General features: G+C 37.5%; 1 protein-coding gene and 2 long non-coding RNA genes across 3 annotated transcripts; 2 read left to right on the forward strand and 1 right to left on the reverse strand.

The window, feature by feature from the left end:
- The first annotated feature begins 3,874 nt into the window (after positions 1-3,874).
- Positions 3,875-4,730, forward strand: LOC141656139 (uncharacterized). Its single transcript, XR_012548380.1, has 3 exons — positions 3,875-4,037; positions 4,382-4,462; positions 4,692-4,730. It is a non-coding gene; the product is annotated as an uncharacterized LOC141656139 (long non-coding RNA).
- A 6,379-nt stretch (positions 4,731-11,109) lies between these two features.
- LOC141657488 (glucan endo-1,3-beta-glucosidase 3-like) lies at positions 11,110-22,893 on the forward strand. Its single transcript, XM_074464740.1, has 4 exons — positions 11,110-11,389; positions 20,680-21,933; positions 22,315-22,342; positions 22,453-22,893. The coding sequence occupies exons 1-4, from the start codon at positions 11,308-11,310 to the stop codon at positions 22,601-22,603; spliced, it is 1,515 nt and encodes a 504-aa protein (XP_074320841.1). The 5' UTR covers positions 11,110-11,307; the 3' UTR covers positions 22,604-22,893.
- A 30,382-nt stretch (positions 22,894-53,275) lies between these two features.
- Positions 53,276-56,424, reverse strand: LOC141656140 (uncharacterized). Its single transcript, XR_012548381.1, has 4 exons — positions 56,310-56,424; positions 56,143-56,210; positions 54,923-55,008; positions 53,276-53,469 (listed from the first exon to the last, which is right to left on the reverse strand). It is a non-coding gene; the product is annotated as an uncharacterized LOC141656140 (long non-coding RNA).
- Positions 56,425-72,089: the final 15,665 nt, after the last annotated feature.

Raw genomic sequence — 72,089 nt, forward strand, 5'->3', positions numbered from 1 at the left:
ATATATAAAAATATAATAGAAGAACCACTAAAGATAAATTGTACACGTGTCATGCTCACAATGAATTTTTTCCCGCCTATGTTGGGTAGAAAACAACCAAACCCTAATCCCTAATTACGCTGTTCTTCTATCAACTAAAAAGAAAATTATAACGCCTTCCTCATCCATCATTGCACACGGAATCTCCGATCGTTTTGTCAAAAAGAAGAAGTTTAAAACTTCTGCTCATTTTTATGTCGATAGCCCAGGTAATTTTACGGTATATTTCATATTCGTAATTTGTTATTTTTCTTATTAATTTTGTCTATTCAGTGTATGAATGAATGTATGTTAAAGGTTTCATATATGCAATTTTGGCTTTTAATTGAATCTGGCCGATAGACCTTTGTTTAAATTAACAACAGAGTACTTTCTATAACATTGTAATTGAAACTGTTAATATTGTTGAAATTATATCAACTGTCAAGTAAAGATGCTTTTGATGAATTTTCTATTTACGATTTAAGGGTGGTATTAAAGAGTTGGAAAGAGATAGGACTCAATTACATACTTCACTATTTATTCTACTCCATATTGAATATAGATTTTTCTTTACTGTTTAGGCGAGATCTTGCATTTACCAAGCTATTGCCTCATTGTTGGAGTTCTACCTTAACTGTAATACAGATTATAAATTGATAGTAGAATTCGTGTTGCATGTATCGTCAAGCCTCTACAAATTTGAACATACAATACATATTTAATTTAAGAACATATGCTATTTTGGTTAATATTGGGGATTTTTAGTCTCATATGGTACTTATTGAATTAGTATAAACTCTTGACTAATAATTGAGAAATGAGTGTAGCTGCTGTAGCATGTTTCCCTTATGTCAATTTTAGTGTTCTACTTTCGGGGTTCTGGCTATTGTTGGGTTGAACAATGCTTTAAAAGGTAAAAAAAGGCATTTCATTTGGACTCGAGTTAGGGTTCAGTTCGATTTTTTTAAATGGAACAGGTTAATGTGCTTATTCGATGAATTCTAAAGCCAGATTTTGGTAGGAATTTTCTTAGCTTTCACATTATGTTGAATATCTCTGTGAATTTTTAGTTGTAAGGTACTATGCTGCTGTCGTGAACTGTACTTCATCAACTCATTTATTTACATTTTGTACGTAATTCTAACTTCCAGATTATTTTCGTTACATTATCTATGGGTTGAGACATTATCACAAAACTCTCAGGCTTTAGTTATTTTGTTATACCATGTTTAGCCTTTGTGTTTGTTATACTCTAATTAGATCAATTAATACTCCGTAGTGGTTGATCACTCATAAGCATTTGAGTGATATGTATTGCACAATTTCTCTTATTAGATCAATTAACACTCCGTAGTGCGTTGTCTGTTGTCCATATAAAGAGACTGTTTCCACATGACCCATAACGAAAATTGTGGTGAGAATTGCCCCAAATGCACTTCTCGATAAAAAGAAGAGCAACTACTTTAGTGAGCTATTTTGCTATATCATCTTATCAATTTATGATTTTTTTGAAGCTTATGCTTAATTCTTGAGATAATTTTAAATGTTTCATCCTCATGAAGTCTATGCTTGCTGTACTCTTTAACGTATTGTCGTTCTTCATTCTTTTGAAATGATCAGAAATCGTGAACCTTTTTTCATGACATCTGCGATGAATAGTAGTCGCGAGAGGGTCATCATGGCCGTCAACCAGAAATGGCCTGTTCTTTTGTATGGTCTTTGGTTGTGGGAAGACCGCACTTCTTAACAAATTAGCGGAGGAAAGTGGAAATCAAGGTATCTCCATGATACGACTCTTCATTACTATAAACTTGAATTGCTATAAATAGGGCTTTATGGATATTTGATGTTTTTTCCCTACAAGTTCTTGCTGATGTCTTTAAAACCCCAGTTGTTAACGATAAATAACAAAGTATACATGGGATGGAGGGAGTATAACTTTTTTATCCGATTTGCTAATGATCAATGGCAAAATGATCTTCCTAATGCCTTTTAAGAGTATTGCTTCAATGAGTCTCATGTAGGTGCGATTGTCCTTTTGTTTTTTTACATTGTCTTTCCTTAAGTTCTTTCAATACACATGGACGAACATATTGACGGAAAGACATTAATTGGAAGCTATGTATGTACCGATTTTCGGAGAGTTCGATGGCAACCAGGTCCCGACTCAGTTGTCTCGGTTTGTAATGTGTATTTTATAAGTTGGCCTTGAGCTCTCGTGTTCCCATTTATCCTTTTTCCCCCATCTCTTTTGAATGACTATCTTAAAACAAGGCTATTAAAACGGCTTGTGGGTGGTGTTTGAAAATATAGACCAAAACTTCGGATGTGTAATCAATTCTATTACCTCTTACGGAGGGTAATAGTTCTTTTTTTGGTTATGGAGAGGTAGTCATTTGCATTGCCTCAAAGTTGCCGTTATTTGCTAGCATTATATTAGTATGGGGAATTTAACCTAGGGTTTGAACACTCACTTTTTTTGCAGGCTATTCGATTTTAAGGAGGTTTTCGATTATTTTCAACTATATCAACTTCAAAGGTTGATTTGTGTTGCATGAAGGTGATTTGTATCACCGCACCTTTGAAGGTCCGTGAGATGAATACTTAATGATTTTCTTGTCATGAGCGTTATGTGTATTTTATGTTTCGGAGTTTCGTCTAATATTTTTATGGAGATTGGTTTAAAATATTATATTATTTGTATGGTATTTTAAATTATCTTATCGCTTCAACGCCTCGAGCCTATGACGGGGTAATAGGAGCGAGGTGTCTGTTTTAACCTGTATTGCAAACGAGAAAGAAACCTTTTCCGATGAGAGAATGTTTTGTAAGTTGAATAAGTCTGTCCTAATAATCAAGTTATTTTCCGATGTAATATTTAAACGTATTTTGTTAAGCGTTTACGGGTTTCTCATGCAATGAAACCTTTTGTTGAGCTTCATAGTTCTTTTCACGTTTTGGAGATGATAGCTTGTGGTGTAAAATGGAATGAGCCGTACTTCGGTTGGTGAAACGGATCTTCGGTAAAACTACACTTGTTCGAATCTTGCAGCAAGACTTGGTCAAAAGCTTCTTGTTCTCGATCGGGAAACTCTAGCAAACCAGTTCCAAAATCGAGACGACTTCAATGATGATGGTGGAAGTGGCAACTCGACATCAATCCCAACTAATTAGCTAGATTACTCCATAATAGCTAGACAACGAAATTGCTTAGCAAATTACGTATGGATTTTTTTGAGGATGTTTTCAATGTATGTACTCTTTTAAATTTGCTAAATGAACAATTCCAAGTTTCTATATTGTTGGCTTCTTTAAAGTTTATTGTTTAATTGTTTGATATCGCAACGAAATGGAGGAAAATGGATGCAGGAATGCTTGAATCTCCCATTTGTGTTTGCAACGGAAATTACGGGTTTTGTGACAACTATCCATTAATTAAAAAAGTCAATGCATTTGTGTTTGCAACGGAAATTACAGGTTTTGTGACGGCTATCCATTAATTTAAAAAGTCAATTTGTTGACTTTTCCTCTACTATGCAACGGAAAATATTTTTTTGCAACGGAAATCCGTCTCATAATTGACCAAACAGATGCCACGTGGACCTCATTTAAGCAACGGATCATTCGTTGCAAAAAATATACGTCCGTTGCATAAAAATTAGCAACGCCGATCCGTTGCATATTTTTTCATTTGCAACGCCATATAAGCAACGCATTTCAACGGATATCCGTTGCAAACTGTATATAAGCAACGGATTAGGGTTATTTCGCAACGGATTGGTCCGTTGCAAATAGACCTTTTTCTTGTAGTGACTTTTTCCTTCTTCTTTCCTCTTTCTGTTTGTTTCTTTCGTCTTTGGCCTGCTATTACTCTTCATCACCATCAAAAATATCTTCCGTTTCTTCTTTAATCGCTCCCCAACTCCTATAATTAATCATTTTATCTGGGCACGAACTTAGAAGAGGTTGTTGATCTGAAATTTTTGGTGCAGCTGGTTACAACTGCTAGATCACAGGTATTGATTTCATTTCCCGATTTCCTCGTTTTTCATTTACAGATTTCAATTGCTTGATTAGGGTTTAGATACATTTTTTGTTGAGTGTTCATGTATTGCGTTTTTTATAATTTATGTTTGCTGATTTTTTTCGAGTTCATTTCTTGCTTTACTTTTATATTGTGTTTCTCAGATCTGGTGAATTTTTTTGCTAATTTTTGATTTCTTCGTGTGTTGCGTTTTTCATTTGTGCTAAAGATAACATATTCATCTGTGTTAAAGACGAACATATTCATTTGCATTTTTTACTCTACTCTTATTTGGTTTCTTCTCATTTACTCTAATATTTGTTTTCTGGATGTTAGCTTTTGATGCAGTGAAAATCGGTGATTCTTCTTGAGTGGTTTTCTTTTGGCTCCAATTCGGCAAACCCACCGCCCTCTCAGGTATTACCCTTTCGTTGTTCATTTCATTATGAAATTAAACTCCCTTCTAGGGGTTTGGAGTGATTCGTAATTGGCTGTAGCTGTATTTAGGGTAGGGATGGTAAATAAGATTAATGAATTGTGTAATGAAGCAGATAAATCTGTGGTATGAATTGTGTGCATGTGGTTGACTGTTAGGTTTTAGGGGTTTTCTTCCCCTTTTAATCTTCATACGTTTATTTCCTTGAAGGTTTATTGCGATTACATGAGTTCTTGGGTTCAACTACAAACGGATATTGGTATTTTCGCCTTTTTGTATAATACTCTACCACAATCGAGCTTGAGTTTCATTCTTATTGACCCTCGTTCTTGCGGCAATACTCGTCCCATGTCGTTCAAATTTCCTTAAAAAGGTGAGATCTGATTCCTCATTGTCTTTGTTTCTATTTTAATTTTGCTATTTTTTCTTAATTTTTATATCAATTTCGGGTTAAATCTACTCTTTTGTGCTTTTTGGTGTGTGTGTGTGTGTGTGTGTGTGTGTGTGTGTGTGTGTGTGTGTGTGTGTGTGTGTGTGTGTGTGTGTGTGTGTGTGTGTGTGTGTGTGTGTGTGTGTGTGTGTGTGTGAAGACAGCTCTCTTTTTTATTCGTTTTGGACTTAGAGGCAGCTCTGATTGTATCATGTATTATCAATTATATAACTTGTACAAAAGGTTTTGCAACTTGATTGTGTATGGTATCATGGTTTGTTCAACTCCCTGAGAGTGTGGTGTATCAACATTATTGGAAAATAGGGTAAATGGTATCACAACAATATTTTAAGTATTTATCTGGTTCAAGAGGGGTGTATGGTAGATGGATCTGCAGTTTTGAGCAAAACTTATACTGGTGAAACCATAATAAGCTGCAAATGCATCTGATGGAATGGAGATAAAGGTAGTTGTTTACGTGTAAAGTAGGTTGTTTGATGTCCATGACTATGAATGGATTTTGTAGGCTTCCATGTTGGAGTATCTAAGGGCTAAGGAGAAGTATTATCAATTGTGGCTGTTTAATGAATTTGAAAATCATTTTTATTTAGCTGTTTCCTTGACTAATTTTGGTTTAGCATGGGTAAGATGGTTTTTAGTTGTATGCGAGATATCTTTGTCGTTTAGGGGCTAGATTTGCCATCCATTGAACTCTTATGAAAGTCACGTACCTAAGATAAGTGGCAGACAAGTATATTTGTTTTTGGCATCCCGTTGAAATTTTTAATGCTATTGATAGACTTTAAAAGTCAGTTTTACGGTGTATGAGAACACATGTAAATCCCACCGCTTGCTCGTTGTAAACTTATTTTAAAGTCATTTCTTTCCTGTTAATTTACTTTTGAGTCTTTGACTCTTTTGCTTTCAGGTATTGTTAAATTGAAATTGAAGGATTTAAGGGCAGCAGTTAGAGATTTTTCTACACGTGTCAAGCTGGATAGGGGAAACAAGTCTGAGCACAGTTATTTGGCGAGTTATTCACATTTTGAATTTGCGTTAACTATAAACAACTCCTTAACCACTACCAAGGTATTACACCGTGTCACTATGATAACATCGTAGCTTTAGTGTAGAAGAGTACTTTCCCAATAGCGTGTTCCCACCATTATGTAGTCTTATTAATAACAATTTTTCTGTTTGATTTGTCTATATGTTTAGCTGTTTGGCCCCCTTCATAATTTCCCGTTTTAAAAAAACTATCCAAAATAAAGGGTGTCCTTGGCCTAAACATATTGTCACCTAGAATTGCGCCTATCCACTTTACATCTCGTGCCAAAATATTTGTTCGTGATTTGTACTGGAGGGCTGGCCGCTGGCAGATTACTCCATTGAGAAAGTGCCAACGCTTTATTATACTAGGTATACTTGATCTAAGTGTATATTTTGTTTCTCCCTTGCTTACATTAGTCTAATTTTTGAATGCATGTTAGTTATATTATGATTAAATTTCTCCTACAACCATATACTAAGGAACTTCAGCTTTTGAGTTTGTGGGAGCCAATTTATGGAAGCCAAACTTAAGGAGATATCATTATCATCATTAATGAGAAGGTACTTCAATTATCAAACTATTTACAAAATCCATTTCAAGACCAAGTTAGGAGCTTTAGTTTGCAATGGTCTTGGTTTACGATTATAACTGGTGATGCGCTTTTGGTCTACGAAATAATGTTTGGGAGTTGTGGGTACGCTTATACCACAATTGATGCTTTGACAGTTGAATACCAACAATTTATACTTGCGAATAGTTCAAGGGAATATAAGCTCAGAATTCTTCGAGAATATATGTGAGCAATCTCTATAACGATAGATGTATTACAATTGAAAATTGCAAATAGAATGAGCAAATTCGGATACTTTCAAGTCATACCTTTACTAATTTTGTAATATTGTTTACCAAAATTGGGAGCAAACTAGGATGCATACAAGTCATACACCTAAACTGGTAAATTCGGTCAGTAGAATGTAATTCTTTTTTCACGGAAAAGATCGACTCACTAATGTTTGTGCTATAGAGTAGGGACTTGGGAGTGGCAGCGAATAAGCTGTTAAGGTCTTAAGGATGCTAGATTGATTTGTCACACATTAGACTCGGTAATTACAAAGCAAGTCAATTACGAGTTTTTAAAGCTACTTATCGTTCTATATATGTAGATATAGGTTTATTACAAGATGTAACCATGTGTAGTCGAAGGAGGCCAGCGAGGGAGGGGGCAAGGTCGGGCGGCATATTCGAATAAGAGTAAGAGAAAGGGTGGGAGAAGACGGTTGCAAAATAGGAAGGCTAGGTCGGGACGAGAGAGATGATTTGCGATAAAGGAGGAGGTTGGTAGGGGGAGGGTGGTGGTTGTCTGGTGGTAGCATAGGTAGTGGTTAGAAGTGGGATGGAGTTTATAAAGGGAGAAGATTGAGACGAGTAGAAAATGGAAAAAGCGGAGTGTTGATATGAAAGGAATAAAAAGATAAATTAAGCGCGTTACTTAGTAAATTATATTGCAAGAATTTAGAACACGTGCGTCTAATAATATTTTTGCTAACTAAAAATGTAGCCATTATTATCAATTGTTACCTTGGAGATTATACGTAAGGCAATCGTTACGTAAACAAATATTATATAAAAATCATTTCTAAGTTATATGCAAGCTAAATTTTTTCATAATAGACGGACATGATCCTTGGGACTCCGCGCGCATCGCGCGCGGAGGAACAACTAGTTAATAAAAACACGTCATATACAAAAATTGACTTAGTAATTCATAATTACTTGTACCAAAATATTTTACCAATTATAAATCACAATAACTTGTATTTATAATAATTCATTCAATTTCAATTGTTTCCTTAAACAATAATTTCATCTGAGTAATGAAACAATTCGATTACTCAGACCGTATCTCATTTAATCAAATTTCAATGAGACACGTAAATATTACTTCCAAAATCGTCCGTCAATTTTAAATAATTTAATTGACTCGTAACGTTATACGATCAATTAAATGATCAATTAAGAGTGTTGCCCTTTAGGTATGACCTAGGGGATCAACTGATCACCACCGTCGCACGACAGTAATGTCAAACTCTAGTCAGCCAATCATTACCGATATGTGTGGACCAGTTGACAGTAAAATATTACTTCCCAATTGTATTCTTTATAATGAGACTTAAACATGTGATCATCATGATCAACAGTTGTGATCGCATTATTGTCGGAAGACACATATTCCAACACAACCTACCAACCCACCATTGATGAAACTCAAGTCAATGAGGCCTACATGAGGGCCAAGCAAGAAAAAGAAAGAAGAGAAAGAAGAAGAAACAACCGAGGGGCATATGAGCGAGGAGAAGACTCGGGCCCCTCCAACTAAAACTTTTGAAGAAGTTGGCACTCCTCCACATTGAGGACAATGTGAGATTTAAGTGTGGGGGAGTGAGAAATTATAACATATGTAAACTGTCCTTCTTGTCAATGCAAATCATCTTAATGAAAAAAAAAAAAAATTGAAAATTGAAAATTCCGGCTAGGTGAAAACCCACAAGGGTGGGCACCTAGGCAAAATTGGAAAAGGTGGCCGAGGACGGAATGAAAACCCGAAAGGGCATTCCGGGCAAAATGAAGAATCGAGTTGCGAGCCACCAATGAGAGGAAAGGAAAAAGCTAAGGTGAAAACCCGAAAGGGCACCTTAGGCAAAATGAGGGATTTTCAAACAAAAAAATCGAAAAATTGAAAAATGCAACACCAAAAAGATGGAGGGATAAGAAGGGAGCAATAAGGAGGGTCTTGGAAGGAGGTTAGATTTAGGATTTAATTTCTTTTTGAGTCAAAGAAAATTGTTTCAAATTGGTGGTTTTTCATGTTGGCTACTAGGTTGTTGATCTTTATTGGTGTTTGGCCAACTTAGTAGCATAACTTGCATTGCTTGGAGTGATAAGGGGGTGATATAAGGGGAAGATGAATGATTTGGAGGATTGTTTAGGTCACTTTTCTATTGCCTTGGGATAAGGCAAGAGTGACCACTTCTACTTTGGTGATATAAGAAGGGCGGAGTTGCGTGATGAGTCGGAGTTGGTGGTGTGTCGTGTCCTTGTTTTGAGAGAGACATAAGGCGGGGGAGTGAGTGAAGAGTTGTGTCAAATTTGAGTCAAGTTCTTTTCTTTTGATTGGTGGTTATGTTTTGAGGGAGATATAAGAAGAAAGAGGAAAGGGAAGAGTGATCATTCACTCCTACACTCTCTTATAGACTTCATGTTTGCTTGTTTCGGGTTTTGCTCGGGACTACCAAAAGTCTAAGTGTGGGGGAGTTTGATAGTAATGTTTTGTGTCGGTCTAAGAGGGTGATTTTATCACCCTCGTGTCTTTTAATATGGGTCTTTTAGTGTGCTTTTCCTAGCATTCGACAATTGGGCATGATGTGGTAACTTATGCACTTTACCTCGGTTGGACACTCGATCTTAATGCATGGAACCCGAGAAGCAATAGAGCACCTTTCAAAGGTCAAGACAAGGCACGAGAGGATCACTTGTAACCCGAAAACCAGTTGGGAGAAGTAGGAATGAAGATTAGAAGAAATGAAGGCAATTGAAGAGGTCTAGCTCTTGGAAAATAGAAGTCCAAAAATGCGAGCCTGTGCGCAGCCTGCGCAAACAGGGTGCGCAGGCAAGAACAGTTCTTGCGCAGGCTGCGCAGCTCTGCTATACGGGTTTTCTAATCTCCTCTTTGGGCTTCTTAATTGGAAATCTTTCTAGGTTTTCGTGAAGCCCTATATATACCCGAGAGTTTGAAGACCTAAAGCATTCACCTACCATCCTTTCATCTCATCTAATCTCATATTTAGGGTTCTAATCTTGTAATAATCTAGAGACAATTTCCATTCAAAGTTGTAATCTTTACTTTGTTGTTGGGTTTATGAAGACTATGGAAGGCTAAATCCTTCCCTACTTGGTGTAATCCATTGCAAGCTTTCATCTTTATCATTGTATTGACTCCTTAATCTCTACTCTTTCATTTATTTCAATTTCTAAGTATTAATGCCATGATGAATGTTTTGTTGTGAGAAGTAATTACCCTTGCCTCTTTAATGTTCATCTATTGCTTGTTTATTGCAAAATTCTTTGCTTTTGTGATAACTTGTTGAAGCATCTCATGAGTTTTGATATCTTGGTTTAAAGTATCAACCTTTGTGTGTAGAAATTGATTATATCATTGGGTTTGTTGGCTTAGACATATCTTTGTGATATCACATTTACTTTCCTCTTGGTTTGCTCTTCATGCTCTTGGTTACAATTCCTACATGGTTTAATGTTAGAATTTGTAGTCTAAGTAGGATTATCATTGTTGGCTTAGAGAGTGGTAATCACTTGCTTGAGGATTGTTGTTGGGTAAATGAAATTGGAGAGAAAATAGTCTTACTTTGAGAAAAGTTGGAACTTGTAGGATTACACCAAGTTCTCACCTCTTATAATTGTTACTTGCATACCAAGTGTTTGTCACCTTGTTTCATAGGAAAAATCACATCTCTTTAATTTTGTTACTTGTTTTCTCCATGCCAATTCTCCATATATGTCTCTCTATTGTTGTTCATTGTTAATACCCGTAGTTTGTGCATAGTCTTGTGCTTTGTCCATTTTCATTAATCTAAATTCAAGTTTTTAGTCTTAAATCCCTTCTCTTGGGTTCGACTCTTACTTCCTTTTACTACTATTCTTAATTGCATAGTGTAGAGTCGAGTTTGGCTTATAAATTGTTAATTTGGTAGGTTAATTCTAGTATTTAACGACCTAGTCTCATTCTCTATCAGGAAGGGAGATACGGGAAGGGGAAGGGGAAGGGGAATGAAGTGTGGTTATTTGGATACAATTTCCCTCCAAATCTTGCCTATTGTGGAGAGATTTTGATTAGGCTTGGAGGAGGGAAATTAGATCCCTCCAAATCTCTCCCCCTCCATTTCCCTCCACCCTTATTTGCTTTCCAAATAAGGAATTTTAAATCCTTTATTCTCTCTCCCTTTATTTTCCCTCCAAATAACTCAATCCAAACACACCCTTAAAGCAGATTTACGGGCAATATTTGAAAATGTGACCGAAAGGTTCGAAAGCAGTACAACTAGTTGAGGAAGTTATTATATTAAAAACAAATGAAAGAAAACAAGGTTCTGTTCTCTTGGGCGTCCAACAATTGAAGACAAACACACACACACTCTCTCTCTCTCTCTCTCTCTCTCTCTTCTCTCTCCTTTTTTTTCCCACTTTCTCTGCCTACTGTCCTCTCCCTTCTTTTTAATTCCCTCATTTTCAAACTTAAAAATGGTTTCTAAAGCTTAACCCTCTCAGTAATAATGCGGGGACTAACCACCTCAATGCCTTTTCTTGCTTTCCTACTTGCTCTCCTTCTTTCTTCTGTTTCTGCTGCTGAACCAAGTAAGTGTGTTTTCTCTTTCAACTAATTTTGTCTTTATTTTTGTAAATAATGTCAAGTTTCAGGAAATATGTTTGTTTTAAAATTTCTTAACTATACTTGATGTTGGTCCCATGTTCGAATGATCGAATCCCCCCTCACCTCCTCTATTGTAATGCGACTAAGTGTCCGTTTCTTTAGACCAAAAAAGAAACCGTACTTGAAGTTGGTTCATTGTACAGCACTACAGCTGTGGTCCAGCTCATTCATAGTTTTAATGTCAGACCATGCAACATATGAATGAATGAATGAATCATAGTTTTAATGTCAGACCTTGAAGTTGGTTCATTGTACACCCGGTTTCCTTAACATTACAGATTAAGCAAAAGGGTTTTTAAATCAATTTAGATGTTATGCTTATGAATGAATGAATCAACATTATGATATATATTACTGTTTCAGGTATAAATACACGGAACTAATTAATCGACTAATAATATGATGCTTAAGATGCTTGACTCATTTGTGGATGTCAGGTCCTTTCACTTGGTCCCTCTCCTTTGCTCTTCACCGTGCAACATATTTACTCTGACTTTGCCCATTACTCTAACTTGCCCAACTTGTTCGATTACTTGAGAAATAATATTTTTAGCTCAATGTCAAATGTTGAATAGCTACAGCTTTTACCCTTTGCCCATTGCTCTAGCTTGGTGAACTTGTTCGATTACTTGAGAAACATTTTTCAGCTCAATGTCAAATGTTGAATAGCTACAGTTTTTACCCTTTGCTCAACCTTGTTTGATGCATATAGTTTCATCGAAAACATTTCTAAGCTCAAAGCAAAATAATGAGTGTTGTTGAAGCTTTACTTCTTTGCAACCATGTGCGTGGCAAACCAGTACAAAATCGTAACCATAGAAAAGCTAGTACTGGGTTAACCTGGTTTATGAGTAGCCCCTGAGTTTGACACTCACATGTGGATTTATATTCCAACACTCCCTAAGAAACGGACCAGTTGAAAAACACAAGAGATTCCATATTTCCAAATTAAAAACAATTGGCAGTAGGAGTAGCCCCTTAGATTATATAGTGGTACAATCTCTAGTTTATAGGATGCATATGCTTTTCTCTTTTCTTCTAACCACAGCTGCATCTTTACTCTTCTTACTCTTATTATTGATATATGTTAAAATGGTTCTATTTTTTTTTATCAGAAATTTAGGAGTCGCAAAGGTACTGGCTTTATTTTTGTATATTTTTGTTCTCTTCAGGAATTAGAGCAACTGGTTTTGTAGGCTCATGGATAAATTTGTTGATCATTTAATCTTTATGATGATAAATTAGGTATGGATAAAAGTTTATACCAACTTGGTATTAATGCTGTTCAACCAGACAATGTTGAGGCTTGCAACGTGAAGAAGCCATATAAACTGATAAACCCTACTTATGTTCCTTTGAATCGCTTTATTAGATGGAAGCTGATAACAAACGCCCCTAGGGCAATTGATAAGCCTTATCTAATCTTCATATTACAGTTGTCAAGGTTCAAATGTAGTAATAAGTTGCACATTTTTCTCACCCCCACCAACAATCATTCTAAATTAAAAAACCACCCACCACCATAGGCCATAGCCACCAAAATCGTCATACTTCCAACAAATATTCACTTATATGATATCCAATAACTTCACTCATTGGTTTCGTCCGTCCATCCGCTTAGACAACCACCAACCCTTCTAATTTAAATAGAATCTGAACCCTTTCTTGACACACTGTCATTTTCACCATCGGATCGAAACCTAAGGGGTTTGGTGTAACCTTTGTCGTCGGGTCAAAAACTTTTGTGCACGATTGACATTAAGAAAAAGGTTGATGAAATTGATTAATGAATCATGATTAAATGGAGGAAAAAAAAAGAAGGTTGAGGAGTTGATTGACATGGAAGAAGGGTGATCAGAGGATGGAGCAATGGAGTATACTGGATTGGAGGTTATTGTTAAGCATTTAAGCGGCGAGAATTTCGTAGGTAGTTGAATAATTTTAGGAGGAGATGAATGATTAATTAATAATTTAATGATATTGTCTTTTCTTTTAGAGTAATTTTAAAGACTTGACTAAAACAAACAAACAAACGGCAAGGGTTTCTCTCTCTCAAAAAACTCTCTCTAAAAAAATCCCTAGCCTCCATCACATTATACAAGGGGCTTCCATCGATTATCAATCGATCGATGGTAAGCCCCAAAATTATTTCAAATTTCAATCAATAGTTCAATAGTATGCATATCTATTTTCTATTCAATAAAAGTCTCCCTTTTGGTGAGAATCGTTTTTCCGTCCCTTATTTCGGGGTTTTTCCATTTATTCGTGGGGTTAGTTTCATCAATAATATAGTCAAGAGTAGTTCGTTGATGGTTTGCAGCGTGTTCTTTCAAAAGGTAAAAGTAATTTGTCAACGATCTTTGGAACCAGTCAGAGGTAAATTTTATCTCATAAATCAAACAAAGGATCCCCTCAAAAGTTACATGAAGATAGCGATAATAGGACGAGCCGAATTGTCAGATGCTGTTTTGAGATCCCTAGTTTATAAGAAAATTATTTTTCTTTGATTTCCATTAGATTTGTTTTCGATTATAATTATTCTTTGTAAGTGCCGTATGGCATTCTATTAATGAATTGTTCTTTTCTCTAAAAAAAAAATGATATTGTCAGAGCTCAGAAGCAAAGCTAATTAACCACCGCCTTGGGGGCGTTTGATATCATTTGCCTTATTGGATTATGCCCTTGAATCAGCTTGTCTCCTTTCGATTAACCTTTCGCGAGGGCCTGATTCCGTTTCTGCATTTGATTAGGTTTCTACATTAAATTATTAATGTAGAAACTAGTGTAGGTCCCGCGCAAATGCGCAGTAAATATAGGCTTTTAATTTTTAGTGTATTACTTATAGATGTTAGATTTATATCGCACGAAATTTTTATAAAAAATAACTAATATTAAAATTAATCAAAAGAATTGAATAATTCCATGAATTGTGTTTTTATGAAAATATTTTAACTACATCAAATTATTTAAAAAAAAATATTTGTTTGTCACGAAGTTAATAATAGGAGATACGATTTTTATGTATAGATTATTTTAAATGGAAAATTAGTTTAATAAATGAAAATCTAATTTGTTTCCATATATAAGTTTGAGCACTTTGGAGGGAAAACTTTAGAGAAGAAGTATTATCTTACTATATAGTAGGAGGATTTATATTTTTAAATTTGCACCTCATTAATATTTATCAATTCACCCCATTGTATTTTGATATGAAACAAAAAAAATTGAAATGGAAAACTATGTAAGTTGTGAATTTTTTTTAGTGAATGTTTGTTGTCACGAAGCTAATAGTAAGCATATGTCAAGTTATTCTCTACAGTAATAATTATTGCATTACTGAAAAATTTATCAACTTATACTTTATAGTTTAATATCTATTTTATTTTATTTTAATGAAAAAATCATAATTATGAATTTATTTAAAAAATTAGAGTTTATTTATGAGAATATATTCATTGAAAAGATAATAATGTAATGAAAGAAAATTTTATTTATTACCTTATTTAGCTAGATGCTTTTTGGAGGGAAAATTAAGAGAATTTTTACTCTTAGTAGTAGGGGGATCTTATCTTATGTTTAAACTCTTTGGTGAACACATAAGTGTGTGTTGTTTATTAGCGATCTTCTTGCATCCATTACAACTAGGAGTTAGCCAAACCGTATATCCGATCAAACCCTGCCGGATATGTTTTTTAAAATAATAAAAATCACTATACAAAAACGACTGGGTTAAACCTTGTATGTGGTTTTCGGGTACCCGATTAAACTAGGTATACGGTTTTCGTATTTACATACCTGGTTTGAAAGTTTGAGCTATGAGTTTAAAAGGCAAAAAAGGAAACAAAGAAACAAGTGCACGGTACTACGACATAGCAATCAACGCTCCATCATAATAAGCACTAAAGTCTAGAAGACTAGAACAATTGCATTGGCCTAAGCTTTTAACCTACGTATATCAATCTTATATGGTATCAACGAGACCTCATCGATCCAACCTCCTTCGTCCCAAACATCCCACCTTCAAAAGCCTTCCACGCCACCCTATCAACCCGTGTCCTACAACAACCATGGCCACAAACACCACCGAAACATTAGTTCCAAACCCACATGAAACTGCCAAACCACTCACCTCGCTCAACCTCAACAATTGTGTCAAATTGAACCCGCTGTTGTGATGCTGCTGGTGGCGGTATGGAGCATTGGCAGAGGGTGGGAAGTGGGTTGATGTGGTGTCGAGGTTGATGAGTAGGTCGTGTTGGAGTAATTTTTCGTGTAGGGCCTCAAAGGCGATTGGTGTATCTCGAGCCCGAATGGTTGTAATGACTTGTTTATAGGTCTCATAATCAAGGCCTTTGAGGACTTGTGCTATGATGTCTTCGGGGTCGAGTATTTTGCCCATGAGGGCGAGTTGATCGACACAAACTTTTATGGAGTTCATGTAGTCAGAGATGGTTTGATCCGTCGTTTTGACGATGGAATCGAATTTTTGTTTTAGTTGTAGGATGTGTGCCCTAAACGGGTTGGCATAAGTATTGGCAAGGATGTCCCATGCCTCTTTTGCGGTTTTGGCCCGTACGATGAGTGGTTGTAGGGCAGTGGTGAGGGTACCTATGAGGGCACCAAGAATTAACCCGTCTTACTTTTTGGCGTCTACGTGCTTGAACATTCGACCACGTAAGCTCGGATCCTTCTGAGTACCAGCCTCGTTTTGCATGACCGACCAATTTGACCAACTCCACAATAATCAACTTTAATCAATCTTAATCGTTTTCCTCTTACGAGGGCACTTTCGTTACATTCGAGTCGAGCGTCACTAATCGTTAACTTAGTTCATCTCGTTTCGTCAAACATGTAAGTCTGAGGGTGTAAATCTCTCTTTTATTTATTGTTCTTTATTTTTGTAATCATATTGTAAGATTTATGTCGAAAATATAATTAAAACCGATTTCTAAAACCCTTTGTTTAAATCCCTTTTTACGGATTAACGGTAGACAGACGTCGAGAAGGACGCAAAGAATCGCCGCGCTCTTGGAAAAGACGCAAAGACTTGTCGCGCCTTTTCCTGAGGCAGCCGTCGTTCCTGCTTCTCTTCTTCTTCCTTCGTCTTCTGTTGGTTTCGTTCTCTTGTTTTCTCTCGTCTTTATTTGTTCTTATTTCGTTCACATGATAATTTAACACATCGCTCATCATCATTAACATGTAATTCGTCATTAAATTCCCGACTTAAATCCCTTATAACCAATATTTGCGGGTTTTCGTCATTAAAGTCAAAACCGGGTTGTAGAAATTCGATTCATTCATATTGGGTTTCTGGAATTCGATCTTTGATATATTTCCATCTGTTTATTATCATATTCATCATTAGTTCATCATTAATTCATCATATTTAACCTAATTAGTTCATCAATTTGCTCATTAATCTCATTAATCTTGTATTAATTCGTATTAATCGGTTTCATCCGTGTTTATCGCTTTCATGACCGTCAATCACATGTAAATAATCTACTAATCACTTCCATCCGAGTAAATAATATAATCAATCATTAAATTAACCAACGAACATTAACGACTTGCAATTCCGGCTTCACAGCCACAACTGAGCCAAGGAACAGACGGAGCGACTGCTGCGCCTCTTCCAAAGGACGCATCTCTGCTGCGCCTGTTCCTGGTTGATTTCTGTCTCTGAACTCCCGTGTTTCCTTGACTTAGTTTTAGTTTACATATTTAACTAACTATTATTCGTATTATCACCCTTAATTCTTGTTCGTTAATTCCTTTATTCTTTCTTTTCCCAAATTATCCGTTTTAAAGGTATTTTCGACATAAATCATTTAACCCGTTGTAATTATTGTAATTTTTCATTATTGTATCTATTATTGTATTCCTTATACTATTTCACTTGTATGTTTTCACATGTAATTCAACTTAAATCCAACTTTGACCCAATTGTATGTTAAATTACGTGTTTACCGACTTAGTCTAATTCTTCACATGTTAGGATTAAAACGTTGGATGTTGCATTGCATGCATATAAATTGACAATATATCGAGTATAGACAATTTCCCTAATCATTAGTAGAGGCCGCTATCGAGGCGGGCGGGATTAGGTGTTCGATCAAAAGAGCTTCCTAATACGTACCCTCACCCCTTACTCCAGATCTCTGTGAACATCCGTGTTCATTGGCATCCACGAGAGTCATTCTAGACATAGAATGCTAAGGGTAACGAGTTCTTGGTGTTCATGTCACTACTTTGTGTCTTGACATAGCATGAGGTCTTTGGCTGGTCTCGTGAAGAGTTAGAGTACCGGTTTTAGAGTCCTTCACAACAAAAAAATCGGAATGAAAATTAATAAAGACATTGTTTTCAGCACAAAACTTACTTAGAGACAGAGATGATATTTTTATGCATTTGAGGTACATGGAGAACATTAGACATATGAAAGGATGAAGACGAAGAGTAAGGGGGAGAAACTGAACCCGCATTGGAGATGGGGAGATCTGACCCGTCACCTATGACGATTTCATCAGTCCCGTCATAAGGATGGTGAAGAGCTAGGTTTGCAAGATCAGTTGTAACGTGATGAGAAGCACCGCTATCGAGTAGCCAAGGAGAGGGAAGTATGGGTTCGAGTACTGTCAGGTTGGCTTGGGCGGTAGTGGATGGGGTGCGGATATATTTGGGAACTTGGATGTTGGGGTACAGGGTTCGGAAAACAGAGCAGTAGGATAGAGTATGACCTTGAACATGACACCACTGACACTTGCCGTGGAAGGGGTTGTTCGGATTCTGATTGCCAGGGGTAGTGGTGGGTTGAGAGGTGGGTTGACGCTGGGCATGGGGTGGGGTGGTTGAGGTGCGAGCATGAGTTGGGTGGGCCATGGGAGTAAACGAGGCAGGGGAAGGAGTTTCAGTTTGGAGATTCTCTGCGAATTAATTTTTCGTGGAGTTCTTGAAAGGTGTAATGGGGGTGTCACGAGCATTGACGGTATCAATCACAGATTGATATGAGTTGTCGAGCCCGTCAAGGATTTGATCCGTGACATCCTCTTGGGGAATGATGGTGCCAAGAAGAGCAAGTTCATCAATGGTGGCTTTAATTTTGTTCATGTAGTCAGTTATGGATGAGGTACCTTTGGTTATATGTTTCAGTTTGTGGCGGAGTTGTTTGATGTGACCACGGGAAGGGCGGGCGTAGGTGGCTGCTAGGGCATCCCACGCCTCTTGAGTAGTTTGCAGACGGTTGAGGATGGGACTAATGGATGGAGTGAGGGTGCTTGCCACGACACTGAATAGTAATTTGTCTTGCCGAAACCATGTACTGTACTCCGGATTTGGGACAGGGGTTTTGTCTTTTTCGGTGAGAAGTGGTGGTGGTGGTACGGTTTCGCCATCAATGAAGGACGAGAGATCATAACCTTGAAGGAGCGACTCAAATTGAAGCCTCCATTGTTGATAGTTAGATCCGTCAAATTTTGTGATGGTGTGGAGATTGACAAGGACGAGAGGTTTGGAGGGCTCTGCCTTGTTGGGAATCGTGTTGCCAGACATTGAAGGAGGTCGAGAAACACGAAGAAAATTAGGGTTTGGTACGGAGGACGAACCTTTCTCTTGATACCATGTAGGATATGTGAATTATATTATTTGATGATTATTAACAGAGAATACAACATGAGTATATATACAAGAGGAAGCTAGGTTAGACTAGAAAACTTTCCTAAGATCAAGAGATATGCTACGTGATATAGGGCTAGATACAAGGTAACAGATTTAACAAATAAGGATACAAATAATATGGGAATAATTAGGATGCTCCTAATTATTCTCTAACAGCAAATATGTATGTGTAGTAGTCCAAGATCATAATAAGTGTGGGTTTGAGGGATGGTGGTTGTTTCGAGTCATACTACAACAATGCAGGCAAGATAATGAGAACACTTAGAGGAGTACTAATAAGGATAATGATTTAGCGGTGGTAGCGTGGGAGGATTTCGCGGCTAGGTGACCCATGAGGGACGATTAAGGCAGAGTGAGGGAGACTTAATGTTTGATTTGGGAGGAGAGGATATGTGTGTTTTAGGCCTTTGGGTTTGATACGGGTTTCTTGATAATATTTTGTTACTATTTCTTAACTTCTGATTATTTACAATTTTTTTTCAAACTAGGTCAAAAATCTTATACCCGCTTCTTTTTTACTCGATAAGAATCCGATACACTTCAGAAAATTGTAGCGTTTAAACGGAATTTGTATCGTATATACGGTAAATTGTATAATTCAAACCGTATATTGTATCTTATTTGTATGTTAGATCATATCCTATATTTTTGTTCACCCCTTATACAACAGCTTTGGTAGCTATAGTTTATTGATTGTTTCATGTGCAAGTTGTTTTCATAAAGGCTCTCAACGGGATATTTATTTGGCACTTCATCGAGAATTCATATTTAGCATTGTAATGATATTATGATAATATGATTTCCGTATTACGATTGAAAATTTGTTTCTTGAACTTCCACATGAGCTTATACTTCCTTTGTCTTTGGAAATGCCTCATTTTCCTTTTTTGTCTCGTTCCGTGAAATTGGCCTATTTCCAAATTTGTAGCGTTTAAGTTTTGAAATGTCTTTTTGCTTCTCACACTTAGAAATCAAGCAACACTATTTCACTTATGGCACTCTTAATAAGCTGACTTACATAACAAAGTTCTATTGCATGACTTGTATAAGTGTCATCATCATTTGCATATGCAATCATTTCTACTGTATGTGCTTTTAAGACATTGAGGTAATGTTGTGTGCATTTAAAAGGAAAGGGAGGAACCGTAGCAGGGGTCAGCTTACTGTCATGAGCATGTTAAGACTAATTACTTTTTTTATTTGTCGTTTGCATTATACAACTCTTGACAGTTCAAAATACTTCATCATATAGAGTTAAATTTCCAATTTTTGCTACAAACTTGACTAACCCTCGATTAGCAATGGAAGGAAAATTAAAGGAGAATATTATGTTAAATCATATTTAAAAATATGAAGTACCATCTTTTCAGTTACTTGTTATTTTTCTTACAATTGATCGAATACGTTACTTGTCATTGAGGATGTCTAAATTGTCTATTCTGTATACTCTACACCGGATGAGTTGTATTTTGAATTGGGATTTATTCGGTTAGTTGCTTTTCTACGCTCATAATTTTACTTGGGTTTTCTTATGCAGAATCCATATTAGGTGTAAACTTAGGAACATATGTCTCTGATATGCCTAGTCCAACTGAGGTTGTTGCACTTCTGAAGGCACAAAATATCCGGCATGTCAGGCTCTTTGATGCTGACAGGGCTATGCTTCTCGCCCTAGCTAACACTGGAATTCAAGTCATTGTCTCTGTTCCAAATGACCAGCTTCTCGGAATCGGCCAGTCAAACGCCACAGCAGCCAATTGGGTAGCTCGAAATATTGTAGCTCATGTTCCTGCTACTAACATTACAGCCATTGCTGTGGGGTCAGAAGTTCTTACTGCTCTTCCAAATGCTGCTCCTATCTTGGTGAACGCCATGCAGTACATTCATTCAGCCCTTGTTGCTGCCAATCTCAATTCGAAGATCAAAGTGTCAACGCCACATGCTTCTTCTGTTTTGCTCGACTCTTTCCCGCCTTCCCAAGCTTTTTTTAACCGTACGTGGGACCCAGTTATGGTTCCCTTGCTCAAATTCCTTCAGAATACAGGGTCATATCTCATGCTTAACGTATACCCTTACTATGATTACATGCAGTCAAATGGCGTCGTTCCCTTGGACTATGCCCTTTTCCGCCCTCTCCCTCCAAATAAGGAAGCTGTGGATTCAAACACGCTTTTGCATTACACCAATGTATTTGACGCTGTTATTGATGCAGCTTACTTTGCAATGTCCTATTTGAACTTCACCAATATTCCCGTTGTTGTCACTGAAACTGGCTGGCCTTCAAAAGGTGACTCATCAGAGCCAGATGCTACCATTGAAAATGCTGACACATATAACAGTAATCTCATCAGGCATATTATCAACAACACTGGAACACCGAAACGTCCTGGAATGGCAATCAGTACTTACATTTATGAATTGTACAATGAAGATTTAAGACCTGGAACGACCTCAGAGAAAAATTGGGGGCTGTTTGAATCTGATGGAACTCCAGTCTATATTCTGCACCTAACAGGTTCTGGGATTATATTGGCAAATGACACCACAAATCAAACTTACTGTGTAGCCAAAGAGGGTGCAGACCCGAAGATGATTCAGGCAGCTTTGGATTGGGCCTGTGGGCCCGGAAAAGTGGACTGTTCGCCCTTGCTGCAAGGACAACCTTGTTATGAACCAGATACCGTGGTTGCTCATGCAAATTACGCTTTTGACACCTATTATCATAAAATGGGCATGTCATCTGGTACATGTTACTTTGATGGAGTGGCTACTGTTTCTACTACAGACCCAAGTAAGCCCCATAAAACAGCTCATACTTGTTTTCTAATCATGAATTTTCTGAATCTTTATGAGTTATACATAGGTTTTACAATGAGTGAATTTAAAGATGAAAATTGCATAGCTATTTTAATCGCACATACAAATGTCACCTCAAAAGTCTATTTTTCGAGAAACTGGTTTACTACTTTAATTTTTCGAGTTCAACCTTCACTTTACCGCAGCCAGATGTTGGCCGGCACCGCCTCAGAATGTGGTCCCTATATCATTTAACACTTTGGGAGTTTTTGTGATTCAGCGTTAGGGCTCAAATGAAAAATGTTGCTGATAAAGTCATTCCTACAATAATAATTTGCTTACTGACGACGTATGAACTCATTGCTGTTTGATGCAGGTCATGGGCCATGTACATTTCCTGGAAGGTACTTCCTGAGTTTAAGCTTTTTTGGAACTCTTAACTCTCCGGCTAAGTTGGTAGAGCGTTGTGTACATTGCTGAGTTCTAATGTTGGTGTAATTATTCTAACGTGCAGTGGTGGAAGGAATGGAACCTTTTCAAATAGCACATATCTTGCTCCATCGGAAAATTCGACAAGTTATGCATGTCCACCAGTTCACATCTATTATAGCGCAGGATGGATCAGCATTTTACTCGGCAGTCTCCTATGTGTATTTCTATTGTGAATGGCGATCCAATTCATTTCTATGGGGTTTATGTCGAGAGTTAATGAACCAATTTTGAGCGTAAAGGAGAAAGGTTCATAGGCAACATGTATTGTGATGCAGGTTCTTCAATTGGCCCCCTCAGGTTAGTGCTTAGTAGGTCCAGTTTCCCCCCCTCCTCTCATTTTCATTAGGATTGGCAAGTGTAAAACCTAAAATGTATTCAGCTGGTACATCCCATTCATCAATTTGTCTTGGAACTTACCGAACATCAAATCTCGGCGGTTGTGTTCACATCGCAAATTCACAAATCCCACCCTTGGGTGTAACTTGTAAGTTACTTGTTTATAGGAACGTTCGTAAAACATTATGTCGAGTCGTGTGAATAGGGATCGCAATGGAATGTGTTCGGCTCCAGTAAGGCTCCATTGATTCACTACTCTAAAAACTTCATCCAACCCATTTGTTATTCATAAAACTTATCACCTATTATCTACAGTTGGAATCGGTGGGCTTGGGATAATTAATCCATGGTTACCGGATTCGCTATGAATATGTCATTAAGCGAATATCTCCTTATCGATTCCGCGATTCGCTCTTTTAGAATGTGATATATATTTTTTTCAGTAAGCAATATAATAGAATTCGCTTTTAGCAATTCGCGATTGGTAGGGTATTGAGTGAATTCGGCAAGCATGAATTAATCAATTATGTTTCAAAATGAGGAAAAAAATAATAATAGAAATTTATTTCACTTAAATATATAAAGTGGACTAATTTTAGGTCAAGTGATTATTGGGTACTCTAATCGGGTCAGTCGGGTTTGGTCGGGTCAAGCCGGGTTTGGTCATATCGGGTTCGGGTTAGATCGGGTCAGTCTACCCTTTCGGGTCGGGTCGTTATCGGGTCAGTTCATTTCGGGTCAAATGATTTATCGGGGGGCTTGGGTCGGGTCATTATCGGGTGCGATTACTTTATCGCGTTACTACAATTTTTTTATCATTATTTGGTTTAGTTACTTCATTATTAAGTCAAACGTATCAATCTAAACACTAAATCACTTTCATTTGATCAATATTAAGGTTAATAAGTGTCGGGTCATCAATTTCGGATCGGGTCACTTTGGTTTAGGCTCGAGTCACTGATTATGGGGTCGTGTCGGTTTACGGGTCGGGTTGGATCGATTTCGGGTCGCAAAATTCTCGGGTTCGGGTCGGGCCAGACTTGTCAGCTCTACTTGTGAGTATAAAGGTGAGTATTAACTAGGAAATATGTAAATTTATATAAAATATTTATATACATTATTTTTTATAAAAACATATAAGAATATTGGGTAGTAGATGAGTAGAACATTAAATTTGGTCCATTTAGTGCAGACATAAATTATCCTGGATCGGACCAAAAACCAAAATTTCTAAAAATGAAAGATCGAAGACCAGGCTTAAATGAATTCGCATTTACAACTTTAGTTAACTAGCAATGATCGAGAGTTAATCGATTGAAATTAGGTTATTAGTTTTTTTGCAAAAAGAAATTAGGTTATTACAACATATTATAAATGCTAATTGTCAAATCTATAAAACATTATTAAAAGGCTAGCCTAAAAAAGCCACGTAGACAATGCCACATGGGATGAAAAAAGCCACGTACGCAATAACAATGTGACTTGGCAAACTAATATGACATGGATTATCAATTTATTATTATATTGCATTAATTTAATTCACTTATTTTCTTTAAAAATCCATTCATATTCCATTAGCTTTAAACTTAATTAACTCAAAAAAAAAACTATAATAAAAAAATACGCATTAACTATAAATTAATAATTTCAAGATATTTCATATGGAGTAGTATTATATGTATTCGAAATAAAAAAAACCGAATACATGAAATTAAGAACGAAGAAGAATAAATGAAGTTGAAAAAAAAAATTGTATCTATACAATATAGTTAAAAGGCTACTTAAAACATTTAATTTTAATTTACATGTCGATTTTTTTATTGGTAAATACTAAAAAATCTATATTGATTACTTGATTATTTATTTATACAATATTATAAAAGTCTAGACTATGTATTAAAATGTTATCTTTAAAACTGTCACATGCTTATAAGTACAAAAAAAATTTTAAAAAATATTAATTGCAAACACAAAAAATAAATTAATACAAACTCTTTATTTTCTCTCATAAATTTGGTTATTAATCTACTTATTTATTTAACCTTTAATTTCTTTTATTTAATAGGATGGTTTTTTGGTTTTCTCTCACAATCATTATAATTTGTGGTTATCATAATTTTTTTATCTCCCTTTTAATTCACAAAATTATTCCTCTTCCCTCGAATAAATTGTTGAAATTAATCAATAACTAATAACAAAAAGTTTCCTATATAACTATTATAACAATCCTAATTTTCATTTTTATTCAAAAAGTTGGTAGGTAAAGTATACATACATAGATAATTAAATGAATTCTTTCGCTTTTTATCCTTATTATGTTTTAAATTTAATAATAGTAAAAATATTACTTAGTTATTGTTTTTGGGTTTGTATTGAAATTGCAGGAAGATAACATATTCAATTATCAATAACATTGCATGATATTTATATTATCTAATCAAAAGGGTAGCTTAGAACATTCAATTTTATTTCACATGACATTTTCACATCTCATTATTCTTATTCATTTTTATTGGTTATTTAATTATATTGACAATATGACATGCATGGAATAATAATTGAATTTACAAAACTATAATCTAGCTATAATTAAAAATTAAGCCAAACTATCTACTATTATCTGAATGTCATATTTTAAATTTCATAAGATAATTTGTAAACCACTCTTATGCAACGTGGATTTTGTAAAAAAAAAAAAAAGAATAATAATAATAAAGCAAATCTTTTACATTCCATTTATTCTTTTGCTCCATATTTATGTCTATATTAAATTTCATAATAATGAGAAAAATCTATAATTCAATAATCTAAATATAAAATATATATAAATCTAATTAAAAGGCAAGAACTAACTATATCATCATTTACATGTCATATTTTAATTACATAATAAAACAACATCTTAAATCAATCTCCTGTAAAGTGGATCTTGTAAAAAAATAAATTATAATAATAATAATAATCAAGCAAAACTTATACATTCCATTTCTCTTTATTCTTTATTAATGTTTATATTAAATTTCATAATAATGAAAAATGATGCCCAAAAGTCGTGAACCTTGATTCATATTTATACCTATATTAATTTTGATAATAATGAAAAAGTCATAAAACGCATCCTCAATTCTTTATATATTTTTGATGGAAGACAAAATTTATAAGCCAAAATTTTTCTTATCTCTATCGTCAGTATAACTAAATGTATTACTAAACTTTTTCTATCATTCTATTAACATCAAGCCAAGTGTATTAAGGTTTAAAATTACTAACTAATTTATTTACTTTTTATGTAAGTTCCATTGGGTTATGAAATGTTCATCACATTTTCAATTTCATCGTTTGTGTTTGTTTTATTCTCATTTAGGGGCTATCAAGATTTATGGTGTTGAGTTATTCAAAGGTAATATACTTACATCTCTACGACTTCATTCTTATTCCCTTTTTCTTTCACTATTTAAGAGGAAACTTAAGTTAACAACGATAATATTGCATGAAATAAATTTCACTATTTTGTTGGTTAATTCAAACTAATTACCGAGTTACTTTTTTTATTATAGGGTCAATTCGTTGGAAAAGGAAGACTATATGGAGAAGTAAAATACTAGGATAGCTTAATAACTATATATTGGAGACTAACTACAAGATTGACGACATCAATGTGAATGACTAATAGTTTTTTTTTTTTCAAATGTATATTTTATTTTGGTATTTGTTTGTTTTTTTCATCATTTTACCTTCGAAAAAATAGTGATATTCACTTACTTTGGCTTATTTAATTTATCGACTTTGATCTTTATGTTAACATGTAAATGCCCGTAATCTTAGTACGCAATCAATGATGACTTATTCATAAGGTGAGCTTCCTATATGTTTTGATATTTTATAAAATTTCAATTACTAAAACATAGAAACATCACACTCAAACAAAATATCCCGTGAATTTCACGGGCCATAAAACTAGTTAAGTTTTAAATAGATACTCCGTATTAATATCCAAACGGTTGTTCGCATCAAATTAGTAGTAATAATTAGTACTATCTCATTACATGAGCAATACTCCATCTATTTATATACGCAATTTATTTTCGCGGTACAATTTTTACTCATTATAGTATTTTTTGCCCCAAATTTTTCATTTGTTACCCTTGTCTAAAAAACTTCAAACCTACTCCCCCCCTTCTCTCTATTGTTAAATCCTTAATTTCCTTCAACCCCTTTCAAATTATTCAATTATGAATGATAATTCAAGTATAGAGCATATATTGAATTAATTTGTCCATTATAAATGATTATAAATTGACTCTTTGTTATAGTTTTGTACTATGTTAAATTAGGGTTTATGTAACAAAAGAGTTAATTCATTAATCAATTATCATTTGTACTGCGTTATCCTTACGTAATTTGTATGTCGCCGGAGACATGGGAATATAGTCGCATGTGGTGGTGTTGGTGGGTTGATGGCGGTGGTGCTACGTGTACTGCATTTACGTACTAGATTTCAAATTAAAATCAAAAAAAAAAAAAAATTAGCAAAGTTCAACTTTGGTAGTACACAGGACTTTGCGTAGTACACATGGCTAAAATGTAGACATGTAGTACACAACATTAGAGGCAAACTGACAAACCAAATAGTGAACACCAACCCCCACGCACCATCAAGACCCACCTCTGCAATCCCATCACTGGCGAACCTCCTCCCTCAACGACGACAACAGTAGTCGGAGATAAAATGGTATGAAATTAGAGGAGAATTGATATGTGAAATTAGAGGGAATGAATTAGAGGGAAATTAGAGAGAGAGAGAGAGGGGGGGTATAATTGTCAACATTGTACTGCGATAAGTAAAATGTGTACTGCGAAAATCAATACGTACCCTTCATATATAAACCCACAATTTCCCTTTTAAACATTACTAATGCACAAAAAAATATAATTTTTACATTATAAAAATATATAAAAGTCTGGTATTCTTATTTAATTACAAAGGCGAATAAAAAAAATTCTGCAGAGAATATCGAAGGTTCTATTCGCTCATAAATAGTGTAAAAAAAGTGAATATTGATGTGTTAGATATTAATGGAGGGAGTAACTATTATACTTCATAACATTATTAATGAACTTGTCTATTTTTTTTTGTTAAGGTAAGAAAACTAGATCGATCCTCTAGATAGGACCAATCTATCTCATCCTTTCGAATGAGTGAGGTAAGTTGACGCCACCGACTTTCAAACCACCTTGAAAGAGTTGGATATGAATGTCCATTAGAATCCATAAAGTCAGCGACCTTGTTGGCTTCACGAAAGCAATGTTTAATTAGCACTTCATCGAAAAAATGAAGGTCTAATTTCACATCCATGATAATATTAGAAATTTCTCAAGGTATTTGCCAAGTACTACGAAGTGAGTTAATAACACATAAATTATCACCTTCCACAATTAACTTTAAGATTCCTAAGTGTTTAGCGTCTAAAATACCTTTTTTTAAAGCGAGAACTTCCGCAATAAGAATACTATTGGATCCGCACTTTTTTGCTCCTAACAAAACGACTTTACCATTATGATCTCTTATAAAATATCCTAAAGAAGCTTTATTTCCATTTATTTTCGATCATTCAAAATTTAGCTTTAGAAAACCGTTTATAGGTTTCTCCCACCAGATTTCTTCCTTACGAGTAGTGTTTCTAACCGACTTGTCTTTACCAGGATTGATGAGATCCTTATGTCTAGTCTCATTCCAAATATCGATGCTATTACCTCATAAGAGAATAAGTTTGTTGATATTGAAATGAACATTATTAAAGATAATGTCATTTCTGTAAAACAATGCATTCCACCAAATAAAAATAATCTTAATGAAATCGTCTTTTGAAATCAAGTCTTTGAGATAATTAAGTTTCATTAAAAGCTTTGACTTGCAATATCATCATAATTTGACAAAAAATTGTTAAAGTTAATAATATTCATGTCTCAGATCATGGAATCAATCAAGAGACATTCGTAAAAGAAGTGATCTTTGTTTTCAATAGGATGGTTGCACAAAACATGTAAGAATTATCATATTAATTCTCTATTATGTGGACCTAATTACTGACGTCAGTCACTCTAATAGATAATAGCTAAATATGATGTTTCGGGTTTTTAGTCGGAGTAATAGACTAAGTGGATTACGGTTAATGTTTACAGACCATTAACATATTAGGCTCACTTATCTAATTATGCCCTCCTGCCACCTATATAATAAAAACTACACCTGTTTGTGGTTTTAACCTAATTTATATTCATTAAGAGAAACACACAAGAAGAGAATTAGAGAATAAGGGAGGCAGGAGAAGGCAAAAGATTGGAGTTTATCTTCTTGTTGATTTCAAGGAATCTCCTTATCAGATCTAATGACTACTCCACGTAAGTACTCATCTCTAATTATCATTGCAATCAAGATCCTCTAAATTTATGTTTACATGTGGTATCAGAGCAGGATTGTGATTGCAGTTATAGTTCTGATTAATGTTTCAATTATGTCTTTTGAATGAAATTAATGTTTAATTATGATGTTATTATTTTCATTCATGGTTGATTGTTTACTCGTTTGATTATGATTGTTTCCGCTGTCCTAATTGAATTATTTCAATTCTTATGATGCCCTAATTGAATTATTTCAATTCTTATGATGTCCTAATCGAATTATTTCAATTCGTATGATGTTTGTATTTTATTGTTTATGGTTCTTAATCGCACATCTACACTGTTCACCGACAGCACTATTCACGAGCACTGTTCACGCAGAAAGTTACTGTTCATCAGTTTTGAGTGTCGGATTTTGATGTTATAATAATGTTTTTCGAGTGTAAACGGCGTTCTAAACCATACTGCATAGCAGGGTTAGCGTTTTTAAGCCTAATTCTGACGTCTTCATTGAGTTTCAGGACGTTTTTGGTTAAAAATTATGATTTTTTGTTTTATTCATAATAGTTCTCGATCGAGCTAATGTTTCACTCGATCGAAGCTCTTAAGCATGAATAAGTACCTTCTCGCATTATAGTTTACGATACCTTATGTTTGATTATGTATGCTCGTGTGATATTTATATTATTAAGTACATAAGTTAATATAATTATCATATTGTTGTTGTAAGCCTACATATTATTTGTGTAAATATATCATTTGATATCGAATGTAAGAGACTTTCGCATTATGACAAGTTGAAATTCACCACAGTGATTTCATCTCGTACGCGATCAAATCTCATAATGGAATCATATTGAACATTCACATTAGGTTGAGGTTCGCCACAGTGGACTCAAATTATGTAGTGAATTTCCGACTAAGCATCTAATAGGGTAAAGTAACTTGTATTAAGGTTTTACTCATAGGTAACCTGACATTAAAGTAAAACACCCATTAAGGAGAGTAAAGTAACTTGTATTAAGGTTTTACCCACAGGTAACCTGACATTAAAGTGAAACACTCATTAAGGAGAGTATACTCTATTATGTAATTAAGCATGTGTAGGTTGTCCACAGATACTATACTTGCCTGATGAATGTTTATGAGTTACTCATTTAAGTTTCAAGTCTTAGTCATAATTGCTATTGTGTGTTAAACTCAAAGCCTAATGTTTTGAGCATTGTTCATAATGCGACCGTTGCAAAGCTCTCTCAATAATCGTGTCCAAGCTGTTCCACAACTTGATGGTACTAATTACTCGGAATGGAGAGAGCATCTCGAGTTCTATTTAGGGATCCTTGAACTCGATCAAGTGCTTATCTGGGTCGCTCTAGTGAACCGACACGATGCGAGTAAAGAAGTACTTGAAGAGTATAACTGGTGGAAGAAATCTGATAGTCTTTGCCTAAAGTTTTTGCGTCTTACCACTGCACCAAACATTAAGTCCTCCATTTCGGAGACAGTCAGAACACGCCCGGTAAGTACATGGAAATCATTAGGAACGATTTCGGACTACCGATAAAGCGGTAGCTGGAAGGCTTATGTCTGAACTTACCACTACTAAGTATAATGAGAGTGTAACCACCATGCAGCAGCATGTGTTACACATGACGAATCTGACAACTAAGTTCGGAAAACTGGGCATGAAAGTTGAGGATCCGTTCCTCGCCCAGTTTATCATCAACTCTTTGCCTGATAAGTTTGATGCTTTCCATCTTCATTACAACACTGTTAAGGAAATTTAGAGTGTTAATGAATTGAACAATAAACTGGTTCAGGAAGCAGCAAGAATCAAACAGAAAGATGAGGTGATGCCTCAAGTAAGATCTTGGCTTATCCCGGACACATCATGTGCATCATGTAAGCGGAAATCTAAGGGTAAGTTTGGAAACAGAAAGGGCATGAAGTCCGGCCCTTCGATAAGCTGTCTGGATCGGCATAAAGAAGGATATTAAGAAGGGGAAAGTTGTTTTTTTTTCGTAAGAAACCGGGCACTTTCGAATGATCGCATAAAGCGTAAGAATTGGTTCGAAAAGAAGGGTAAGCCTTTGGCTTTAGTATGTTTCGAATCAAATTATGTTGAAGTTCCTTCTAATACATGGTGGCTAGATTCAGGCTCTAATGTACATGTTTCGAATTCCTTGCAGGGATTCCTTACGACAAGAACCATAAATCCAAATGAGGCCTCCTTATACATGGGGAATAAAGATAAAACCTTCGTAGAAGCCATTGGAAGGTTTAGCTTGGAATTAAGCACTGGATTTAAGTTGAAGTTGGAGGATACCCTTTATGTTCCCTCCTTCGGACGCAATTTAATTTCAGTTTCTAAGTTAGATAATGATGGTTTTAAATTAAGTTTTGGACAAGGTTGTTTCAGTATGTTTCGAGACAATATTTTTGTTGGTTCTGGAATTTTGGAAAACGGATTGTATCGAATTTATTTAGATAAATTGTTTTCAGAATCTCTTTGTGTTTCTCATAATGTTTCCCTGCATAATAATGTTAGTTCGAAACGTGGAAGGTCTAATGAAAGTTCCTCCTTCTTGTGGCATAAACGTTTGGCCCATATTTCAAGAGAAAGAATGAGCATATTGGTTAAAGACAATATACTACCTTCTCTTGATTTTACGGATTTTGGGACGTGTGTGGAATGCATTATGGGTAAGCAAACTAAACACACCAAGAAAGGGTCCACAAGAAGCACTGCTCTTTTAGAAATTATACATACAGACATATGTGGTCCATTTGATGTTCCCTCCATGAGCGGAGAGAAATATTTCATCACCTTTATTGATGATTATTCACGTTATTGTTATCTTTACCTTTTGCATGAAAAATCTCAATCAGTAAACGCTTTAGAGGTTTACATTAAGGAGGTGGAAAGGCAATTGGGAAAGAAAGTGAAAATCGTAAGGTCAGATAGGGGTGGTGAATATTATGGCAAATATGATGAATCAGGACAACATCCTGGTCCTTTTGCAAAACTCCTTGAAAGTTTGGGTATTGTCCCTCAGTACACAACTCCTGGTTCTCCATGGATGAATGGTGTTGCTGAGAGGCGTAATCGAACCCTATTAGAGGTTGTGAGGACAATGATGAGTAATACCAATATACCCATGAAGTTGTGGATGCATGCCCTTATGACTGTTGTGTATGTTGGAAATCGGGTTCCCAGTAAAGCAGTTTCAAAGACACCATTTGAACTGTGGAAAGGATGAAAACCGAGTCTTCAACACTTACATGTATGGGGATGCCCAGCAGAGGCACGCATTTATAATCCACATGAAAGGAAGCTTGATCCTAGAACCATTAGTGGTTTCTTTATCGGCTATCCAGAAAAGTCCAAAGGGTATAGGTTTTACTATCCTACACACAAGACAAGAATTGTTGAAACCGAAAATGCCAAATTCCTTGAGAATGGCGAAGTTAGTGGGAGTGACCAGGTAAGGTATGTCGTCGTCAATGAGGTTAGGGTGGCAATTCCAGTTCCTTTTGCCCATTTTTCTATTGATGAAGTTCCACATAATGATAATGTTGACTCAGTCAATATTGTGGAACCTAATGTTGATGATCCTCCACTCCCGAATGATAACATCGCCACTGAGGTTGTTGATACAGCACCTGAAATAACATTAAGAAGGTCCACAAGACCTAGAAGGCCAGCTATTTCAGATGACTATGAAGTATATCAATGTGAATTTGACATTAGTGTGGATAATGATCCGGTTACGTTTTCACAAGCTATGAATAGTGATGATTCCGATAAATGGATTAATGCCATGAAAGAAGAGATGGAGTCTATGGCTAAGAATGAGGTCTGGGAGTTGGTCAATTTACCAGTAGGTCATAAGGCTGTCGGCTGCAAGTGGGTCTTTAAGACCAAGCGCGACTCCTTAGGTAATATTGAACGACATAAAGCCAGACTGGTAGCTAAAGGCTTTAATAAAAAAGAAGGCATTGATTATAATGAAACCTTATCTCTAGTTTCTAAGAAGGATTCTTTACGGATCATTTTAGCTTTAGTAGTTCATTTTGACTTAGAGCTACATCAAATGGATGTGAAAACTACATTCTTGAATGGGAGTTTGGAAGAAGAAGTCTATATGGCTCAGCCTGAAGGCTTCATTATTGATGACAAAGAGGACAAAGTCTGTATATTAAAGAAGTCCATTTATGGGCTTAAGCAAGTTTCTCGGCAATGGTATATTAAGTTCCATAATACCATCACCTCCTTTGGGTTTCAAGAAAACACTGTTGATCAGTGTATATACCTGAAGATCAGTGGGAGTAAGTTTGCATTTTTGGTCTTATATGTCGATGATATACTCATCGCAAGCAGTGATTTGGGACTATTACATCAAACTAAAGATTTCCTATCAAGCAACTTTGAGATGAAAGATATGGGAGAGGCGTCCTATGTGATCGGGGTGGAAATATCTCGAGACAGATCACAAAGGACATTAGGGTCGTCTCAGAAAGCCTATATCATGAAGGTCTTAGAAAGATTTAATATGGTAAAATGTAATCCCAATGATGTTCCTATTCAGAAAGGGGATAAGTTCAGCTTAAGTATGTGTCCTAAGACTGAACTAGAACGAAATGCCATGAAAAACTTTCCTTATGCATCTCTAGTTGGAAGCTTAATGTATGCGCAGGTCTGTACAAGACCTAACATAAGTTTTGCAGTGGGTATGTTGGGTCGATATCAGTCCAATCCTGGAATGGGTCATTGGAGTGTGGCTAAGAAAGTTTTAAGGTACTTAAAGGGAACAAGGGACAAAATGCTCACTTATAGACATACTGATCAGCTTGAGGTTATTGGATATGCTGACTCAGATTTTGGAGGATGTGTGGACTCAAGGAAAAGCACCTTTGGTTATGTGTTTGCTTTAGCTGGGGGGCAATCTCCTGGAAGAGTGCTAAACAGACAATTATTGCCTCATCCACTATGGAAGCTGAATTTGTAGCGTGCTTTGAGGCTACTATTCAAGCTTTATGGTTGCGGAACTTTCTTTCAGGGATTAGCATTATGAATTCTGTTACAAGGCCGCTGAAAATTTACTGTGATAATGCCGCAGCTGTCTTCTTTTCGAGGAATGATAGGTATTCTAAAGGTATAAAATACATGGAAATGAAATACCTATTAGTTAAGGAGGAAGTTCGGAAAAACACTGTGTCAATTGAGCACATCACGACTAGTGCCAATATAGCAGATCCTTTAACTAAGGGGTTACCTCCAAAGACATTTTTAAAGCATGCTACTGATATGGGTCTGGAGGATAATCATTAAGGCTTTTCGTTTGTGTTTGGATCATGCTAGTGTTTTGTAATGATGACACTTATGTTTTGATTAATCAACTTATGTTTTCTTATGATGATGGTTTCCGAACGCTTTTCTGTATCGTATTATTGTTATTGTATACATTATTATTGCACGATTAACAGAATCAGTCCTTTTCCTCAAGGACATTATCGGGGATTATGTTTGCTCCTTGTGGATCGATTATTCTAAATGATTGGTCCGTAGTACATGGAGGGACCACTTCTCTTGTATAGTAGTGTTTCCGCCATGACTCAACCAGTTATTCGGAATGATCAGGGTAATTAAGATAAACCCATTATATATTCATTTAGTTTTCTGCGCGACTTATGACTCTGTTTGCACGTGACATTATGTTTAGGTCAGTAATATGGTCCAAGTGGGAGAATGTAAGAATTATCATATTAATTCTCTATTATGTGGACCTAATTACTGACGTCTGTCACTCTAATAGATAATAGCTAAATATGATGTTTCGGGTTTTTAGTCGGAGTAATAGACTAAGTGGATTACGGTTAATGTTTAGAGGCCATTAACTTATTAGGCCCACTTATCTAATTATGCCCCTTCTGCCACCTATATAATAAAAGCTACACCTGTTTGTGGTTTTAACCTAATTTATATTCATTAAGAGAAACACACAAGAAGAGAATTAGAGAATAAGGGAGGCAGGAGAAGGCAAAAGATTGGAGTTTATCTTCTTGTTGATTTCAAGGAATCTCCTTATCAGATCTAATGACTACTCCACGTAAGTACTCATCTGTAATTATCATTGCAATCAAGATCCTCTAAATTTATGTTTACAAAACACAATTAGGCGGGACATTAAAGTGACTTTTAAGAAGCCTACCTTTTGTTGGGAGGCCGTCAACTAGCTTTCCAAAGGAAGAATTTTAACTTCGGAGGAATATTCAATTTCCAAATCCAGTGAAATTCACATTTTTCAAGGCTTTGATCGAACAAACCTTGCGCTAACCATGTTGCTGTTTTGGTAGAGAAATTTTCATCCACGGACAATCCCCAGAGGAGGGTATCTGGAATATCATTATGTGGCAGTGGAAGGGGTTAGTAATCTGATTAACAATATCGTTATCCACAAAGTTGCATAATTTACAAATATCTCATTATTTATCAGAGGTTATGAAATCTTTAACCAAAAGATTAAGATCACGAGTACTATCATCACCGAAAGTGTTGGTAAGTGAGTGTGAAAAAACCCAATTATCAGACCAAAACTTAATGTTGCTACCATTACCTACCTGCCATCTTAGCCCTCTTCTAAATAGATTCAGAAGACTCATAAGTTTACCTCATTGCCAAGAAGAGACTTAACTAGGCTTATGATTAAAGAGTTAACAATTTCTTAAATATTTTTTAGTTATCACTTTGACCCATATGCTTTTTTTATCCATGAGAATTTTCCATAGAAATTTCATTTGAAGAGCTTTATTAGCCGCTTCAGAAGGTTTTATTCCCAGTCCACCAATCGATTTTGGTAATTTATGTCAACTAATCAAATTAGGGGAGCGTTGGGAAGGATTTTTATTCCAGAGAAAGTCTTTATTTATCTTATCTAATTTATTATGGATTGATGAAGGAGGAAGCTTTGCATTTAAAAAGTTCCTTTTGCGGCTAAATTAGCATTGATGAGAACTAGTCTACCTGCTTGCGATAAAGAATTTGCTTTCTATTTGGATAATTGAGTGCAAGAAGATTGACTAATACTTTCAAACGTATTGTGAGTCACTCTGCTGTCAATTATAGAACGTCCTAAATACTTACCCAAATGAGCTTCCTCGTTCATACGAAGAATACCCCTAAAGGATTCACGAAGAGAACGATCAATATTTTTAGTGCATTGAATAGTAGATTTGTCAAAATTAACAAATTGTCCTGATATCGTGCAAAATTTATCTAATATAGACTTAATTGTTCTACAACTTTGATTAAATGCTTTAGCGAAAATGATAGTGTCATCCGCGAAAGTAAGAAATGAAATTTTCTCCACCCCAGATCCAATTCTAATACCAATATCACTAGAACTAAGATCACTATTTTTTTGGAGAGATCTTGTTAAAATTTCGGCGCACATAATAAATATATACGGGGAAAGTGGATCTCCCTGTCGAATACCCCGAGTGGGTCTAAAAATGTCTCCCGGTGTTCCATTCACTAAAATCGAGAAAGAGACAGTTTCTATACATTCCATAATCCAAGAAATCCACTTAGCATTAAAACCCATTTGCTTAAAAGTTTCCTCAATAAAGTTTCATTCTAGTCGGTCATATGCTTTTTCCATATCAAGTTTAATCGCAATCCAACCTCCTTTCCCTTTTTTGCATTTAAACGAGTTGAAAATCTCGTGCTAAAAGATTATTACCTTGAATGAAGCGGTTAGGTGTAAAAGCATCTTGAAAAGGGTGTATAATCTTATGCAAAACACCACGGGGACGATTAGCTAGGATTTTTGAAATAATTTTATAAATTGTTGAACACGGACTAATAGGGCGAAAGTGGTTTGCTGTTTGAGGATTATTAACTTTGGAAATCAATGCTATGAAAGTATGATTTATTTCTTTTAATACTTTACCAGAGTGGAAAAATGTTAAAATTGCTTTAGTAACAAAATTTCCTACAATATCCCAATATTTTTGAAAGAATTCGGCAGGAAATCCATCAAGACCCGGACTTTTATTAGCAGCTAAATTAAACACAGTTTGTTTAACCTCTTCCATACTAATATCACTAGTAAGAAAATTGTAATCTTCATCTGTAATTAAACCACTAATAGACTTAAAATCCTCATTTTTATCAAAAATACAAAGTACAAGCACCATTCTTACTAATAAACTCCTTAATATCATTTCTACTACGTCTAATCATGGCATGATTTTGGAAATACTTGGTATTATTATCTCCAAAATTAACTTTATTAATACGAGTTTTTTGTTGCCAATCCCCTATCTATAAAAGCCAAAACATTTCAAGAAATGCTATTGGCTCCTTATTTTCAGGGCATCTTTTATTTTTTTCTCTTGCTCATGTACCCCACATCCATTCACCTAATTTAATTACTCACTTTGATTCCAATCTTATTCTGATTTCTAATTTCCTATTTCTAGGATTACACTATTCAAGGTAAAATAGGAACCCTTAATATACTTACAAATATTACAAATTATAAATTTATAAATTACTAATATATGAAAACGAATTATCAATATTAAAAATTTATAAACTACAAATACAGAAGCGAATTATCACATTTCTAAATTGAAATTCTAAAAATATATGAACTCCTTTCTCTAAACTTTTCCTGTAAAAAGAACATTAAAAATGATTATAATATTGATTGAATAACATAAAATAAAATAAAAGTTAACAGTAAAGAAAAAAATGAGAAGCCGAAACAATCATGGAAGACAAACTATGTGAATTTTATTTAAAAAAAAAACTACAAAAATAACAAATTTGTGTCTAGACAAAGAATGACCATATCATCAATTAAACTAGGTTCAAACGATTTTCATGCCATAAGCTCATCGAGAGAGAGAATCTTGAGAGAAAAAACTCTCTCAAATTCTTAGAATGTTGAGATCTGGAAAAAAAAAATTGGTCTCTTTCTCAGCCTTTTTTCTCTCCTCTTTAATCCCTTTCTTCATAACCATCATATTCTACATGCATGGTTGTCAAGATTGCTAGTCTTTTTTAAGTCTTGTTTAATTGAAAATTTTCAGATCTCTTTCTTGGTTTTCTTCTTCTTAAAGATTAGATATTGATTTACTCTCCATTTTAGCTTAGGAGAGTTTATCATAATCTTATATCTTAGCTAAAGAAGGATTAAATCAAAGATTTAAGAACAATATTTCAATTGTAATGCTACAAATGTAGTTGGAACTTTTAATATTTTTAGATTTCTACCGAAATCTGAAAATTTTTTCTGTTAAATTTGGAAGTTTTCTTCATTCTGGGCATCTTTGTTTCTCCTTTCTTCAACTTTATTAAGAGAAAAGCACTTTTGTCAGAAATTACCAGTTTTCTTTAACTTATTTTTCCGTAGAAAATCAGCACTCTTAGCCCAAAAATAGCTTGATTTTGGGCCAACGCCAACAGCGGAGTAATGCCTTAGCCGAGCAACCGATTCTCGCATATCGAGGGCCGGAATGCTCTATTGTGAGAGTTGATATCGAATTCAACAAAATTAGCTTTCCAATACAAGTACTAATTCCGTCTTGGCGAAGTGCACAAAGTTTACGGGTTTGGTTGAAAATTTCACACGAAATTTAGAATGATTTGCACTTATTTTTTTTGGAAGACTATTTCTTTAAGTTTATTTATTATATCATTCTTTAATTCTTTTGTTGGGACTTTGTAGTGACTTTCTTTTTGTTGATTGAGAGTTTCATTTTGTCCTTTTATTATGTTTCACCAGGTGGTTTGAAAATCATTGATTTTCTTGCACCTTTCTCATCCGAAAGGGTGTTATAGGTTGATTTTGATCAATATAGTTTCCTTACCTTATAAAAAAAGTATCATCAATTAAACTAAAATCAGTAAAACAATTAAAAAGTAGATTACATGTAAATTATAGAAGGAAAGTTTTTGTGAATCAATTTATTGAGGGTAAAAATATTATGCAAAGAAAACGAGAGCATTATAAGCATAAAAAAAATTAAACAAGTACACCTATTGACAAAATTAATGAAATTAAAAGATATAAAAATAAGAAGATATAACTTGACAAAAAATTAAAAAATACGGATTAAAAAAATTAAAAGACATAATTTGACAAAATTGAAAACTACTCCGTAATAATAATTTAAAATGCATGTAGCAAAATTGGAGAAAAAATGACAAAAAAAAATCAAAATTTTCTCATCAAATCTATCCTATTCAAACAAATATTTTCACAAAATATTAAAATATGATCAGTTGTCTAGAATAACTTCATAATAGCCGAACAAACTATCTAAAAACAATTCGCAAATAAAACAACAATACCTCACTAAAACAATTGAGACCCAAAAAGAATGATTAGATTATTCTTTAAAAAATCGAATCATTTATAATGAATAAATCTGAATAATTTCATTCATAAAATATTATGTGGTTTTTGGGGAATTTTTTTAGAAAAACACACTTCAAAAGTTGAACAAAAAATAAAATACCATAATTTTCATATTCGGTATAATATAGTGATGTAGATAAAACACAGAAAATATATTCAAAGCATCACATACATTTGATCGAAACACAAATCGCCAAGAAAATCATGGATTATAATTATTGATTATTATTAAAGGTGATGAGTGATGACGAGAGATGAGTTTTGAGATGAAGAGGTAATAGGTGAAATATGGGAATTTTTTTAACAGTGTGAGGGTGAGTGACAGTGTGAGGCGGAGGGGAGAGAAGGGTAGGGTTTGTTTAATTGTTTTGTGTGGGTGTAGAGAGTGATATATATTCAATGGTTAATTGTATGTTGGGCTTACCTCACCTCGGTAAGACCTCCAGTCTCTAAAATATTAGAGAGAGAGAGACAGAGAGAGAGAGAGAGATAATCCTCTCTAAAGCAAAAAAAAAAAAATGGATTTGAAGATTTTCTATTCATACTCTTCTACATCCTTATTCTTTAATCACCATTCTTTTTAGTCATCTTCTTCCTTTCTCAAGAAGGAAAAATCAGAAATTAGAATGGGTGTTGAGTCCCCATCTTAGAGGGCTTCTTCTCACAGTATTCTCTTTTATATCTTTTTTCAGCTTTGATCTTTATTATCTTCTTCCCTCTTCACAAGATAGTGTAGATCTCCATCAATTTTTTTGTATGAAGAAAGAAAATTTGTTTGAGTCATTTTTCTTTGATTTTTTAATGGTGCCTTACCAGGACCACCCTAGCATGAGAGACCGTCACCATCTCGGTAACTCGAGGCAATCTATATCAAATTGACCATAAAGAAACATACTTTAAGTAAATAAGTTTAAATAATTACATAACCAAAACCCAAAACTGTAAAGTGAAATACATCTGTTCCAAAATATCAAACCAACTGAAAGAAATCTAAGTTCAATACACAGCGGAAGACTCTACTGACACGTGATGACTCCAACCCAGCTATCCCTCGCGCAATCCATCTCATACTTTCTCAATAACTGCTCACCATCCCCGAAGGGATCACCACAGTTTTTGTAAAACAACGGGGATAGTTACTGTATAATCAAAATAAGACAAGTACAAAAGACAAACTGCTGATCATCATCCACCTTCAACTCCCAATCCCATATCGTAACTTACTACACACTAAAGTGTGTAGCCCTGCCAGATTACCCATCGCAACAGATAATCCTCACCGCCAGTGGGGGACCGCATCCAATCCCCACCTAAGCCCCCATTTATTAACGAGCGATAACCCTGTTCATTAATGTGCACATCCCCTTCTGTGGCGGGTTCCACAGAGGGCGAAACTAGGGCGTGAAGCCACTCCCGCAAGTGACTCCACTCAGCCGAGGACGCACCTCGCGAACATCATCATCAACCATCACAACACCAAAACCAACTCCAACAACGATCAACAGATAGTCACAATATCAAATCGTAAAACAATTACCATATAGTTTTATAACAATTAAACAGTAACGAGTAGGGAAATCCTACCTTTTCGCAATCCGCTACGCTGCAATCAATCATACAAATGCATAACGAATACCACATCGTCATCTACAACAATGATAATCAACAATCAACACATATATGATGACCAAGCCCTAAACCCCCAAATTAACCCAAACTACGGTATACCATAACTCAATCTAATCCAAACTAGAAGAACTAGAGACTTACAACAACGATAGATGCAACGCTAGATAAATCCGGAATCACAAAGGCTTGATCCTTGCTTGGAAAATGATTAAGAGAGTTGGGAGAGAGTAGTTGTAAACTTTTAGGGATTGTAAAATGATTTAGAAACTGATGAAATATAATAAATACTCCTCATCTCTTTTAATCGAATCTCTAGAAATTACCCGTAACTGACCGGATACTCGGTCGAGTATAGGGAGTACTCGATCAAGTATGCCCAACTCGACCGAGTATCTTCATACTCGATCGAGTACTGACTCACCAGAACCTAAACTCATAACACCCAACACCTTACTCGACCGAGTAAGGCCCACTCAGTCGAGTAACCCCTATACCGAAACCTGTGGTATTACAGTCTTCCCTCCTTAAAAACGAACTTCTTCCCCGAAGTTCACACCCATACCTACATTGCATGCACATATACCACTTTACCAACCAACACCACTCAGCTCTCATCCTCCAACCTTGACACTAACTCACCCAACAAGGCCTACCTCAACAACGCCATTCAATCTAGCATCAACCGTAGAATAGCTTCTCTAACTTCATAATACCATCGAATGCCAACAACACAACAGCCACCAACTCACTAGTAATTCTAATACCAACACAAGCCGTCAAGCGAGTGAGAACGACTACCAAGAACCAAAACGGAATGTTACATTCTACCACCCTTGAAGTTTACTCACATACATAAACATCATACTATTACAAGCATTGCCATTCCTGTAATAAAATCGACCATCACACAAATCCATCCTTATTCTACACCAACACTCAAACTTCCAATTGCAACCTATATGACCATATTCTACACCAACACTCAAACTTCCAATTGCAACCTGTATGACCATCAGACTCTCTTATCGCATCCTACTCCTCTTAAGATAAATGTTACGTCCTCGTAACTCACTAATACTAGGTCATTTGCTATACCTCCCATAATCCTCATTACCACCGCATGTCAACGATAAACCACTATAACCTCAACACCTACAACCATTCCTATATCCAGGGCTCTGTTTCTCTAACAGTTCTCGTGTCTCCAATTATTCTGCACTCCATCTAACCTATATCATGAAATCCTCAATATAACCACTACTCCATCTCTTCAACATTACCGCCAAAAAGATATACTTCTTTATACATGCCCATATCTCCACAATCATAACTCACGATCCACAATTGTTACACACACTCACGCTAGATCCTCAAGTTTTCCTGTTTATTGCCGTAAAACTCATCCATAACTTAACGTAATACTAATTCCAACACTCTATACTCACGGTCCCAATAAAGATCACGAACCACTCGCCGCTTCTAGCTCAGCACACACATTCCACAAAACTCTTGCCACAACTATGTCAACCATGCCTCATATCGAAAGTATTCTAACAACCTCTCACAACTGTGTCTCATTAACAGAATATCACCATACCATGACAACAATGGAAACATACACAAGTTTCTTCCATATCCTACTCTACCCTCACTCACAAGCCGAAACTGGTAAGAGACATTAATAAACAAAACAACACTCTATATGCCCAGACCGACACTGACAACAAACAGCAGTAAACAAACAACAATCTATATAACTGATATATACTTTCGACAGTTCGTCTCATCAGTAAATAAACATCAATCTATAAAACCGTGCCTGGATCGCCACTCGAGGCACAACAACCATATCGATAGACATCGCAACTTTTACAATCCCATAACACTGACTCAGTACCACTTCCTTGACCAGAAGACTTTCTTAAAACCGCTTTACTAGATCACAACGCAACATATTACACGGAATAACATATAATGACTTATAACTATCACGCTATACCATTACTCGTGAGGTCAGAACCTCACACAAACATTTACACATATCATGGACCCATAAACAAATCTAATTTGCCAATCCTGATTACGTAAGTTACCATTTGATAATGAATATCTCTCATCCGAACTCAACTCAGATGCCCTTCATAACATATCCTCTCATACACACAATTATCACCATCCGGCGAACGTAACCATATCATCAGTACCCAACTACCAGCGAACACCTCCTATATCCAAATCTTATACTCCTTCACATCCATACATACTAATCAGGCCTCCACAAAATCAATCTCTTTAGAACAACTAACTTCCCTATTTAACATCATTCTTAACCACTAGTGACAATACTACAACGCCACCATCTTTCATGTAACTACTCTCTTACCATCACCTCTAAATATAACAACTCATTTCCTCTCCTGGTTATCACCCCAAATAACGACATTAAATCCATCAACAAAATTTACCTCAACAACTATTCAAACTTTATCCTTGATTATATAATCACCTACCTCACCACCATAGTTTCCTACCGTACAAATACCCTACCAACTTCCTACTCCTTTAAACCCTCAAACTCAGGTCTGACAAGTCGTACTGCAATTTATATATATACTCCTTCAACTCACGCCCTCATGGTAGCATCACACAATTCCATGATGCCCGACTTTCATGTCCCCTAATTCTTGTCAACGTTCAATCAACTTACCATCATCCTTCTCTTTCCATTACTTCCAAAAATCAAATTCTATTAGCCTATGTCATTATTTATCATTTATTTCTTATCAACAATCCTTCTCATCACACTTTTCACTCATACTCTCCATCGATAGATCCACCCACTCAAGGATTTCTCCTTAATTCATTACATCTTCTTCTAATAATCCTAGATGACCAAGCTTCACTTCATCCCGCGACCTCCCAAATGATTATACACTAGGCTCACCTACTAGTAATATAAATCTCCATTACAGCTAGTACCTATATATCCTTATTGTGACATCCCTGGATCTAAGCTCTCTAGACACCATTTTCATCTCCTTACCCAACATCGTCATAATCGCCTCTCTCCAAAAATCACTATATATCCCAAATTACCTGTAGATACCCAGTATCTGCTGAGACTCCAACAAACACCCGATGATTATCGGACTACAACATGTTTTGGAATCGCGGCGTTTGATCGACAGTTTATGTACAACTTTATGTCGGAAAACTTAAAACGATTTCGAAAATAAAACATTTCAAAACATTTCAAAAATACCTGGAGTGTTTAATGCACGGCGACGGGGTTGCAATGACACTAACTAGAGTCAAAACCGACACCGGACCAAAAACCGACTCGAAAATTCAAATCCCGACTCCAACAACGAGTCAAACCGAGTGAACCACCAAAAACAAACATTTCAAACCTTCTACCTTAAGTTTTCCCGGATTCATGAATGGTCAAGTACCAAACATGTGACTACAAAACCTAGGATAGAACAAATCATGATTGCGTTTGTTGTGAAAGCGACAACACAGCTCGAAGACCCGCGACGTGGCTCGCGCCTCTTTGAGCAGCCCAAGTGGCCACGTCGCTCAAAACTCACACAACCACTCATTCTCCTATAAATATCCCTCAAATGCCACCCATTTGAGACTTACGCGAGTGTCCGCCCCCTCTTTTCTCCCTTAAAATTCTCGACTCGACTTCTTAAGTCACAACCCGACGCGTATTTACGACCTATCGATCGTAAACACGAGCCTTACACATTGTTTGGTACCGTTATCGTGCATTAAATCACTTGACCGACCACTTCGACCACTACACCATCACTAAACTTTTAAAACACTCTTTTACTTACCAAAACGGTTTTAAACCGAGTTTTTTCCGATCAAACGAGTTATTAAACTTACGTCGGTCACTCGCCATAACCAAACATGTAAGTATGAGGGTGTAAAAATCCTCTTTTATTATGTTTTCATTTGTTTCATGACTCTAACATGCTAAAACATGCATAACATGAACCAAAACATGGAATAAACGAGCCAAACCGATTTTTGGTCTGAGGCAGAAGCCCCTTAGGTCGCCAACTAGCTCGCGCCTAAATGGGGTATTCAGACCAGAAATCAACCGTGTTTGTTCTCGTCATTTCCCTTAATCCATTTTTCATATTTGTAATTGGTTTTCACCCTTTCAAGTATTTTCGAACCATTGTTATTTTATTTCACTTGTTTTAACCATAAAGCATTTTTCACCCTTGGTTCTTCATACCATGACGGTTAAATCCGTGTTTCGGTGATAATATTTGGTTAATGACATTTAAAAGGTATTTTAAAGCCTTTTATTTCATTTCTTTACATTTTTCAAACAAACATATTAGTCACCAACACAAAGTCATCCTTGGTTCTACATACCATGCCGGGTTTTAACCCGGGTACGATGATGAGTACCGACTAATAACATTCAAATGGACTTAAAACAATTAGTCCATAATCATTTTCAAAACTATTCATGTCAAGTTTGTCAAACCGAACCCGACACCGAATATTATCAAGATAATGATAATTATTCGAGTCTAGTTCTTCAAATCAACAAATGCGGTCTAAACGACCCCTTCAAATGAAACTGGGTTCAAATACCCATTTCCAACACGTTTTCTAAAAGGTCAGAACACGGCACATAAACCGTGGGCTAACCCGCGCCTAAACAGGCTCTCCATTTCTCATTTTCAAAACCAGAGGGAGGCCCCTTACACCGTCGGCTGGCTCGCGCCTTATATAGCCATCTGGTACAGGGCCTGTTCCCTTCTAGCATTAGTCCAGGACGATCCCGACTCCGGTTAACTCGGATATAGGACGGATCAGATGACTATTCAAAACCACATTTGCAAAATGCCTTACTAAGACAAATGGATCATGTTATGCACCCTAAACATAATACGGTATATGGATGTTTAATTTCCGTCTTGCATGCAAATCAACCATTAATTCAACTCGACATCTTATACTTGATACTTGGATTAAATCAACCGACTTAGAAAGTTCTCACATGTTAAGTTTAAATTATTGGATGCGCATTCATGCATTTAAACCGTTTTATCAACTTTTGCATTCAACCAATCAAGATCGATCAGTAGAGGCCGCTAAACGCGGGCGGGATTGGGTGTCTGATTAAAGGGCTTCCCAATATGTACCTTCACCTCTTACTCAGAAACTTTGGATAGTGGACGACCTTATCCAGGGCGTACGAGAGTCATTCTAGAGATAGGATGCTAAAGAGGGACGATTTCCTTATCTTTAGTACCTATGTCAAACGCTGCTTTGTGCTTCGATTTGACCGAGGTATAAAGTGGAATTCGAACGGGTTTCAGGCATCCCACAAATGCTTGGTGGCGACTCCGAACATCTCTAATCGTTTCGAGACCCTTACCGAGACGAAACCGACCGATCTAAAACGATCCGGTCGAAAGCATTTTTACGCCGCCGAGCGTGGCTTTCAAAAAGACCGCTGTGTGTCCACAGATCGAAGTGGGCTTGCAGGTGGGCCATGTCCACATTACCATAATTTTCACATCCCTCATTTCAACTTTTGTTTCTAACATTCCTCGAATTTACATTACTGCTCTATCTTCACTTGACCATATACGATCATCACTACACCACTTAAGTCAAAGACTAATTCACTCACCATAGCTCAAAGAAAGTGCTCCTTATCTCAATAACTCGTCAACTTCACTTATTCTTTCCACTATCCATCACAATCCCGTATACTCATGTCCTCTCTACCCAACACATATTCTTTATAAGTCGGCCTTCTCCAGATCATAGTATCTGATAACTTACGTATCAAGACCGTCACATACATTAAGAATGCTTTAAGACCCGAAACATATGTGTGCACATACCCTACGACTCAAAACAAATGTAAGAACATAGCCACCGACTCAAAATGACCGCCTAAAGAGGTACTCGGTCGAGTAAATGGCATATTCGGTCGAGTAACTATATTACTCGGCCGAGTTTTTGACTCCAGAAGCTGACTCAATTGTCACAGAAGGATTACTCGGTCGATTATTGGGAATACTCGGCCGAGTAGCCCTTACTCGGTCGAGTACCGACACAGTTCTCAGCAACGTCCAGGTTTCGTAAAACAATCATATCTCACTCGTTACTTGATCATTTTGGGCGTGTGACCTATCATTAGAATCGTAAGAGGACAAGCTATCACCTCCAATTGGAATCACAGCAAAATCATATATAAATCTCAAGTTATATCAGTTCAAAGACAACCTCTCTATAATCGGACAACATAACTACTAGATTTTTTTTTTTTTACTTCCAAACAACTTAAACAACAACAAGGTAAACAAAACCAACTTAATACTCATAAAACCAGTATCCCTAACCACATGTTACTATCTATAAAAGCCAAACAATATCACTCATCATGCTTATACAATATTCAACTTATCAATCATGTACTATCCACATGCTTTTATTCTATAACTTTACGTAAAAACAATAACATAATATACGACATTAATCCCCTATTCACATATTACTAGCATAGAAACAATAAAAAATTCGCTTCCATCACATAAACATGTTTTCCACATGAATTTCATATTCTCATGCAATTAATTACTTCATCTTTTCAAACCAATTCATCGATCATATTCATACAACGCATTCATACAATTTATTCATCCAACATATTCGTCCACCATATTCATCCAATCATATGCATATAAACAATAGTAAACTAGTACCGATCCCAACCACTATTCATGTTATCATAAACAACTACCTTCATCTTTTCCACCACACCTCCATTCAACCACATAACACTCATCCAACATATTCATATAAATATAAGTAAACACATATCGATCCCATAACACTCCATAGTGACCGGTTTAAAGTTGTAGGGCGAGTTCGCGACTTTAGGACGTCTCCCAAGTCTTTGCATTAGCTCCTAACAACTCCTACCCGGGTTCATTTTAATTTGACTCTCTATATTCATTGGGCTCATTAGTTACAGGTTCCAAAATCGTCTCTCTGAAACTACTTTGTGACACCCCCACATACCATGGTGCCTTACCAAGACCACCCTAGCATGAGAGGCCGTCACCATCTTGGTTACCCGAAGCAATGTATATCAAATTGACCATAAAGAAACATACTTTAAGTAAATAAGCTTAAGTGATTACATAACCAAAATCCAAAACTGTAAAGTGAAATACATTTGTTCTAAAATATAAAACCAACTGAAGGAAATCTAAGTTCAAGACACAACAGAAGACTCTAGTGACACGTGATGACTCCATCCCAGCTATTCCTCGCACAATCCATCTCATACCTACCCAATAACTGCTCACCATCACCGAAGGGATCACCACAGTATTTGTAAAACAACAACGGGGTTAGTTACTGTATAATCAAAATAACATAAGTACAAAAGACAAACTGCTGATCATCATCCACCTTCAACTCCCAATCACATATCGTAACTGACTACACACTAAAGTGTGTAGCCCTGCCATATTACCCATCACAACAGATAATCCCCACCTAAGCCCCCGCTCATCAACGAGCGATAACCCTGTTCATTAATGTGCACATCCCCTTCTGTGGCGAGTTCCACAGAGGGCAAAACTAGGGCGTGAAGCCACTCCCGCAAGTGACACCACTCAGCCGAGGACGCACCTCGCGAACATCATCATCAACCATCACAACACCAACACCAACACCAACACCAACTCTAACAACGATCAACAGATAGTCACAATATCAAATCGTACAACAATTACCATATAGTCTTATAACAATTAAACAGTAACAAATTAGGGAAACCCTACCTATGCATAACGAATACCACATCGTCACCTACAACAATGATAATCAACAATCAACACATATATGATAACCAAACCCCAAACCCCAAACCCCCAAATTAACCCAAACTAGGGTTTACCATAACTCAATCTAATCCAAACTAGAAGAACTAGAGATTTACAACTACGATAGATGCAATGCTAGATAAATCCGGAATCACAAAGGCTTGATCCTTGCTTGGAAAATGATTAAGAGAGTTGGGAGATAGTCGTAGTAAACTTTTAGGGATTGTAAAATGATTTAGAAACTGACGAAATATAATAAATACCCCTCAACTCTTTTAATCGAATCTCCGGAAATTACCCGTAACTGACCGGGTACTCGGTCGAGTATAGGGAGTACTCGATCGAGTATCTTCATACTCGATCGAGTACTGACTCACCAGAACCTAAATTCATAACACCCAACATCTTACTCGACCGAGTAAGGCCCACTGGGTCGAGTATCTCCTATATCGAAACCTGTGGTATTACAACTAGACTTTATTTGCTCTCCATTTTAGCCTAGGAGAGCTATATTTAGTCACATGTCTTGTACTTAGAAGGTTGAATATGTCAAAGAATTATCATAGCAATTTGTTGGGTTAAATATCAGAATTTTTAAAGCAAAATTTGTTGAATGTGTTTGGAGTATATATATTTTTGTTTTTTGATTATGTATTTGTCAGAAGTGGTAATTGAGTTTCGTGATTTGTGTTTCAAGTCCCATTTATTGGGGTCAATTAGCATTAGTTTTCCATATCTAGTTTTTTTCTTATTGTTCTTATGATTTATTTAGCATCTTTTCTTGTATTTTGTTATTTATTTATCTTGTCTCTCCGATATTGTGTTTTTTTTTTGGGACGTTTTGAGGCCCGACTTTCGTGAGAGTCATTGTCTTCTTGTCCTCCTATTTTCATCTAGGTAATACAAAATCTTTGATTTTCTTTTACTGATACCATCATCAGGTACCAAAAATAAATACCTATTACTACTAACAGAAGTCAGTGGCAAGTAGGGTCGATCTCCACAGGGAGATGGGAAAACGTCAGCTTAACTAAGTCCGTCAAGGTAACTAGTTCTTGAGGGGTTTTAATTGTTTGTTCTAAACTAATAAGGTCAAAAGAGAGAAAGAGAGTAAGAGAGTTGTAAATAAACAAGCAGGAGAAAGGCAGCTAAGACAGTCGGGTCGCCATGACTCTCAAGAATTGTAATCTAAGGTCTCAGGTCAATGCAAGTTCGATCCACAAGGTAATGAATATCTCCTTCCGGTCTCAATTCGCCCTAAAACACTAATAGCTTAGCTTCCGCCCTCACTAAAGTACCATAATGTTCGCTACAAGTCTTACCTTTTCCAATCTTCCGATCTAGGTCAAGGTGTACCGTGATTTATTAACTAATTGCGTCGACTCAATCAGACAAGAACATTTATATGTAGCGATTAACAACATAGACCTAATTTGCATCAAACCTAATCACTTATTTCACAATTTCCCTGAAATCATGGCTCCCCTATGTCTTAGCAAGGGAGGTTTAGCTATACATAATCAATGAACAAGCAACAATAATACATAAGCAATATAGATTAAGCATGATAACAAGGATAAAGAGAGATTAATTACAACAATTAAAGATTAAAGAGGAGAAAACAATAGAGAGCAACAACGAATTAAGATTAAGAAAGGAGTAAAAGTACCAATTACAAGTAGCCAAAATCCGAGTTAGGGTACTAAGAGAAAAGTCTAAGAGAGTCCAGAGGAAAGTCTCGAAGTCCGGGAGAGAGAAGCAAAGATCCCCCCGTCTGACACTACCGACCTAACTTATATCTAATTACAAAGCCCAACTCGAAATTAGACTAAAGCTCGCATAAAACACAAAGTCTCTCGATCGAGTGAAATGAAACCACTCGATCGAGGACAAGTCTTGAAAATCCTCTCGATCGAATGAAAATGGAGTTCGATCGAGTACTCTTTGTAACAACTATCTCGATCGAGTAACAGAATAGAACGATCGAGTGATTCTTGATGGATAAAGCATTCGATCGACCATATAGTGTAGCAAAACTGGTCGATCGAGCTATATTAGCACGTGTGGACTCCTTGACACCTTCCAAGGCTACTTCACGCATCTCTAAGTGAAAGATTCCGGGCTCCGATTCCTTATTCTCCAAAATGCATGCGAATAGAACAACTTTAGGCTCGATTTTGCTCCTTTCTGGTTTGTACCTGCAATTTACACAAGACAAACCAAAGTAGACTATTCGTGGGCATTTGTAGCTAGATGTCATGTAAATAACACAAAAATGCGTGTAAAAATGAGGTAAAAACCTTATATAAAATACATGCATCAAATCTCCCCAAACCAAACCTTTGCTTGTCCCCAAGCAAACTATGAATGCAACTAAAGACAACTAACGGAACGGGACCAACTCATCAGCTACAAATCATCCACCCAAACCAATTTAATGCAACAAATGACAAAGTAGCAATAGGTAAGTGCAAACGAGTTAAATCAATGTCTCAAACTACTGAACCGTCGAACTTGCAAGACTCATAAATATCGGACTCTCACGGGTCGCTCATCACACAAATTAGGCACAAGGTGAGTATATAAGTAAGAGATAGAAAGAAGTGAAGACACTCACCTAACTCGACCTATTAGAACATATATGCAGTCTAACATGAATAAAATCTCAACAACCGTACATATGCATTCCAACCAACTAATGACCAAGACACATGCTGAGGACTTACATTTGGGTAAGTGAGGTAATGGGTAAGAAGGGGCTATAATAAATCTGGAGATGTGGAGTTAGCAGCCAAGCTAGCAACAACGGGTCCAAACTAGAAACACTTCCCAACTTCATACTCAAAATATCAATACAAAACAGTGCTAAATTACAGCACATAACTCACTAACCACCATAAAATCGTTAACTCCCCATAAGATACAAATAAAACATGGGAGCGAAAATCACAAAAATAGTATTTCTTAGCTCATAATTTTTCATAACTCCCCAACAGCTACTATTACTAGCTCGGCTAGGGTAGGAAAAATTATAGATTGTAGCTATATAGGACAAAATGGACAATTTGGCTATGTGGAGCTCATGAGTAGAATGAAATAAAGGGAACTGCCTCTCCTAACATGTGTCACCAACCACAGACCGAATTCATACAAGTATCAAGCAGACTAAATTCATGTTTATGCAAATTGATGTTACATGCCTTATAGAGAGTACTACTCACATCCTATATGAAACTGGTCATGGATGTCACAAGTTTATTAAGCTCTAACCTTAGAATGTAAATGTAGCTTGCCAATATATGAGTCAAGTCTATTCGTTCAGATAAGAGCGAAACAAAAACTCGTAGATTATGCACATTACCATGCCAACAGAATGTCAAGAATATGCAAGGTAAGGGTAAAGGGACTCAAAGTAGTGTATTCCGACTCAACCTAATTGCGGTAATAAACATGAAATTTTTTGAATTTTTAAATTTTTTGTGGCTTTTTGTTTGAATTAAGACAACAATGCATGCGAAAATAAAGAAACGTGCGAACTGAAATGCAACAAAACATGCAGACACAGATATGGATGCATACCTCCCCAAACCAAACTGTACAATGTCCTCATTGTACAAAAAATAGGGAAAGAAATGCAAACTAAAAAGAAAAGGAGAACGGGAGCCGGAAAACTTACAAGATGACGTAAAGGAGGGACCTCCCCAAACCGACCATGAACATGGGCGGTCACATATAGCCTCGTAGCATCGCAGCAGGCGAGAAACAATAGCAGAACTCGATCGAGAGGTTCATAAAGGTTCGATCGAGTAGATAAGGTGCCAGAAGTGCTCGATCGAGGAGATGGGGTACTCGATCGAGAAGTGTGGATTTGCAAGGATTCGATCGAGAGCAGTATATGTTCGATCGAGTAGAAATTCCAGCAAAAGTGTTCGATCGAGTAAGAAAACCACTCGATCGAGCCAATTACCTGCAAAATCGCACAAAAGGAGTACAAGTGTGACACCCTCACTTATCGCGGAAAAGTAAACACGTAATTCTACAGAAAAACTGACAGGATATGTTTGTAATAGGTTCAATTGGGTAAAAACCTGTAATTTTTAAAACCTGAACCTGTTATAAAGATATCCAAAAGGGAAGGTGTCAAACATGCAAGGTCCAAAATAAATCTCAAGAATGAAACATCGCTAAAGTCGCGAAAAGAAAGTTATACAAACCAAATATGAGAAAGGGAGACATATGTCCCTAAAATGTATGTGATATAAAAAGGGTTTAAGGGTCACAATGAAATAAAACCAGTCTAGGTCCCAAGGTTACTTTGCTCGCTAGCTCGTCCATGTACCCCATATATGCATCACCTACCTGTCATTCGCATTTTATACAAATACGAAAGCCACAGTCAGTGGGGAGTAACTCCGAGTTCTCCCAGCCACGAAATGTCATAATTAATATAACATGTAAACATAAGAATATGAATACGAATCACACAATGCCTTAGCATATAGATGCTAGACAATCGTGCTTATCATGAACAACAATATAACAACACATAGTCCTAGCATGTGAATACTAGACCGACTCATACTACACTATCATGTGAATCACATAACATCCAGGAATCCAAACTCTATCAACCATAGCCGGCTTGCATCTCACCTTCTATGATTCATAGAATCATCAAACAAGAAAGGGCAATATATCAAAGACAGGCATAAGTTCTTAGTACGGTCAATAGTCACTTTGTAACTCGAGTCTATACCACGAGGTAGGGAAGGTAATCGAACCGGTATCTTGGCTCAGCGGTTACTATTAAGAAAACATGGCCAAGAGACAACACAACCCTAGCCTAAAATCTGCGCAGACCTAGACATGCGGATACACACCACCGCACCCAAGACTCACAACTTTTTTTAAAACAAAGTGAAGTGAGTACCCTAAGGACACCACCGAAGGGTTGGCTAGTACTTAAGCTGACCCCATACTATCAAAATAAGTACCGAGGTCATGCCCCAACTTGGATAAACATCCACTAGTCAGGAACACAAAGGCTATCAAGCGGTGAACATATACTCGTCAGAGACTATAAAGACCTATCTATGATGAAGGCCGAAATACTCACCCAGGACCTAGTCCCACTAGTCCCAGGCTTGAATACTTTAGCCCACACCACACACGACTCACCACACAAGTCAATTAAGTCATCCACTTAACCATAAGAGGGCAAAAAGTCCCACTTACCAACATGAATTCTAACATTCTATCATGTGAAAGGCTATATAATATTGTCTATTCAGCAGATAAACCAACAGTTCCTCAATAAGTACTCAATACTAATTTCCAATCCTAGCAATTCTAACAATATTTAAGGCTTTAGGGGAAACTAGGGCCATTTCTACAAAATAAGAAGCTATTTAAATTCAACTAACTAAATAAGAAGCTATTTAAATTCAATTAGCTACACATGTGAAACAGAGATATAATAAATGGCCTAAAACAAGAAAAAGGCCGATTATCTAATTCATTCAACCGAATTTTTACCCGCAACCCCAGCCCTGCGACAGGTACGGGTCAAATTGCGGCTGACCAATCACTCAATTAACTGACATCGCATCAGTCAAAGGGACTAAGGCTCAGTTTTCGGCACAATCAACAAAACATTACAATTATCACCATAAAATTCATTTGAGCCTATTAATTACAATTTCATTTTGTAAACGATCCTAACATTATTCATTCACCTAAATACTTATCAAACAACAGGCACACATTAACTACTAATGTGACATTAATTCGTCGAGTAACTCGGAATAGTTACCTTACGCTAGCAAAGAGACAAGTAAAAACTTGAGAAAGCTTCTAAAACCCAAAATTACTCTTCATCTTCAACCACATATGAGTCACCTAAAATAATTATGTGAAAGGACGATATTAACGAATTATCATTATATAAAATATGAGTCGGAAATATAATTATTTCAAATGAACTAAACTAGGCGCCTAAAGAAATCCATAACCACGACTCAAGGACCGTTTGGGCAGCCCTATTTCCGCCTCAACAGCCACCTATGGCTAAGGCTGCACTCACCAAGCCACTGCCTAGGCCAGGCAGCCACCGCCCAATCCCCAAACAGCCACCATTATAACCCAAAATCAGCTGTGACCAACCAGTCCATAGGACGGGTTTATAACTTCAAACACAACTCAGCCCATTGAAAAGAAAACATGTAAACAGCTGGGGAAAGATCAATCGTATACAAAAGGGATAGCTGTTTAAGCCAAATTCAATAATACAAAGCGATATCTTTCCGAGCGATAGTAGTAATTCAGTAATTTCTAATATTAAATGCGACATGGAGTAATTTGTTCACTATTCTCAAACCTGGAAGAGTTGGGAGCGTGAGACGTCGACACTTAAATAATTGTTAATACTTATCAGACCCATCAAAACAGAGACCAGTTCAGTCCCTTTAACGGCTCCAAAGCCGAGTTCAAAACAGTCGAATTTCCCACCCAGAAAATCGTGTTTTACCAGTCCATTTCTGTCCGAGAACAAAGTCGAAACAGCCCAGACTTTGACCCTCACACACCCGTTCCAAACACCAATCCTTATGACCCACACTCAGTCCTAAAATACATACAACCCATTGTAACAGTCCCAAAGATGTCCCGATTTTTGGCCTTAAAACAGTCCCAATTTCAACACCTATAATTTCCAGGGAAATGTGCCAAAACAGAAATCAAATACCCCATTTTCACTATTAAAGAAGCTCATTTGTGACCGTCTTAAGACGAAATTTTAAGCATTAAAATGATAGTATTCACCCAATTAAATTACCCAACATAATTACCCACTTCACCATGAATCCAAAGGTACTAACTTTTCTCAAAATTAATAAGTAAATCTAGTATAAGACCGTCACATGCTACAATAATATGGAAATTTCATAAAGAATGAAACTTTAACACAAGTAAGCATCCAATATACAAACTAGCATACAAAATCGACTTAGTAACGAATAATCCTATCACCGTTACCTTAAACGCTCCTTATTCTCCGAATAAATGGTCCACAAGGCACGAGCCTCACCCCGGGTCTTCGAATCCTTCATAAAAGGGCAAGAAAACGGAATAAAGAAGCTAAAAGACGACACTTTTATAAGACGGCGAAAGACGAAACCACTACAAAAAGGAGACTTTCTTACCTTAAAAGGAGGAGGAAGGAAAGGGGAAGAGAATGGTACAAAAATTATCGAATTTGGTTAAGAATGGAGGCGGGATCTGAGGTTGAATGTGACGAAAATGGAGGTTGAGCGTGATGGTGTTTGTTGTTGTTTGTTCTGAGCTTCTGATAGAACGAAGAAGAAAAAAATAAGGGAAACAAATAAGGGGGTGGGGACGGGTCAACAACAACAACATAATATTAGTAATAATAAATATAATAATAATAATGAGACACCAGCTAGCTTGCTAGCTTCTAATTATACGTACGTTTCTTCATCGTTAAGTAATATCGCTCGTTTTTAAAACCGTCTCGAGTTAATAAAATCGGTTTTTAGTAAAAGTTTCATTAATAAAACGGAATTAATAATAAATAAATTTAATGAGTGAAAATAAAATAAACTCAGCTAGTTAACGGAAATAATACGATATCAGCTTGAATCGGAATTATTAGCGATTTTTACGAAACTAACGGATATTAATAAAAATTGCTATTTTAGTGAAATAAGCTCAAAATAGCTAATTGGACGGTTTTGTTCCCAAAATCCATCTCGGGTTTACTTAAAACAACTTTCATAAGGACTCGTAAAGAAACGGAAATTATTAAATAAATAAACCCGAACTAACTTCAATAAATTCGAACTAACTTTAAATAAACTTATTAATGATTATTAAATTTAACGTAACGAATTATAATGAAATTAATTAATTAGCTGAGAAAATAAATATATAAATTGTTAACCAACGAAATTAAATATAAAGTAGCAATTAAAAGAATTTTATCCAACTTAATAAAATACGGGGTGTTACAACAAGACTAACACGAGTGGCACAAGTTCAGCGTGTAGAGTTTAAACACACAACATAAAATGAAATAACAAGTTCAAACGAAAGTACAACAAAACAGTCCAGGTTGCCTCCCGGATAGCGCAGGTTTAAGAGGTCCCGCACGACCTTTTTGGCTTCAATTAGCTGGCTCATCAGGATTATCGAAGTACATGACTTCAACTCGGTTATCTGCATCATTTGCTTCATGATAATGCTTCACGTATTGTCCATTTACCTTGAACCTATTGCCCTCGGAACTTTCTAAATCGACGGACCCAAATTTAGTGACAACTGTCACTGTATAAAGGCCACTCTACCTGGACTTCAGCTTGCAAGAAAATAAGCGCAGTCGGGCATTAAAAAGCAACACCTTCTGCCCGACATGAAATTCTCGAGGTATGATCCGTTTGTCGTGCCATCTCTTCGTCTTCTCTTTGTAGATGCGTGAGCTATCATAGACATTTAGCCTAAACTCCTCCAGTTCATCTAGCTGCAATAAACGGTTCCGACCACATAACTTAGGATCAAAGTTAAGTTCATGAATAGCCCACCAAGCCTTACACTCTAACTCAACAGGTAAATGACAGGACTTCCCATAAACCAGCCGATATGGTGATGCACCAATCGGTGTTTTAAAGGCAGTCCGATAAGCCCATAATGTGTCTTTCAGTTTAAGACTCCAATCTTTTCGTGATTTAGAAACTACCTTAGCCAAAATATCTTTAATTTCTCGATTAGAGACCTCAACTTGCCCACTAGTTTGGGGATGATACCTCAGACCGCGCCGGTGTTGGACACCATCCTTAGACAAAATAGAAGTTAGTTTCTTTTCTTTAAAATGCATTCTCCCATCACTAATGACAACCCTAGGGACATCAAATCGGGGAAAGATAATCTTTTTGAACATTTTAATCACGGTCTTGGCATCACAATTAGGTGAAGCAATCGCCTCCACCCACTTAGACCCATAATCTACAACTACCAAGATATACCTGTTACCTTTGCTAGACGGGAAGGGTCCTTGGAAATCGATGTCCTAGACATCAAAAACCTCGACCTCTAGGATACCATTTTGTGGCATCTCATGTCTCTTAGAAATATTTCCGGAGGTTGGCAAGCATCACAAGCTGAAACCAAAACCTTAGCATCAGCAAACAAAGTAGGCCAGTAAAAGCCAGACTGAAGTACCTTAGCCACGGTACGCGATGGACCGTGGTAACCACCATAATAGGATAAATGACAGCCCTCCAAGATTGCCTTGGTCTATTACTGCGGAATACATCATCTGTAGAGACCGTCTGCACATTCCTTAAATAAATAAGGATCATCCCAGAAGTACTGCTTAGCGTTATAGAGAAAACGCTTCCGCTGTTGATAAGAAAGGTTAGGTGGCAGCGCGCCACTAACAACATAATTAGCTAAATCTGCATACCAAGGATCATGGTTAATAATAGAAGACAAGGCAGCAAATAATGAATCATCGGGAAAAGAATCATCAATAGGTAAGGAATCTTCTCCCTCTTGCTGTGACAGTCACGACAGATGATCAGCTACTACGTTTTCAGCACCCTTCTTATCTTTAATCTGCAAATCAAACTCCTGAAGGAGTATCCATCTCAACAGCCGTGGTTTAGCCTCCTTCTTAGCAAGAAGGTGCCTCAGCGCTGCATGGTCAGTAAAAACAGTAACTTCTGACCCTATAAAATAAGAACGAAATTTTTCTAGCGCATATACCACAGCTAACAGCTCTTTCTCAGTGGTGGTGTACTTCACTTGAGCCTCATCCAGAGTTCGGCTCGCATAGTATATTGCATTCAAAGCTTTGTCTTTCCTCTGGCCTAGCACCGCTCCTAGTGCATAGTCACTAGCATCGCACATAATCTCAAACGGCAAGTCCCAGTTGGGAGGTTGTATAATCGGCGCCGAAATCAAGGCCTGCTTCAACCTGCTAAAAGCAGAAAGACATTCATCAGTAAATGCAAAGGGGCCATCCTTAAGCAACAACTGTGTAAGTGGTTTAACAATTTTTGAGAAGTCCTTGATGAACCGGCGATAAAAGCCAGCATGACCAAGGAAACTCCTCACTCCTTTGACATTAACAGGAGGAGGTAATTGCTGAATCACTTGCACCTTTGCTTTGTCAACCTCAATGCCCCTGTCATAAACTAAGTGCCCTAAGACAACTTCCTCGTTGACCATAAAGTGGCACTTCTCCCAATTAAGCACAAGATTAACCTCAATGCAGCGCTGCAATACTTTATCAAGGTTAGACAGACAATTAGCAAAGTCACTTCCATAGACACTAAAATCGTCTATGAAGACTTCCATAATAGACTCTATATACTCAGAAAATATCCCCATCATGCACCTTTGGAAGTTGGCAGTGGCATTACATAAACCAAAAGGCATCCTGCGATAAGCAAAAATACCCTGAGGACAAGTAAAAGTATTCTTTTCCTGATCATCTGGATGAATAGGGATCTGAAAGAACCCTGAGTATCCATCTAGATAACAGAAAAACTTATGAGAAGCTAACCTTTGTATCAGTTGATCAATAAAAGGAAGGGAAAAGTGATCTTTCTTTGTGGCGACATTCAGCTGTCTATAGTCTATGCACATCCGCCAACCAGTTACTACTCTAGTAGGTATCAACTCGTTTTTGTCATTCTTGACCACAATAGTCCCTCATTTCTTAGGAACTACCTGAACTGGACTCACCCACTTAGAATGACCAACATAATAGATAATACCTGCATCAAGCAGCTTCATTACCTCAGCCATCACAACATCCTGCATCTTCTGGTTCAGTCGGCGCTGGCCCTGTCTGCAAGGCTTGTGATCTTCCTCAAGCTCAATTTTGTGCATGCAAATGTCGGGACTAATGCCCTTAATGTCATCAAATGAATAACCCATAGCTTTCCTTTTTTTCTTAAGCACAGCTAACAAAGCAGTCAGCTGATCATCATAAGGTTTTGCACTAACAATGACTGGATATTGCTCGGTATCATCTAAGAAAGCATATTTAAGATGAAGAGGAAGAGGCTTACGCTCAGGTACCTTTACCTCTATGACGCAAAGAGTATTGATCATTTGTTCCAATCTCTCCTTCAGCGTCGGTGAGTTCACGCTCATCTAAAGCAGCTTCAAGAAAATCCAAAACAGTATCATTGTTATCTGGGTTATCTGCACACTCATCTAAAAGCATCAAAGCTTCTAGTAGATACTTTATAAAAGAACCCGACCAGAAGTCATAAACAAACTCGTCAATAATATCAACTGAATAACAAGTATCCTCTATCATTGGCCGAGCAAGTGTACTGGGCAGACTAAAAGTGATTGCATTATCCCTCACTGCAAGTGTAATACCCGCCTTTTAGAGACCCTTTGACCAGCATTGACTGACCTTGAGAGCGGGAATAGTCTTAGAAAGGCGTGCCAAGTTATCTTGGGTTACGAGTTGGGAGTGGTACTCGATAGAGTAGGGGCTACTCGATCGAGTAGCTTAGTTACTCGATCGAGTAGGGGGCCACTCGATCGAGTATGTTGGGTACTCGATCGAGTATCGAGTTTTCAGCGAGGGTTTTTAATCGCGATTTGTTAAATGCGCAAATCATTTCCGCCTCATTCTTCCCATCCTCCAGTCGCCTCTTTCCCTTCCCTTCACCACAAAACCTCCATGGAAGCCCCTTTGAAGGTCCTTATGCCTTAGGAGAGCATAGCTTGAGTCGGGTAGCGGTCTTTTGCCGGGTTTCTCCTTATAGGTATGTCATAATCATCATCACTATTCCCATCGTTGCTTTTAGGGTTTGCTTGGTAGTAATGGATGGTCGTATTGTCCTTATAGGCTTTTCTTGGTTGCTGGTTATGGCATGTGTCGGCGTGGATTGGTTGCGATTGCTTAAAGGTAGGTTCGCCTACTCAGTCTCTGTAGATAGTCTAGTGTGTCGATCGTTGTATCGTTGTTGTTGATGTTGTGATTGTGATTGTGATTGTTTGTCTGTGGTTCTTGAGATGCGTTCTCGGCTGAGTGGAGTCACTTGCGGGAGTGGCTTCACGCCCTAGTTTCGCCCTTCGTGGAACCCGCCACGGAAGGGGATGTGCACATTAATGGGACAGGGTTATCGCTCGGTATGATGAGCGGGGCTTAGATGGGAACGACTGCGGTCCCCCACTGGCAGGGCTGGTCCAGTGGACAGTCGGTGACGGAGATGGAGCGGAGTGCCTGATTGTGACCGATTGTCTTGTGTTGCTTTGGTAGTTGTTGGTAACTTTGGTGTGTCTTGTCTCAGTACTGACCTTGTGTGGTTGTCTTGTTTGTTTGTGTGTCTGCCGTGATCCCTTATGGTGAGCAGTCTGTCTTAGCAGGTGTTGATGTGGTTGCTAGCTGAAGTCCGGACAGGGATGAGTCGCCATGAAAGTTAATAGTTATAACAAATAGACTTTGAGTTGTATCTTTTATACCATAGTTGGATAAATCACTTGTAAAGTAACGTAATAGTTCTTTTATCAGCATTTGATCATTACTATCCTCGGGCAACCGAGATGGTAACGCCCTTATATGATAAGGAAGGCCTAGTTAAGGCTCCTCTGTATATGGGGGTGTTACAAAGTGGTATCAGAGCGACGATTTTGGAACCTGTAACAAATAAAAATAATGAACGTAGTGAGTCTAATAAAATGAACCTGGTGTATGTGTAATGGGAGCCCCAGCTGATGCTAGGTTTTGGGTGAGTAGGCGCCCTCATTTCAAAATCTTGGCCCCATGACACTTAAGCCAGTCACATGGTATGGGAATGTGGAGTCCGTGTGTATATGTGTGATATGTATGTTAATTGAGCCGGAGCTACCTATGGTTAAGTCGTTGTTAGAGTTAATAAGTGTGATAGTGGTATTTGGGCCATGTCAAGTAATCTTTGGTGGCATTAGTAAAGTTTTTGGCGTGATTAGTAAGCTTGCGCGAAGGTTATAAGATACGTGATAAAGGTTTACGTGGTAAAGATGCGCGAGAATGTGGAAGTGAATGTAGTGACATGAGGAGTGAACGTGTTGGTATTTGCTATAAGTTGATGGTGATGGTAGTCATATACGAGTTTTTAAATCCTACCATAATTGCTATGATGATAGTTATAGAATAGTCGAGTTGTAATTTGAAGCATATCATATAGCGATGCGTTTATGCCTTTTGTTGGTTGAAATTTTTCCGCTGCGTAATAATTGATTGGTGTAAAATGATTTACTTATGATTGAATGTGGAAAAGTGATAGATTAATTCGTTATGAAGATTGTGCAATTATATGTTCGATGAAAGAAGGGATTAATGTTAATTACATGCCTTAAGTTGAATGAACGTAAATTGGTAGTAATGTATAAAGTAAGTTTGAGTGTGATATGATGATGTGAATATGTTTGTGGAAGATTCGGTAGCAGGTAAACCGAATTGGGTAATTAGTGTAGCGTAATGTGGCATACACTTCATTAGTTGGGACGATCCGTTATACGGGAGTAATAATGGTAATACGTGAATGAGTGCGATAATTAGTGCCGAATTCCGAACTCAGTTTGGAATCGACGCACGATGTTGTTTTGCAGAAACCCTCAATCTACTTCGTACTTCTGACCGAGTACTTAACCATACTTGACCGAGTGCGAGTGCTTACTAGACCGAGTAGACCTCACTCGATCTAGTTAGGAAGCTATGAAGCCGGGATGTGGAAATTTCTGCAGATACTCGACGAAATAGCTCCTACTCGATCGAGTAGGGTGGTACTCGATCGAGTACCCTAGACACTCGATCGAGTAGGTTACTGTACAGTGAATCCCACGGGTTTCTTAAAACCCCTATTATTTCTAGTCCTTCTCATTCTTCTCCTATATTTCGATACCTAAGCCTTCAAACCCTCATAATATCTCTAGATCTTGCGTTGGTAGGGGTTAATTTTGGGGTTATTTTCTTGTTTAATTTCGTTCCTTTACTTCATCACTTAATCAAGGTATGATTTCTTCCCTATTTCCATGTTTTTATGCTTTAAACTTGTTGAGGATGATTATAAAACTTGAAAATTTCGATTCATATGATCAATTTGTTGCTTTTAATTGTTGAAATATGATTTACATGTCTTCTTCCTTGATTGTTGATGATTAATTGCTGTAATATAGACTAGAAATTTGCAATTTGGGGGCCTAAATTTCTAGGGTTACAAAATCAAAATCGATTTTTGAGATGATGAAATTGAGTACTACACCTTGTTTATATCATATTGGAGAATGAATTTTGATGATTTTCACCTTAGAAAGTTGCCTTAAAACTCCGTCTGAAAAGTGCCCCAAATGAAATTTCGTGATCTATATGTGAAATTTGGTGTTGTATATGAATGATTAAGTACAGTTTGAACTTCAATATGATAGTAAGTGATGCTATGTGACGAAGAACATGTCAAAATAATTACAGCTGTAAGACCGTCTGACAAGTTTAATGGAGTCATTTGTTTTGGTATTGAAGATAATGATAATATGCTACTTTTCTATGAACTGGCACTATGCTTCACATGTACTAGGTGTATATGGAGTGACCTTAGAATCATGCTAGGAAGTTGGAATTCGTTGAACATGTGTATTCACCATGACAAAAAATTTTTTTATATAGCTGTGGTTTATGAGTAGCTGTAAGCTGAGTTTATATATATCAAGTTGAGGAAACTGTTGGTGAATGTGTGTACCTAGCTGAGCATTCAAGGTTATGGCGTGAATTATGTGCTTCACATGTCGAACTTGTTGATAGAATTGTGTACCTAGCCGAGTATGTAAAGACCGAATCACATGAAGTATATGCTTTACATGTTTATGAAAGTTGCTTAAGTCATGTGCTAAACATAGATACCGAGACTGAACCTAGGGATTCGTCAAAGTAAACGGGGGAGGGGTAATCAGCCGGAGATTGGGGAAGGGAGTGGACCTGTGGTACCCGCGGTCCCGGAGTACCCTTCTGTTGTTTTTGTCGATTTCAAGCAGAGAGAGCGTTTTATAGGTTTACAAAAACGCAAGATGAGACCTACGAGGTGTATAGACACTACTTTGTTGGAGGATTTGGAGATAGAGACGGATGTCCGTCACATATTTGAGACTTTGGGTCTTATTGGGTTGTATAGGCTGAGGAAACACACTTATCCTTTTCTTACCTTGGAATTCATGAGCTCCTTTAGCTATGACCCAGCGGGCCAGACCGTTGAGTTTAGGTTGATGAATACCAGTTTTCTGTTGACTATGGATTTGTTTGCCTTTCACCTTGGATTGGCCAAGCCTCCCAAGGATTCCATCACCGATATTCCAGCCGAGTGCGGTGTCTGCCGCCTAATGACTTGCTTGACCGGAAAGCCAGCTCCCACCTCAAGCAACATGCTGATTAATGACGTTCAGCATGTCACCTTAAGGGTCTTTCTTCGTTCTCTTTCAAACCTCCTTTATGACAGAAAGGATATTAGTAAACTGAATAATCATGAGGTGTTGCTTCTGATGTCTTACCTCAACCCGGAGCGGACCAGGAAAGTGGTCTTTAATGCTCCTTCTATGGTTTGTGCTGCCCTTGCCTTGATGGCTACTGCCTCTTCCCGGTACTTGAGTTGTGGCGCTATCGCCACTCGGTTAGCTGAAAATCTAACCTCTTTCGAGGTTTCTTCGGAGTACGTGCCTCTAGCTACCCCAGTGCCCACTATGGACCGCGACTACTATCTCAACCTGAAATGGTTGAGGACCTTGGCTGACGGTAGCCTAGCTTGGAGGGTGTGGGGCATGAGTTGGATGAAAATTCCAGCTCCTGAGCACCTCCCACCGACGGAGCCCTTAGAGCCGGCGGTAGTGACCGTGGACTCGGATGATGAGGAGGAGGAGGAGGAGGATGTTGATAGACCCCGCCAGCTGTAGACCTACCTCATCGACGACACCATTCTCGAGGTGATGCCGGAGCCGACGAAGGGCGAGAATGCGGCAGTTGCGGTGGTGGAGAGACCTAGGTTGGGGAGAGGACCCCGTCGAGTGAGGGAGAGGGCCCCGGAGACTAGGCCACAGCCAATAGCACCTCAGCAGCAGCAGCACCCTTTCCCGTGCTACCCTTACCTCGACACCCCGGAGACGCGATCCAGCTACTTGGCGGAGAGAGTGTCATCTACTTTGACACTCAGGAACATGCACGAGATGGCGTACACTCAGGGGATAGGGACAGAGGGACCGCACCCGGTTTGGTGGAGTGGAGTTGGGGACTACTCAGGGGTTTTCCATTCCTATGGGGTGGATCAGTCGACGTGGGGGACACCTCAGTCCTTTGCCTACGGTGGCTTGACCCCTTGGTACGTGAGTCCGGGAGCCGGAGCGGGAGGCGATGCGGGGATTGGGTCATCGGGAGCGGGTACTTCTGGAGGTGGCGGCGATGATGAGGTGATGGTTGATCAGCAGCAGCAGCAGCAGGAGGAGTGATGCTCCTTGTTTCTATCCTTGTTCATGATCGGTGGTAGTAGTGGTTGGTAGTGTTGTTAAATCTCGGTTGTTGTTTTCGTTGACGTTTTAGTTATGGATTTGTATTGTTGGCCGTAAGGCCGGATTTGTTACTTAACGTTATTACAGGGTCGATTTTGGGGTCGGGAAATCATCCCGACTCAAGTTATATGACGGTCATGTATGTATATATTGGTTTATGACAGGTTGTATGAGGCATTTGGCCTGTAGGTACTCGACAGAGTACCCCGTACTCTATCGAGTAGCTGCAGGGAAGAAAGAGAGAAAGCATTCTGAACTCTGGCTACTCGATCGAGTAGCTAAGACACTCGATCGAGTAGCATGGCACTCGATCGAGTACCCTCCCACACTCGATCGAGTAGCACTGTTACAGAAGACTTTCGAAAATTAAAAGTGTGTAATTGTTTTATAATTGCACGTTTGATGTTTAACATGGTTATTAGTGTATAGTAACACCTTTGAACCGTTAATCTCATATGTTGGAAGCCACGCTTCGATTCTATATGCACATTTGTAACAAGTAGTGAAGTGATGACGATCTCTTATAGTTTTAATTTTTACATATGCCATATTTCTATATACCCGTTGAAGTTCCACCTTTTCATACATTTGGACATACGATGTTAACATGCTCTATCAACGGCGGCCAGTTATTCCGGTGGTTTGTATATGATTTCTAATTTAAAGGAGTACTTAGTTAGTGAGTAATATCCATAACAAATAATATGGCTTTTATTTAAGGTAATGCTGCAAGTAATAGGTAAGGTGTCTTGTAATTTTCGACGGTGAACTTCGGGGACGAAGTTCCTTTTTAGAGGGGAAGAGTAATGTCGCGAAATGAAAAGGCTGTTTTTGAATTATGTTTTGCTTGTTTATAATGTTTTGTTGCTTAATTATAAAATTTTATGAAGTTTAAGTGGTTACTTTAGTTCTTTAAAGTGAATGTGATTGTATGTTTCAAGAGACGGTCATGAAGAAATAGTTATAGTGCGATGAATCGTAATTGAATCACGTTGCTGAGTAACATAGTGGCATTAGTTGTACAACATGAAAGTTGATATGAGACATGTTCCGGATCGATAGTTTGATAGTTGTTACCATATGTTGGGTGATCGTGGGTTGTGCTTTGCATTGCGAGATTGATGTTTTTATATAATATATAGCGTAACGGTTGACGGTGATAATGTGTGTATGATAGTAGTAAGAGTCGTTACGATTAGAGCGTAGACAGTGATGATGATGACATGGGGGGATGGTATTCCTAGGGAGTTATGACTTGAATAGGAAGAATGGCTATGTCGTGTTTTCCCGTGTCTTGTGTGTTGAGATAGGTGAGTTGAACTTCGGGGACGAAGTTCTTTAAAGGGGGGAAGACTGTAATACCCGCCTTTTAGAGACCCTTTGACCAGCATTGACTGACCCTGAGAGCGGGAATAGTCTTAGAAAGGCGTGCCAAGTTATCTTGGGTTACGAGTTGGGAGTGGTACTCGATATAGTAGGGGATACTCGATCGAGTAGCTTAGTTACTCGATCGAGTAGGGGGCCACTCGATCGAGTATGTTGGGTACTCGATCGAGTATCGAGTTTTCAGCGAGGGTTTTTAATCGCGTTTTGTTAAATGCGCAAATCATTTCCGCCTAATTCTTCCCATCCTCCAGTCGCCTCTTTCCCTTCCCTTCACCAAAAAACCTCCATGGAAGCCCCTTTGAAGGTCCTTATGCCTTAGGAGAGCGTAGCTTGAGTCAGGTAGCGGTCTTTTGCCGGGTTTCTCCTTATAGGTATGTCATAATCATCATCACTATTCCCATCGTTGCTTTTAGGGTTTGCTTGGTAGTAATGGATGGTCGTATTGTCCTTATAGGCTTTGCTTGGTTTCTGGTTATGGCATGTGTCGGCGTGGATTGGTTGCGATTGCTTAAAGGTAGGTTCGCCTACTCAGTCTCTGTAGATAGTCTAGTGTGTCGATCGTTGTATCGTTGTTGTTGATGTTGTGATTGTGATTGTTTGTCTGTGGTTCTCGAGATGCGTTCTCGGCTGAGTGGAGTCACTTGCGGGAGTGGCTTCACGCCCTAGTTTCGCCCTTCGTGGAACCCGCCACGGAAGGGGATGTGCACATTAATGGGACAGGGTTATCGCTCGGTATGATGAGCGGGGCTTAGGTGGGAACGGCTGCGGTCCCCCACTGGCAGGGCTGGTCCAGTGGACAGTCGGTGACGGAGATGGAGCGGAGTGCCTGATTGTGACCGATTGTCTTGTGTTGCTTTGGTAGTTGTTGGTAACTTTGGTGTGTCTTGTCTCAGTACTGACCTTGTGTGGTTGTCTTGTTTGTTTGTGTGTCTGCCGTGATCCCTTATGGTGAGCAGTCTGTCTTAGCAGGTGTTGATGTGGTTGCTAGCTGAAGTCCGGGCAGGGATGAGTCGCCACGAAAGTTAATAGTTATAGCAAATAGACTTTGAGTTGTATCTTTTATACCATAGTTGGATAAATCACTTGTAAAGTAACGTAATAGTTCTTTTATCAGCATTTGATCATTACTATCCTCGGGCAACCGAGATGGTAACGCCCTTATATTCTAAGGAAGGCCTAGTTAAGACTCCTCTGTATATGGGGGTGTTACAGCAAGAGTCAAACGCCCTTGTTTGACATCAATAATGGCCCCAGCTGTACATAAGAATGGTCTTCCTAGTATAATTGGGGTCTGGGTATCCTCGGCTATGTCTAAAACAATAAAGTCCACTGGTATAAAGAACTTGCCTACTTTGACAGGCACGTCCTCTAAGATACCCAAGGATCGTCTTACAGATCTATCAGCCATCTGTAATGTAATGTTAGTCATTTTAAGGTGACCCATATTAAGCTTCTTGCAGATAGAAAAAGGCATGACACTGACACTGGCTCCTAAATCACAAAGAACCTTGTCTATCACTTCATTCCCTATGGTACAGGTAATAGAGAAACTACCCGGGTCTTTCATTTTCGGTGGAGCTTTGTTAAGAAGTAAATTACTAGACTCTTCCATAAATGCAACAGTGTCGAATTCACTAAGCTCTCTCTTACGCGTCACAATGTCTTTTATAAATTTTACGTAAGTAGGTACCTGGGTAATAAGTTCAGTAAAAGGGACGGTTACCTGAAGATTCTTGACCACGTCCACAAAATTACCGTACTGTCGCTCGACCTTAGCATCCTTCAGACGTCCCGGATAAGGAACCCTGGTAGCAATAAGCGGGCTCGCGACCTTCTCTTTACCTTTATCGGAACGTGACACCTCCACAGCAGGGGAAGATGACACGGTAGCGGAATTAGACTTTGAAGTTGAAACTCCGATGGTATTGATGTTCTATTGAGCATTAACCCCACTCGATCGAACAGCTTCTTCAGGCAAATTACTCGATCGAGTAATGTTCATCTCTCGATTGAGTTCTTCTATTCAGCATATTTCAATCGAGGTCCAGAATCACTCGATCGAACTGTATTTTCCGCCAAGTTACTCGATCGAGAGGAATTAACTCCTCGATCGAATTCTTCAATTTTGGCATTTCTCGATCGAGCTGGTTTTGTGTTCGATCGAGTACTGGGAGAGGCTAAATCACTCGATCGAGTTAAAAGACCACTCGATTAAGCTGCAAGATGATATTCAGCAGGGATATCGTTATTTAACTCCTCTAAATCATTATCCGGGTATCATCAGCTGTCACAACCCCGTCTTCCGGCACTTTCGGTCCATCATAAGTAAGACCGCTTCGGAGATTTATGGCATTGACATGGTCACATGGAGGTGAATGATTCACTTGACTTTGCGCGGATGAAAGACGTGCAACTTGATCTCGCAACTCTACTATTGTATTGTCATTTTTATCGGACTTCTGGCCGAACTGAAGTGTTATGTTTAGCACTAAGGACTTCAATTCTGTGAGCTCTCCATTTGTAGAGGATGAATCAATCGGTTTAGGCATTGGTTTGGAAGGGCTGGAGGTACTTGTTGTTGTCAAATCTTCATATAGCTTAGAGAATGGAACTCCTTGCTTGAACTTTTGATAGGCACGGACGCGCACTACATCCGCCATACAAGTAATAGGGTCATGCCTCTCCGTACCGCATCTACCACAAACTACCTCCTGCTCAGTTATGGCACAAACTTGTTCATGCACACCCAGAGTTTGTAAAATCTCCGGACTGCCTAACCTCCCACTAGGACTTTCCACCTCAGCTACTACCAATTCATTTACATACCTAGTTCCTCGAGGATTTCTATATTCGGCCACGTGGATGACCATTTCTTCAATAAGGTGCCATCCTTGTTCATCTTCAACATTTTTCTGGAATCTCCCCTTGGCCGCATTATCAAGAATAGCTCTCTGGTCAGGATATAACCCATTGTAGAATTGGGTACATAAGAACCAACGCTTAAAGCCATGATGAGGTACAGATCGGACGAGTCTCTTGAACCTAGTCCAAGCCCCATTCAAATCTTCAGTAGGTAATTGCTCAAATGCAGTAATTTGGCCTCTCAACGCATTAGTGCGCTGTGTTGGAAAATATCACCTGTAAAAGGCTAGAGCAAGGGAATTCCAGTCAGTAACACCAGCAACTCTCCTGTCTAAATCTCTCAACCACTCCCGGGCATCATCAGTCAAAGAAAAAGGGAAAAGAACTCCCTTAACCCTATCCTGCGTCACCCCAACAGCTAAAGGAATGGTGGAGCAATATTCTGTAAAGAGCTCTATGTGCTTGCAAGGATCTTCGCCGGGTACCCCCCTGAAAAGATTTCTTTCAACCAGCTGTATATAAGATGGGTGGATCCCAAAGGTCCCCGAATCTGTAGTGGGTAACAAGAAACCTTTAGGAAGGGAATCCACCGTAGGTTCTGAATGACTGGCGATGTTCGGCATCTTAGCAAATAGAGTCTACAGCAAGGCAGGTATGACAATGTTCTCTCCTAGAACAAATTTCCTGCAAAACTAATTAAGCACTTGGAAAAACTATGAGATCAATCTCAAGGAATAAATTTCTTGAGACGAGAGACAAACCTAATATAAGCAACAAAATTACGTCACCTCCCCGGCAACGGCGCCAAAATTTGATACCGTCGTTTCAGTACCAAAAAATAAATACCTAAGTACTACTAACAGAAGTCAGCGGTAAGTAGGGTCGATCTCCACAGGGAGGCGGTTACTATCTACTTGTCAATTTAGTCCATCTGAGGTCACAAGATGATGGGGGGGGGGGGGGGGGGTTGAGTTGAATAAACTAAACTAACTGAAGCAGGAAGAGATTTAAGAGACTAACTATAAAGAGAAGGAACTAGGATTGTCGGTTCATCAATGTATATCAGATGGTCACAGTTTAGGTCATAGATCAGTCGCGTGTACCAGTCTAAGGGGCAGCGAATATCTCCTTCCGGTCTCAATTCACCCTAAAACACTATTAGCTTAGCTTCCGCCCTCACTAAAGCATCCTAATGTTCACTGCAGGTCTCACCCCTTCCAACATTCCGGTCTAGGTCAAGGCTTACCAAATCAATTAGCTAAATGTGTCGACTCAAGCAACTAATTGCAATTATATGCAGTGATTAACAACAAAGACATGATAGCAACAAAAGATCTGAAAACCTAATTAGCAACTAACAACAGTTCATTGAATCCCCTAAATCCTAGCGGGAGAATTAGCTAGACAAAAATAGAAATAGAGCAAGAACAAGAGATGAAGAAGAAACAAACATAATAATGAAACGAGCAAGAGAGAAATAGCATAAAAGAGAGAGAGAGAGAGAGAGAGAGAGAGAGAGAGAGAGAGAGAGAGAGAGAGAGAGAGAGAGAGAGAGAGAGAATTACAAGGATTAAGGTTCGGAAAAGAGTAGCAAAACGTACCGCACTATTGAAAAGTAAAAAAGAACTCTCTAAACCTAATGACGTCTTTCCTCTTTATAGGCAAGATAAATATTAACCTAATACGATATTAAAACCTTGCGACAGATAGAAAAGTACTCGATCGAGTACTTTAAAACTCCTCTATCGAGTAAATTATAGCAAAACCTCTCGATCAAGTAGAAAACCTACTCGATCGAACACTATCTAAAATAAGCCATTCGATCGAGGACTGGTCAGATGGTGACAGTTTAGGTCACAGATCAGTCGCGTGTACCAGTCTAAAGGGCAGCGAATATCTCCTTCCGGTCTCAATTTGCCTTAAAACACTAATAGCTTAGCTTCCGCCCTCACTAAAGTGCCCTAATATTCGCTACAGGTCTTACCTTTTCCAATCATCCGATCTAGGTCAAGGTGTACCGTAATTTATTAACTAATTGCGTCGACTCAATCAGACAAGAACAGTTATATGTAGCGATTAACAACATAGACCTAATTTGCATCAAACCTAATCACTTATTTCACAATTTCCCTGAAATCATGGCTCCCCTATGTCTTAGCAAG

Source organism: Silene latifolia, chromosome 5 (genome assembly GCF_048544455.1).
Source record: "Silene latifolia isolate original U9 population chromosome 5, ASM4854445v1, whole genome shotgun sequence".
Classification (NCBI taxonomy): Eukaryota; Viridiplantae; Streptophyta; class Magnoliopsida; order Caryophyllales; family Caryophyllaceae; genus Silene; species Silene latifolia.

What these genes read in the sequence shown, in the direction of transcription:
- LOC141657488 (XM_074464740.1), top strand. Translation starts at nt 11,308, where the DNA reads ATGCGGGGACTAACCACCTCAATGCCTTTTCTTGCTTTCCTACTTGCT. An exon ending in TGTTTCTGCTGCTGAACCAA is followed by an intron (nt 11,390 to 20,679) that starts GTAAGTGTGTTT and finishes TTTCTTATGCAG; the next exon opens with AATCCATATTAGGTGTAAAC. An exon ending in CCATGTACATTTCCTGGAAG is followed by an intron (nt 22,343 to 22,452) that starts GTACTTCCTGAG and finishes TCTAACGTGCAG; the next exon opens with TGGTGGAAGGAATGGAACCT.